Raw genomic sequence first — 71,040 nt, forward strand, 5'->3', positions numbered from 1 at the left:
TTATTGCTCAGATTTCCATAGGATCTCTCACATATTTCACTGGATACTATTTCACTATATTGGAGTTTTTATATTACCCAGAATCAGAAAATTTCTTAGTCATTCATGATCAGATCCAACATACGCGGAACTTGATCACTCATAACACCTGAACTATCCGCTGATCATGCTGGATCTAGACTGTGTAAGGGACTCCAGTTCGGTAACCACCCTTAAAGTCAGACTCCAACTTGATTTGGTTTATCGAAATATTCAAATAGATCAATTCATTGAATTGTCACCAAATAAAATCTTGTGATTCTTAAAAATCCAACTGGTCTTTTCTCTTAGCCTACAAAATATTTCTTCTTGGATTGTTTTTATGCTATCATACATATACGTCAAATTGGACCAGTTTTCTTTTGTTGCGTCGGACAGAGAGATAAAAAGTACATGATTTTTCTCCATGTTAACTTGATGTTAAGTACACTATCATCATATTTAGGCTCCTGGAACTTTTTATTTCCGGTAGTCATTGCTATTGCAGTTTCGCATGAAACTGAAATTCCTACCAAAATATTTGCCTAGGTCCATAGAGTGTATGAGTTTTATCCATATTTTGATCTTCATACTGGAGAAAAAATTCTTTCAGAGTTTTCCCTTACTTTGTCCGTGTCAACAAACAATTCGAAATACCTCGACTTTTTCAGAATAGGTCCGAGTCAAATAGCAATGATTCGAATTACTTCTTTTTTCCATTACACTATTTCGGAAACCTAAGGAGACTCGATCATATGGATATGGATAATACAGAATTTCCGATCCTAGCGGGAAAAGGAGGGAAACGGATACCCAATTTAAAGTGAGTAAACAGAATTCCGTACTATACACTGTTTTAGTTAAAATAGTTCTCTTTTGTACACTTATGCGGGACTACAGTATAGAGGTAACAAAACATGCACACAGTGAGAGTGATTTCTACTTCATAGACTCTCTTTCCTTGTGTAAGCAATAAACTAGGCATACTAGTAGAATGCCCGTGCTTCGCCACGGCCCTTTAATGTAGTGTCAAATGCATAAGCGTGTAAATAATGCAGGCAAAAAAATGTGTTGCTCAAAGAAGGAAGGAGGAATGGGGTTTCGTGACTTTGAATCTTTTAACCAGGCATTGTTAGCCAAACAAGCCTGGCGCCTCCTTACTGTGCCGTCCTCTTTGTGTGCTAGAGTGCTTAGAGCTCGGTACTTCAGCAATACTGATCTGTTGCATGCAAGGTGCCCAGCCAGAGGCTCGTTCACATGGAGAAGTATTTTGTTTGGCAGGGATCTCCTTAGATGTGGTCTGATCTGGAGAATCGGCGACGGGTCTCAGGTGGAGGTGTGGGAGAGTAATTGGATACCGAGAGGTGGAGCTCAACGACCTCTAGGTCGTAAGTCGGATACAAGTGTTCAAAGAGTCAGCGAATTACTTAATGCTGATGGATCAGACTGGAACGAAGAGAAACTCCAGGAGGTGTTTTTTGATCAAGATGTTCATGACATCAAGCACGTCACAATAGGAGGCACTGGTACTGAGGATTACCATGCTTGGAATCATACAAAGAACGGGGTTTTCTCTGTACGGTCGGCCTATCATTTGGCGATGAAGCAAAAGAAGATGAAGACGGGCATGACTGATTCTTCCTCCTCGTGCACATCTCACAAAGGCTGGTTGGCGCTCTGGAGTACAAATGTCCCAGACAAGGTTAAAATCCATGTCTGGCGGCTTATGAAAAACGGACTAGCTGTGGGAGCCGAGCTAGCAAGGCGGCGGATCAAAGCAGGTATTGTCTGTGTGGCGTGCGGACGTGAAGAGACGGCTCTTCATCGCTTCTGGTACTGCCCTCATGCGCAACAAGTTTGGAACTATGTCAGAGACAAGGAGGTGCCTGTAGTTGGTGATCCACCGAAGGATGTGTGTTCTCAAAGAGACCTGATGCTATGGTTTCTAGATTGTTTGGGATCAAGGAGGGATGTGGAGATAGAGACTACCTTGATGGTTATACACCAAATGTGGCTCTCACGAAATGATGCCAGAGAGACAAGGAAGATCGATGATCCAGCTAACATTGCTAGCAGGGCACTAGGTCTGTTGGAAGAATGGCGCAATGTGCATAGCCTGCCAGCGTCAAGACCTGACAAGCCAAAGGAAAGTTGGGCTCCTCCAGCGAGACATTGGCATAAGGTGAACGTTGATGGCGCGATGGCAAAATCTTCAGGGAAAGGTGGCGGAGGAGTGGTCATTCGTGATCACGATGGCACCTATCTTGCAGGAGCATGCCATTTTTTCCCCTCCCTGTCAGACCCTGAAGAGGCTGAATTGAAAGCTTGTAAACGTGGCCTCTTGCTGGCTAAAGAACTGAACCTGGAGCGTGTCCTGCTGGAGACAGATAGCGTTGGTGTTGCTGTGAAACTGAGAAACTGACTTGCAAGGAGAAGGACAGATCGGTGCATGGTCCGCTGGTTGAGGAGATCAAGGAGATGCTACGATCGCTGCAAGATCACTCGGTGAAGTGGGCAAGACGTTCGGCGAATGAAGCTGCTCACAAATTAGCAAAGGAAGGCTGCGTTTTAGAGTTAATTAAGTCTTGGTTTATTGTACCACCTAGTTGTATTGAGAACTCGTTGGCTACGGATCTTGCCGGGCTACTTGTGTGAATGAATAAACGCAGCATCTTCCTCTCAAAAAAAAAAAAAAATGCAGGCAAATATTAAAGTATATAAAATAAATATATAATACATACAATATTTAAAGATCCACTTCGCACAATTCATTTTGTAGAAGAGAAATGACTGAATACACTTTATTAAAGCCATGGTCCGTTGACGCGTCTAAGGTATTTTCGCACGATTTCAGGAATGTTGTCTTCAACTTCATTAGCCTGATACTTGAGTATGTGTATCAGAAACTTTTTTCCTTAGCTCGTAACCATCCTGCACAATTAATCTATCATGTTAACATGAAGTTTTCTTCCCACCAAAAATATAAGATTCATAGAGTACAAATCTTTTACCATCCCATGAAAGCATAAAACTAAATACTAAGTATCCAGACAACTTTCTGCAAATAAATGGAACATATCATTATCTCGGATATGCTCTACTATTGGCGACGTCGTGACATCAAGATCGTGCCACTTTTCACCTTTGTCAAATCCCCTTCTTTGGGATGCAGTCTTTAAGTGCTTCTCAAGTCCTCAGAGCTGTTATATGAGGAAAAAAGATATTAGACACCGAGGCAAAAGAAAAATGTCAAGAGGAAATCATGATCAAATAACTTACCATAAACGTGAGGTCACTTCTACCCATTCCAGGACCAAGTGAGTCTAATACTTGTATCAAACTTTTCTTCGCATTGATGACCGCTAAATACCAGTGGGTCTTACTGATATTTATCGGTAGGAAGATCTAAAATAAAATATTACATAAGTAGGTATACACATGTTAAAAATATAATAAATGAGATGCATAGGTAGGGATTTAGTTCCTGACCATGTCATGCTTTAGATAAATATATGCCTGCTCTATGATATGGCGATATATTTTCACGTCTTTCTTCAGCATATTGGAGACGTATGTTTTATCCATATATACCTTACCGCCAGCTCTGTTAAGCAGATGATCACATGCACGCATGCAATATATGTAGGCATTTATCACCTACAATTAAACACGTAAAATACATTTAAATTAAAAATAGATACAAATTGTGTAAATAGCGATTTCTTGTTGACTTACATCATCAGGCAGAAATCCGTCATTACATGTAAGACACTTTAAATGGTCATTAGATAGCGATGCATCACCGATCTCCACAAAGTTGGTATTTTTAGGTGCAGACATTATTGATTCAATGACGGTAAAATCTTCCGCGGTGCAAACATAGTCTGGCAAGATATATAAGTGTGCCACATTAATTACGTAAAAAGTAATATAGCAAAAAGGAAAGAGCGGAACTAAGTACCTTTTGGGATAACGTTTGTGTTTTCTTTTTTTTGGTTTATTATGACGTGATTCCTTTGAATTTGTAAGAGTCGGTGAGTCTAGGGTCCCTTCCATCAAGGTAGCCTCGAGGCCTTTGGTGATGGCTTCTTTTAAAACATCGACATCCATTTTTATATTGCCCATGACCTGCAAAAACGAAATTAATTATAAAGATCTTTTTATCTAAGAAATGGGTTCAGAAAAATATAATCAAAATCACCTTGGTTGATTCGGTAAAACTCGTCTCTTCCACCAACATTGTATCTGAACCTATGTGTTTCAAAGCATCTGTAGTATCTGTCTCAGTTCCGTCCATGATCTAGAATAGTTAATACATATTGTAAGAGATGAATATTTACGAACTCAGAAAAAGCAAAACATAATTGATTTATGAGAATTTGTAGACAAGATCGCTTGTTAGAGAGGCGGGAGGCTGCATACTCCTCTCAGTCAACAGGGCAAACCGGCTAAGGAATTTATGCTAAGAAAAATTATGTCAAAAAAAATTTATGCTAAGAAAAAAGAAACAAGAGCCGGACAGGTCTGTCACTACTCTATTCTTCCACACGCCTCACGACCCACCCTATCTCTTCCCCAATTACATTCTGTACCAGCGCCGCCTCCTCACTCACGCCGCCATGGCCATGGCTCGCTGCCTCCTCTCCCAGACTCCCCACCTCCGGTCCTCGGCCCGCTCTCTCACAGCTGCCCACCCTCCGGCGCCGAGCCAACCCGCCTCCCTCCAGCGCTATAACGTCCACCCGCCCACCGGCGCACGGTTCCGGCTGCCGGCCGCCCCACCCGCCGGCGCCGAGCCACCCCTCCATCAGCCAGATCTCATGGCCGCCCCTCCCTCCGGCGCTGAGCCAACCCGCCATCGGGCGCAAGGTTCCGGCTGCAGGTCGCCCCGCCTCCGGCGCCGAGCCACATTGCCATTGGTCGCAAGCGGCCCCTACTCCGCCGTGTCTGCGGCAGCTGCGTTCGGGATCCCGCCGCGTGCCTGGACCCACCCGCTTCCCTGGATTTGCTCCTCCCCACCTCCCGCTAGGCAATGGCGGGCGTAGGCGTTCCTCCAAAAGAGCTGCTCCCGCACGTCTTACAGGAGGATGGGGACACGACACCACGTGTGTCCACCCCAACCTGGACCGGCTCACCGTGGTGCATCCCCACGGCTCTCTCCGTCCTGCCGCGGCTGCCATGGATATCCTTTTTGTTATCGACGTCGCCGACTTGATTGTGTGCGGTCGTGGTAATCGACGCTGGTGGAGAGGGGAAGAGGGAATACCTTGATGCCGGTGGGCGATTGCTAGCTGCTCGGAGGATTCGTCGCTTGGGAGAAAAGGTTCGTACGGAAAGAGAGCTATGTTTAGGCCTCGGGAGAAAAAATTGCAGGGTTGTTTGGATTTGTAATCGTATATAGCTAGGTTAGTTAGTTATTCCTGGAATCTGTTAGCAATTTTCGTGCGAATCAAATCGAAGTAAGTTGTTGTTTAAACGGAACTTGAGGACTCTAGGTGGGACATGCCTGTTCGGCTACACCTTAAAATTTCTACTATGATCCACATGTAGTATTTCATTTATTAGAATCGTCCTATGTTACATTTTCTTGGTTGAAGTCCTTCAGATTACGAAGCTAGAGATTTAGGCCCTTTCTTGTTTTTATTGAACTTTGGAACCTATTGCATCCTTTCTTTGTCACAACAAGTTTCTCACAGACAAAAAGTGAATCTGAAAAAACAATCCTCAATACCTTAGTTGATAGAAAAGAGGGTATTTACAAGCCTGACATCAAACCAGGTGACACAACAGCACACTGGAATTTTTCAGAAAATTATTGGATTTTCTCGCACAACAAGTTGAATGTTGTCCTCAATCTAATTTGCATGGTACTTGAGCACATATATCAAAAACTGCAGGAGCACTGAGAGTCCAAGCCAGCCATCATGTCTAGCGTCTTATGTTGTATCTTGTCTTTTCTGCAGAAGTGCGAAACATGCAGTCTGCTGCCCGTGAACATTCATCGAGAATTGTTCAGGAGAATGATTAGCTGAGAAAGCAGTTAGATGAGAAAGTTCAAGAGACTGATCAGATGAGAAAGCAGTTGGATGGGAGAGTTCAAGAGATTGTTCAGCTGAGAAAGCAGTTGGATGAGAAAGACCGTGAAATAGTTGCTCAAACTGAGATGGAAAGAAGAAAGCTGGAGAATGGGAGGAAACTGGTATGAATCTACCATCCCTTTGTTTGTATGTTACTCCTTATCATCTGCACGTAGAACTACATATATATATAAGCATAAGAGATAAATCGATGTCATATGAAGGCTATCAGCAAACCGACATTTGGCAGCTACCTCTCCATTCATTGCTTTCATAGTAGCACCTCTAGCTTCTTCTGTGATGTATTCAGTTAAGGAAAAGTTCTTTGATATCTTTGATATGTTGTCAATCATTATCTTTGACTGTGGTAAAAGAATTCTATAATATTCAGTATCCCAAGCGGAAATAAGTATTGGATAATTACCACTTAAATAGTTGTCTTGTTACGTGTGCGAGAGAATTGAAACTTGTTGGCTTTGGCCCCATGATCAGGTTAAATATACTTGACAAACACATAATTTTTTGGGTAATTTTCTCTACTCTTTTCTCCATGTTCAAGATATATTACAAGAATCCATATGACGATATCAATTGGATACAGATACAACTTTGTAGATACAATTGTCTTGGACTCTGATTCAACGGGTAGCCCAAAAATTGCATGGAGTTTCAAAGACTGACAAGTATTTTCTTTTTCCTTGTGTCCGATAAGCTGCCCTACTCTATCCGTATTCTTCTGGAGTCAGCTATCCGTAACTGTGACGATTTCCAAGTCACCAAGAATGATGTCGAGAAAATCATTGACTGGGAGAACACATCTCCAAACCTAGCTGAGATACCTTTCAAGCCGTCTCCACAGAATAGATACCAGTGTCAAATATTACGCCTAGAAATTGCTTTAGGAAAGGTACGGCCTTGTCTTCATCCTTTAAGTAGATCAATATGTGCTATTTACTTATGTAGTGTTAAATTTTAGAACGTAAGTATGAGAAAACAACTAAAACTTGCAATGTAGATCGATATGTGCTATTTACTACTTTTTAACTTTGTTTGTGACACATTTTTCTGGAATACAGGATAGCTCACAAATAAAGCGGGGCCGCTAAACATGGGGTTCAATATATGTACAACGTCTCAAAGTTGCAGGTAAACTATATACTAGCAATTATAATATTTATCACATTCTTGGAATATGCTTTTCTTATTCTTAGATAAAAAAGTATGCGGCATGAGCAAATCCCATTATTGATCTGAACAATCACCACACTCACTGGAATATGCTTTTCTTATCAGATAATAAAGCATGCGCCTTTTACATGAGAAAATCCCATTATTGATCTGAACAATCATTAAAACACTATTAAGGTCTTCCATAGACAAACAAATGCAATCACAACTCTTTAAGTATAGGTAAATATTCGTGTGTCATGCCACACCAAATTTCTTCCTGGCTTAGTGCAAGAGCATTTACCAGCACAGCTAGCATAGTCCATTTGCACACGCTCGATGTCCCCCATGAATTCAGTCACCATCTGAGCATGAAGTCTATGTTTCATGGATGGAGAAGCCGGATTGGCAGGTTTGGCAAGCCGTGGTATGGTAGCGACAGTAGAAGGCATAGAAGCCAGTGGTTTTGGGGTTGGGAGAGGCCAGTCCGAGAACATGAGGACCAACACATAAGGCAAGCCCTTTTTGCTGTACTCTAGCACGTAGCAGGCTGCAGAAGAAACAAAAGGTGTCAGTAGGCTACAATACTTGAAGGATAGCAGCAAAGAATTATTCATTTATTAGCAAAAGAAGCTCACAAGGCACTTCAAGCATCATAGCACAGAATTTAGCGATTTTGCTCACATCCCCAGTGAAGCTGAGATAAATGTAGGGGCGCCCAAGCCTCGCCATGGAGGCCATGGCGTCAACATATTGTTTGGCCCTAGATCTGCATGTGCCCGATGATCCTAAGAAGGGCAACATTCTGACGGATTCAGTTGGAACCTTTGGCTCCATCCGTGCCTGTCGACAATGGTAACACAAGTCAACGCAAACCATAACACAAATCTTTATAAACCTCGAAGTGGAATAAACACTGAAGATTGATGAGTAAATCATCCCAAGGTTATATGAAGGCAATACCTTCCTGACTTCGGGCGGCGCAGAGGCGACTCTACACGGAGGAGAGGGCGTCACCAGGCAGCAGAGAGAAGAATACAAGTGTCTAGCGAGGCACTCCAGTCGGGTGCAAGTTTTTATAGACAGTAGCGTAGGTGGCACTCTCGTAGGTTGTTAGGATTAGGCTTTATCTACATGGTACTCTGGTAGATTGTTAGGATTAACCTTATCTACGTGGTACTCTGGTAGGTTGTTAGGATTAATCGTTATCTATAAGCACTCCCTGTCTCTAATCTCTACTAAGGATCTATTTTCTCCCTCAACGTGCTGCTCATCATGATCGATTCTGCCCAAAGAGGATCCGTGAAAGTTGTTTTAAGAGGAACCTGGCTAGTGAAGACGACAGGCTTGGCGACGAAGGTCTTTTTACTCGATGGCGACTTTGGTCAGCGAGATGAAGAAGACGGCTGACAACGACTTTGGTCAACGCGATGAAGACGACGGCCAGCAGCAACCCTGGTTGTGGTCAACGTGACGAAGACGACAGTGCCATTTCAAATTTTGAAAAGCTATGTCTAATGGCGTGTTAGTTGAGAAATAGTAGGTGTTTGTTGTGCCATTTGAAATTTTGAAAGGCTACGCCTAATGGTGTGGAGTTGTTTGTTATCCACGGGCTGGTATTACTCCTCTTAGTAAGCGTGGATGGGTGTGTAACGTGACACGGGCTGGAGTTGTTTTGTTAGTTGCGTTTTCTTTGTTCCGCGCGCAGGTTTTTTTTTTTCCCAAGATTGCGTTGAGATAAATCATCTTGGTATGATAAAGATGGGGGGGGGGGGTGGTATTATTGTTGCGTTTTCTTTGTTCCGCGCGCAGGAACATCTTGGTAGGATAAAGACGTGAGGGGTATTATTGTCCATCCTGAAAATGTGACACCGGGCATTCACCATTTTGCTCTTAATAGTAGAGATTAGATGGAATTCTTTCAGTTGTATGAATTGATGCAGACCTGCACTTTAGTTCTCCCTTAGTAACTTAATTAGGGATAAGGGATACAATGAGATCAATTGTATAACTTAATCTTTTGAAGTGGCATGAAAAAAGTGTATAACCGGTTCTTAATCTAAGTAGTAAGTTTATCGGGGAGGTTTACATCTGTGTCATTTTGGAGTGAATAAATAAATGAGAACCTGCTTTGTATCTTCCTTAAGTGCATGAATTCATAAGATAAGAAATTGACTTACTGCTGGTATTTTTGCATCGTTTAATCTGATTCCTTATCTTACGTGATCTGTACAGAAAGAGTGGTCAAAAAAATTTATATTGGTTCCTTTTTTCATATTATGCTCATTTGCAAATTGTTGCAGTATTCACTTGAATTACTTTGTTTCAAATGTTAAATTTATTGCTATAACTCGTAGAAATTATCTTCTCTTTTCTTGCTTCTCTTCTTTGATCCTTGTGTCCATGCAGACCAGGAACTGGTGCTACCTTCTACGGGCATACTGCAAGGTACAAAGTACGATGCTTAAATCTTAATTTTTGTTTCATCTTCATTCTTGGAACCCTTGCTTTTTTGATTGTTGTTCTTTGGAGCATTTTCTATTTTGGTATGGGCCACTCTACGTTCGTGGGTTTCAGTAACTACATCTTATTTGAAAAACTATTTAGATAGCACCTCAGACATGTTTTTCAACGAGTCCAAAGTTCTGATGGTTTCAGGCATATGATTCAAAAAAAAAAAAATCTTCAGCAGGAATTAGTGGATACTTTGCACACAGGATATGCTTTAAAATTATATATGATCATTGGGTCATTGAGTAAGCATTCCTGTTCATTCTTGTTGTTAGCTTTCTGCTAAAGTTGCAATTTGTATGAACTGAATCAAACTTGCACAGATTGCCAAAACTAAACCTGAAAGATAGTCATGCATAAAGGGTGACTACATAGAGTGTATGTAGAAATGCACCACTGGTGCAAAATAAATACACATTACTGGAACCATTAGTACATTGTAAAAATCAAAACGGAGTGGGCAATTTCTAGATGTGACCAGGTCGTGTGCCAATGCTTATTCCTATGTACCTTATATGATGATAGTGGTCCTTGGCTTATAATTTACTGAAAAACTTTGCTTGTGCACTCATTGCATTTAGGCTGGTGCCAACGCGGGAGAGAGGAGGCGGTACCGCCCGGCGCGGGGCGGGAGAGAGGCGAGAGAGGGGCGAGACGAGAGTGGCGGGCGACGGCGGGGGCGCCCGGCGCTATCGCTCGCTCCCGCCCGGCTGCCGCCTGCGTTAGCGGCGAGAGAGAGGCGAGAGAGGGGCGGGAGAGAGGCGCCAGCGTTGGCGGTGCGGGGTGAGAGCGAGGCGGGAGAGAGGGCGGGCGAGAGCGGGCGGTAGGCGGGCGTTAGGCGGGTGATAGGCGGGCGAGAGCGGGCGAGAGGCGGGCGGCAGTGTGTAACGGCTAGCTGAGGTGGCGATTCGTCCACCTCAGCTAGCCGTTGGGGTTCAAAAAATCCTGAAAAAATGCCAAAACCCTCTATAAATACCCCCCAAATGGTTTCACTCATTCCACACCTCACTTCTCATCAGCTCCACTCTCCATTTCCACTCCTCTCAACGCCATGTCTTCGTCTAGCAGCAGTTCGAGCGAGGGAATGGAGGGTGATATGATCGAGCAGTTCCAGGAGGAGTATGAGGAGGAGATGCTCAACGAGGAGGTGGTGCCAAGACGTCGACGCCGCCGAGAGTTCATCAGGCGTGATCGTCTGGGTGCCCGCTGATGTTGAAGAGAGAGAAAAGCTGACGTGGAGGAGAGAGAAGTAAAGCTGGCACTATAGCCTGTGCATTGGCACCGTGGGGTGAGAGTGGGGTGAGAGTGAGGGAAAAAGCTGACGTGGCGGGTGAGAGTGTAGTGGTGCATTGGCACCAGCTAACAGAAAGATCGAGTGTATAAATTGTTCTATAAATCATGAAACAATACCACATTCTTTATTCATACTTCCCAAATTGTACAGAATACAGAAGAAACACAGAGTGAGCCATGTGATCATAAAACTGATACAAACACATAGAGAGGTCAGCACAGAGAATAAGAGAAACTACCTAATTTCTCAGTGAATAATTTAGACTCAGATTCATTTTTACGGTTCATATACATATTTATTTTAGGCATATGTACTATAGATCCTACCAAGTTCACAAAAATATTTGTTTATCCTGAAGTTACACTCATGGTTACAACTTTTCAAAACAACAAGTTCACAGAATTGTGGCTTATTATGAGGTTACAGATTCTATACCAACTGGTTGATTCCGATTAATATCATAGTATTGGTATAGCCTGAAGTTACACTAATAAATATTAAAAGTACCATGATCAGTTGATATTCAGATAATTTGCTTATATTTTAATTTGCTAGCTTGACTATACTGGTGCATATCTCAGCCAAGTGAATCGAAAGTATAAAACTGTGTGTGTGCTTCCAACTTTAGTCACTCCGCCCTGAAGTTGAGGCCCTTATTCTTGGCTAGATCTGGAAACTAAAGATGGTCTTTCGAAAAAGGCTTTATTCAGTTATATGATTCCAGGATTCAGGTACATGTAAAGGGAATTTCTAAAGCTATAATACTTACTTGGGCTGGTGCAACTGTTTACGTAATTTGTAATCTTCTTTTACTATATGGACAGTATTTCGACCTTTGTTACATCTCTGTGCACCAGATGGTTGGCTCTTCATCTTGAAGCTCTATGGTTGTCTGATGAATATTTGTAAGCTGCATCTTCTGTAGATGGGTAGTTAGTAAGACCCAACTATTAACAGTTGTGATTTAAACATTCTTTATATGATCCAGAAGAAGGAAATTTAAATGGGTAGTTAGTATACTTTTAAGACCCAACTGTTAATACGATATTATTCCATTGTTTTGTAGTGTGCATGTTTGGATTAAGATCTGGATCACTTCTCCTGCTTGAAAACTATAGGAGGTTGGTTCGAGCGTCAATGCCTGCCCTTTGATCCCACTGCCGCCCCTGGGTCAGCGAGTGGCAAGCTTGAGCACCCGACGTCTGGTTGGCTCTAGGGACCTGTAGCCACAGAGTGTGCTGAAGTCCCGCCCAACAGATGCTCGCGGCCCAGCATTCCCGCCGCGAACTTCCTGCTGATCAGCCATCCTTCCTAAGTTTTTTTTTTATTTTATATTTTGCAACTGGACAGTGCATCATTATGTTTGTTCTCAAACCAATTAGCCTATTCATGTGATGATCTCCAAGCCCATATCAGCATGACACCAAAGGTTCAGTTTCGTACAACTTCAAAGTTGTGGCCATTTTGCTGTGAGCTGTAGCACTTGAGCATTGGTCCTAAGAACTATTTGAGCAGTAATACAATATTGATTGTATGTAATTTTCTCCTATGATGTACCCTTATTTTTCTTGAAGCATAGATTGTATGTAATTTTGTTCAGTGGTGTACCATCATTTTTCTTAAAGAAATCGTAGGCTCGGTACACACCTTTGAAATTGAATCACAAGATCGGATATTGATTCAAGTATAGTCTTAAAAATATTACACCAATCACATTGTAAGGTCGGCGCGGCCGCACGCCGCGCCCATCCATTGCTTATATTTAACTATTAGTTCACCATGTAGGTTCCTCCAAAATACAATGTAGTGTTTTGTTGTAAGTAAGACCTGGGCATGCCCTCTCGGACCTGTTGTGTTCTTTTATGTTATGGGTATGGATGCAACAGATTTGTTGGTTCCACGAAAAACCTTAGTTATTTGAACAGGTGAGTATATGTCAGAGCAATGTGGTCTATAAACCAGACCATATGTTAGTTCTGGTCGTTAATGGACTGATCGGGTTAGTTTTATCAATTGCAGTGTTGTGCTAAACTCCTGTTAGTTTTGTCAATTGCAGTGTTGTGCTAAACTCATGATAGTTTTATCAATTGCAGTGTTATGCTAAACTCCTATCTAATGACAGTGTAATGTGTTGCAAACTGGCTAGCACCGTACCCATGCATGGTGATTACTGCCGTTGGAAAGTATTGCAAAGTCTACTGTGTCGTTTCTGTTTCTGTTAAGGATACCTCATCCACAGTGAATCAAGTAAACTATATATTTGCACAGTCGACTGTTTTGTATTAAGGACATGCATCTACCGTGAATCCTATAACTAAACTCCATTTTCCTGCAATAGTGTACACGTTTTGCATCCTGCCAAGTTTCAATAGTGTTTGCATGTACACCAAATGCTTCTTTTCCACTAACTGTTGTTCACCCAGAGAATTTGGATGATCAAATCTCCATGGTTCACCCATAAAATATATATGATCTGATTAGCATAGCTTATGAAAATAACCATAAGCAGCAACACAAAAGTACAAAGCTAAAACATTTACCGCCATCAAATACATCGCACCAGTCACGCCGTGCGACAACGTCATGCAGGCGGCGAGGCGAAGCTCGCTTATCGTCTAGTTGTCAAAGACGTTTGTATTATTTCAAGAAGAGAGAGAGATATCAAGCACAAGACTTCAATGTCCACCTTACACAAACTTATAGCTTTGATTTTGCCAAACATCCATCTCTAAACAGGACAAAAGATGTATTATGTTTTTATACAAAAAAAGCATTTACAACCTTCTGAATAGCAGCCGGTGATAGGACTGACAACGCAGTTTGGGCACGGTGTACGCTTAAACTGTGCCTCGCACGCCGAGGCACACTTTTCCGAAGTACACTCATCCAGTGGAATATAATAAATATTGCATTCACCTGTTGCATCTGCAAAATTAAAATCTCGCACCATGAAAAAAGTATACTATGGAAAAATATCACAACACACAACATAGCTATAGATTTGCCAAAATACAAAATGTGCACACATGAGGAACAAATAGGTGGGTACCAGATGAAGGTATGATGAAAGCGGCAACTAGAAGGAGCATCAAAATTGTGAACCTCCTCGCCATCTTAGTTAGATCTGGTGTTGATCAACAAGAAATTTTGTAATGGTTGGTTATCTTACCTATGGATGGTGGAAGAGATCAGCCTTTATAGGGCATGTGACATAAATGCTCATTATTACTCTAATATTTTATAAGATATCAGAAAAATTAATGACATCAATCGAAAATATTGCCCTAATCAATGAAAATAATATTCTAAGAATCGAGTAGAAGATTTTTATTTATTATTCCAGCTAACCAATGCTAGTAAATTTAATTTAATATCCCAAGATAATTAGATGACAATGGAAACCCAAAAACTTTACAAATAATAATTAGCTCGAGATTATTGAGACATTCAACCATAAGCATGGCATATTAAAGGACTCACAATTGATCAACTGATTGACACATGACCTAGTCTTACAAGTATGAATCTCCCTCTCTCTCTAAGCACACGTGGGGTGTGATGGATGAGTGGATGATCTAGAGGCGGCATATCTTCACGAGAGTCAATGATGATCTTCTCCTTCTTCAGATCTGATCTCCTCTGTTCCGGTGCGAATGGTGCGAATGTTGTTGTTTCCTTTATGAAAGAGGCTTGTATTGATATGAGGAAGGTGGCGACGTACGTGCAATACGAGCAGGTGGTACGGTCGGTCCCACCCATACGGATGCCCACTAAACACCCTGCTGCGTCAGGATCAATTTGCCTTCAATAGGAAATCTTCATATTTTGTTGCAATCAGCTCATAAATGCCCTAAGATCCTCCATAAGTGATGGTTTCCTGAAATACATAATTCAAAATAAGGTTTTGTCTGGATTGCGATATTAACATTAGTTGAAACACAAAATCCAATGAAAACCCAATGAAACCATGTGATAGGTAGTGAAGAATCCCCAGTAAAAAGCATCAATATTTGGTGCTATCACTCCCCTATAATTCATCATGGGAGAGCTTTTTCTACGGCTCATCTTCAGGAACCCATTATCACCATTTGGGTGGCAAGCCCGTCTTGTTTAAAGCCCTAGGGCTTTCTTTTTTTCAGTTTAAAGCCCTAGGGCTTTCTTTTGTGTAAAAATGAACCAAAATAGGGCTAAGTTAAATGAACTTTAGTTTAAATTTAATTTTTTTTGTTTTTTCCTTTTTTATTTATTTTTGTTATTACTCACATTTGGGATGCGTCCGCGCGTTGGGGGCAGTGCGCGACCCAAACGGACCAACGGCCAGGTCCGCCTGTCCGCGTGTTCGCGCGGCTACCCAAACGACCCCATCCGGACCGGCCAACGCGTCCAATTTGGGTTGCCGCGTTGGAGATGCCCTAAGAGTATCTCCACCGGCGGCCCCCAAATAGTCACCGGCAGGGGCGCCGGCACTGCTGTATGGGACGCCGGCAGTGCATCCTCCATTTGGGGATGTTGTTCCCACACTGGCGCCTCCCAAACGGCGGCCCCCAATTTTTTCTTTTTACAATATTTTGAAACAACATATCAATCACATTTTATTCATACAATCACACAAATATAATTCAATTATTCATACAATCAATCAAACAAATAGTACTTAAATTATTCATACAATCAATCAAACAAATAGTACTTAGATTATTCATACAACCCAATAAACAAATAGTACTTAAATTATTCATACATGCAAACAAATAGAAATAAAATCATGCATTGTTGGCGGCTCCTCTCCTCGCCCACAAATGCGTAGCTAGATCCGCCTTCAGTTGTGTATGGACATCTGCATCTCGAATTTCATTGTGCATATGAAGAAAAACAGTAAATTCTTGGGGTACATGCTCTACCTCAGCGAGTGGCCCTTGATAATCAAATGGTTGATCATCCTGCACAGGTGCCTCGCGCTCGCTCTCAATGATCATGTTGTGCATGATCACACAAGCGTTCATCACCTCCCACATCTGAGCCTTAGACCAAGTGAGAGCAGGGTACCTGAGAATGGCGAAATGCTGCTGAAGCACCCCAAAAGCACGCTCAACATCCTTGCGTGCTGCTTTCCGGGATGTTGCAAAATAGGCTTCCATCTCGTTTGATGGAGAGGGAATTGTTTTCACAAATGTAGCATACGTCCGGTAGATATCATCAGCTAGATAGTACCCCTTGTTGTATGCGTGACCGTTTACCTCAAAGTTCACGGCAGGAGCTTGTCTCTCAGCTAGCCTGGCAAACACCGGAGAGCGCTGCAGCACGTTGATAATCATTATTTGTTCCTGCCATGTCGAAAAATGCATGCCAAATCCAATGTTCATGGTCTGCCACCGCCTCAAGAATGACACTGCACTCACCAGTATGCCCTTTGTAGATCCCCTGCCAAGCAAACGAGTAATTCTTCCAGCCCCAATGCATACAGTCAATGCTTCCGAGCATCCCAGGAAACCCTCTTGCTGCATTCTTTTGCAGGATCCGAGCTGTATCATGTTCTCTTGGTGCTCTCAAATAGTCTTTAGCAAACACCCGCTATGACAGCTCGACAGAACCTGTAGAGAGTCTCTGTACATGTCGACTATGCCATCCGTAGGTAGTCATTGGCTATATCTGAAGGAGCTCCGTATGCAAGACATCGCATTGCAGCAGTGCACTTCTAAATTGAGGTGAAGCCCCACAAACCTGTGCAATCTTGCCTGGCCATGAAGTACTTGTTCGTACTCCCTGACGCCGTGGACAATCTTCAAGAACAACTCCTTGTTCATCCTAAACCGGCACCGAAATTCCTTTTGGCGAATGAGTCGCGTCATCGTTGAAGTAGTCGGCGTCAAGCAGCATTGCGCCGGCTTGACGATGCCGGTTGATGTTCCTCCTCTTGCCTGGCTTTGAGCCGCCGCGCTGAGGCACGACGAAGAACTGGCGAACGCGCAACATGTTCGTCAGAATCAGCTGCTGCTGTTGCCGCCGAACAGCCTGAGCGTTCTGCTCCTCCGTAAACAGCTGCACCATCATCTCGTCGTCGCTGTCCATCGCGGCAATCAGACGAACACCTTGCGGTCGGAGCGATACTATCGCGGTGGCAGCGAGCTCTGTTCCGGGCGAAACAGCGGCCGCCGGTCGAGGGGATGGCGGCCGTGTCGATGGACGGCGGTTACTAGACAGACGGCGGTGTCTACTGCAAGCAGGGACGGCGACAGTGGCGATCTAGAGGGGTGGGAGTTGGCTCGGGCATGGGTAGAAGGTGGGAAATCGATGTGTCTGGCTGCTAGGTGGAGCCCACGCTCGTTTTCAGACGTGCCGCGAGGCGCCGACGCACCCGATTCGCGTCCTTGGCGAAGCCGGCACGGGGTTACCGACGATTCTATTGGCTCGAAAATTGACCAGCACCGAAGGGCGCACCGATGCGAACCCATTTTCGCTGCCGACACCTAAAACATTATCGGGGGCGCTACGAGGGGCATCGGTGGAGATGCTCTAAGAGCACCTACACACGCCTTGGGCAAAAACGATTACTCCTGAATCTGCTACTTGTCTCCGGCCACAATCACCACACACTTCCAGCGTTCTCCACTTGTCGCGGGAACCCACTGGAGGCGATTCCACCAGCCAGACTCCACCCGGCCACCAGCCCAAAGCCAAAACGGTGCGAGAAACATGCGACCGACCGAGAGAAGCCGGCACCGCTCTAGATTTGTCGCGCGTGCACCCGAACCCTCCACCAGCTTCCCCGTTCCGCCCGGCCCCAGCCCGCCGCTGATCCTGCGGCCAACACCTCATCTCCCGCGCGAACCTTCCCGAACTCCACCGCTCCCGTGCCAGTATATAAGGACTCTGCCCTGGCCGCCCCTTCCCATCAACTCAGGCAGCAAACCCAAAGCATATCCACATTCACCGACCGAACAACTCGATCGATCACAAAAGCATCTCGAATCCGCGTGTAATTTTGTGTTCCGTTTGATCGGAAGAGAAGAGGACGAGATGGCAAGCAAGGGCGGCAACAAGGGGGAGGGGCCGGCAATCGGCATCGACCTCGGCACCACCTACTCCTGCGTCGGCGTCTGGCAGCATGACCGGGTGGAGATCGTCGCCAACGACCAGGGCAACCGCACCACGCCGTCGTACGTCGCCTTCACCGACACCGAGAGGCTCATCGGCGACGCGGCCAAGAACCAGGTCGCCATGAACCCCACCAACACCGTCTTTGGTAAGTCCTGCCTCCCCCGTGTCTTTCAGAATTCGACGAGAATGCTAAGTCACTCTGCTTTTTGCTCTGTTTTTTCTGCTGAAAAAGCACTTGCTGACTACTGTGTTCTGTCATGCAGATGCCAAGCGGCTCATCGGGCGGCGCTTCTCGGACCCGTCCGTGCAGTCGGACATGAAGCTGTGGCCGTTCAAGGTGATCCCGGGCGCAGCCGACAAGCCCATGATCGTGGTCACCTACAAGGGCGAGGAGAAGACCTTCTCCGCGGAGGAGATCTCCTCCATGGTGCTCGTCAAGATGCGGGAGATCGCGGAGGCTTTCCTCGGCGCGTCCATCAACAACGCCGTCGTCACCGTCCCGGCCTACTTCAACGACTCCCAGCGCCAGGCCACCAAGGACGCCGGCGTCATCGCGGGGCTCAACGTCCTGCGCATCATCAACGAGCCCACGGCCGCCGCCATCGCCTATGGCCTCGACAAGAAGTCCACCAGCACCGGGGAGAAGAACGTGCTCATCTTCGACCTCGGCGGCGGCACCTTCGACGTGTCCATCCTCACCATCGAGGAGGGCATCTTCGAGGTCAAGTCCACCGCCGGTGACACCCACCTGGGCGGCGAGGACTTCGACAACCGCATGGTGAACCACTTCGTGCAGGAGTTCAGGAGGAAGAACAAGAAGGACATCAGCGGCAACCCGAGGGCGCTGCGGCGGCTCAGGACGGCCTGCGAGCGGGCGAAGAGGACGCTGTCCTCCACCGCCCAGACCACCATTGAGATCGACTCGCTGTACGAGGGCATCGACTTCTACGCCACCATCACCCGCGCCCGCTTCGAGGAGCTCAACATGGACCTCTTCCGCAAGTGCATGGATCCCGTGGAGAAGTGCCTCCGCGACGCCAAGATGGACAAGAACCAAATCCACGACATCGTGCTCGTCGGAGGCTCCACCCGGATCCCCAAGGTGCAGCAGCTGCTCCAGGACTTCTTTAACGGGAAGGAGCTCTGCAAGAGCATCAACCCCGACGAGGCCGTCGCGTACGGCGCCGCTGTCCAGGCCGCCATCCTCAGCGGCGAGGGCAATCAGAAGGTGCAGGACCTGCTCCTGCTCGACGTCACGCCACTGTCGCTCGGGCTGGAGACGGCGGGGGGTGTGATGACCACTCTGATCCCGAGGAACACCACCATCCCCACCAAGAAGGAGCAGGTCTTCTCCACCTACTCGGACAACCAGCCGGGCGTTCTGATCCAGGTGTACGAGGGCGAGAGGACGAGGACCAAGGACAACAACCTGCTGGGCAAGTTCGAGCTGTCCGGCATCCCGCCGGCGCCCCGGGGCGTGCCCCAGATCACCGTGACCTTCGACATCGACGCGAACGGCATCCTCAACGTATCGGCGGAGGACAAGACGACGGGGCAGAAGAACAAGATCACCATCACCAACGACAAGGGGCGGCTGAGCAAGGAGGAGATCGAGCGGATGGTGCAGGAGGCGGAGAAGTACAAGTCGGAGGACGAGCAGGTGCGGCAGAAGGTGGAGGCACGCAACGCGCTGGAGAACTACGCCTACAACATGCGCAACACCGTCAAGGATGAGAAGATCGCCTCCAAGCTCCCCGCCGAGGACAAGAAGAAGATCGAAGACGCCATCGAGGACGCCATCAAGTGGCTCGACGGCAACCAGCTCGCAGAGGCTGAGGAGTTCGAAGACAAGATGAAGGAGCTGGAGACCATCTGCAACCCCATCATCTCCAAGATGTACCAGGGCGCTGGCGGGGCGGCCGGCATGGACGAGGACATGCCCAGCGCCGGCGCGGGCACTGGCGGTGGAAGCGGTGCAGGGCCCAAGATTGAGGAGGTGGACTAAGCGAGTCGTGACAAGTCTTGTACCGGAGATGGTTGTGCCGCGCCCAGTGTTCTGCTGTGTGTTTATGTTGTTCTGTACTTCTGTCGAATAATGCGAGTGCTTGAAGGAGGTGGGTGGCCTTCCGAGTGTGGAGGCTAATTCGAGTTCAGCGAGTGTTTAGTGAGTGATGTGTACTAGGTTAGTAGAGGGAATAATGATCTGTACAAGTAGGGACATCGTCCATATAGCGGTACTTGTCTCCCCTCGAGTTTAGGAGGAGCTGGAATATGTATTACAGTTCTTGGCTGATGGTATCGATGTGCTCTCTGTCTTTCCCACAATCTCACTTGTGCCCATCAGAAACAGGAACGTCAGAGATGTAGGTGTCGTAGTGGCTTATTTTCAGAATTCCACACTTCCAAGTCTAACTGAAACTGAAGAGTACAAAGCAGAGTTGCCTTGGGCCTATGATGCAGCAAATTTGACAATCCAGGTACTCCGTAGTCCGGTACAACTACATCGAAGCGTCGACCACCGCAAGAAACAACAAGGATCGACTATCCCCGGCGGCGACGCCATGTCTGGATGAAATGGTTATCCTCGGCGGCGACGCCAACTGAACTTCGCTGAGGAAATATTTCGTTCAGTCCCTAATATTGTATCTGCTGACAGCACTTCCGGTACGCGTCCATGACCTTGCAAAATACTTAGTACACAGGCATTTCCGGGACTGGATAGATGTCTACGTAGTAGTTGCCGTTGATTCTGTGCTGGAACTGAATACTGTTTCAACGGGAGGCAGATACTTGTTTTCTGCACTGAGCAAAACACATGTGTCGTAAACGAAACAAAGATTTAATCACTTCCAAACAAAAGATTGTGTTTCAGCTACAATACTGCTGAAGTGTTCCTGTTCCAATTGGGTTTAATGCTGAACACTTCAACGAGGTCAAGCTAACTAGTCTGCCTCACAGGAACAAGCGTTGCCTCTTCCTCCGCAATTAGGTCGGCGTGCTTAGGAGTTCAGGAACTCCAAGAAGCCCATGAAGTATAAAATTGGCTGTCAGCAATTTGGGAAGCCGAGCAAGTGCAATACATACATGAAGAATGAATTGCAGCAGAATAATTCTGAAAAGATGACTAGAATTCAAACGTTCAATTTAGCACGTAGTGCTCCAACCTCCAAGCTCACCAGGCGCAACTTGCTAGCTAAAGCGAAACTTTGTATCAGGGAACAAATGTACGTTTGCTAAATATTTGGTCTAAGAAGACCATTTGGTAATCTAGAAAAGAGACATCTAGAAGAAACCAAGTAAATTCTTCAGTTCATAAAATAGATAACTAGGCAACTATTGTAAACCTAGATGAGTTTAGGGAAGAGATGATTTGGGGACAATGACTGACACCTCTCAAGGGGTGCGGTACATAACATATGCTAGATTTAGACGTGCGCCTTGGCGCACATCCCGTAAATCTCAGTGATAAAAAATTAGCCGTCAACATGATAGTAATACACTTGGCTAGTTGGTTAATTTGATCAAAGCCTGCCGGCTGGTTTCTATTTTCTGCTGATCTCATGAAGGTAGAGTCGCCAAAAACAGCCACAAAATCAGGTTGAAATTCCATATTCTTACACCAGTCTACAAACAACTGTTTTTTCTGGACCTCATGGCCCATATATATTTGAAAGAATGCATGTTTTATTCGGATGAGTTGAGTTGAATTTAATGGAAAAGTGCAAATCTCTCACGGTGTAAGACCTGTCCACTGAAGAGCAAGCTGTTCCAAATTATTACAAGGTCCCCTGAAGCACCTAGGGATTGGACAAATTCAAATTTGTCGGAACGTCGAGGGCAGAACTTTCTGATGAAGCAATGATCAAAACTTCCTTTTTTTTTGTCTCCTTTTTAACAGCCATTCACTTATGGTCCACGAATAAGATAAGCCAGGATCTATGGTCCATAGAACCAATAGAAGAAAAACCAAGATTCACTAAAGATCTTCAAAACCATTACATGGAGATAAAACACAAATGTTCTGGAAACATAACACGATAAGTCTGACACACTTACATAGATATATTTTATTCGTAGCATTAAGAAATTCAAGCAACTGGAGCCGGTTCTTCAATTTCTGGCACTGCATCTTCAGATCGAGGCGCCAAGAGCTAATCAACAGCAGGTTGGAATGCCACACACTACATCGCCAATATGTTGCAGAAACGTGACAGGAGTAGGCTTCAGGGTTGGTCTTCAGTCGCAGCATCTTCAGAAACTTTCATCTGTCTTGTAGTTGTTGTCACTGTCTTCCCAGGAACACGCCTGTGTTTAACATGTGACTTTCTCCTTGGTTTGTCACTGACCAATGGCTGATTGAAACCTTGATACCTCTTAGAGCGAGTGCTACGAGGGAGAGGAGCCACGGTTGTCACAGGTTCCGGTTCAGGAACAGGTAACTGACGGCGGCGCTTGGGTGAGACAATCAGGTCCTCCTCAAACACAACATTGTCTATCTGAGCATGACGAGAGGATGTAGAAGTGCAATATTATCATGGACAGGCACCCACTGGATATTAGTAGACCAAAAGAAAAATTAGTAGAATTATAGTGCATCAAACGTCAATAAAAATCAGTACAATTATAGTGCATCAAACATCTAGCAGAAACTTTCTTTATATTAGTAGACCTAAAAAAAATTATACTTCAATTCCTTTATAAAACTGCATGGCAAGAAACATAATTCAGGGGGCAATATAATCGGTATTGTGCATCAAACGTCAAAAAAAGGTGTAAAATGACTAAATATATATGATAATCCAACTATGACTTCTACTGGTACTATTCATTTCAATTTGAAATGTAAAAAAATAATAAATTCAGTCTAAAAGGATAAATAGCAGAATCATACTGGACTGATAAACCTCAACATCTTATATAATGCCCAGACCGACGATACATAATTCTTAAGTGTATACCTATATACATTGTTGCCATCACCTGCATATTGATGAAGCGCTGCTCCATTTGAACATATATCTGCATACTTCTATGACGTCCAACGCTTTGGGGAGAAGAATGATCTGCTCTGTTGGCAATGTGCATGAGTTTCAAGGAAAGAATAAATGAACAGTGTCACATAGCAATGCTGGCAATTTAGATAAATCACAGCAACAATTTTCTTTGTAAAAGCTTCATTTCAGTTCCCTAATTTTCGGGCGAGGTTGAAAAAAGATCCAACTCAAAAGCTAATAAACGATGGAGGTTTATATGTGTCATCCTTGCTCTAACCATGATGGAGGTTTAAATTGCTCTAACCATCAATTCCTATGAGGCTATGAATTTGTGCACACAACATAGAATAAAATGATACCTACCATCAGGTACATGCCATGTGATGAAGAAATATTCAAATGGCCTCTGAAACTTAATCATAGACTTTTGATTGATCAGCATAAACATGTGAAAATTAACATGAACTGGGAATATTTGACATCATTAAACAACAACACATGCGGCACCATGAATGGTGAAGCGTGGGCACCAAGTAATTCAAGATAATATGTGTGCAACCACCTTTAGGTAAGAGACTTATATACAGTTTCAATCACCTTTAGATCTAAAACTCAAAACTATGAAAGGAAAGTACATACTAAAAAATAACCAAGATTCGAGTTAGACCTTTAAATCCTTATCTTATAGATGAGGTCCATGCCCAAAACTGCGAGCAGATCCACTTAATCTGCATTTCCATCTTTCTGCTAACAAAAGAATATACAATCTACAATGTAGAAGATAACTAAATTGTGCTTTCTTTAATCAACATAACTAATTCTTTTTTAGTACCTGAAGAATTTGCAACACGTAAAAATAATTAAATTTGAGCATATAGCTGCAAGTAACTTTTGTAGAGAAAAGGACACATCCCAACTTGCTCTATGGTTCAAACCAGAAAGCGCCAACATTTACCAGCGCTAAGAGCAAGATTCTGGTTTGACCTTCCACTAATTATGCTAAACTAATTCACAAAGAAACTGAAATACTAAATATTTAGTATAATTAGCTACTGTTAAAATTACGACCGTCAGCGACCATGCTTCGCTGAGTACTCAAGTGGTAGCCATTGTATTTCAAGGAGAACTGAACCCATTGGTGCAAATGTATTTAGAGAAAATAAATAATTTTAGAGTATGGAAAAAAATCACATGAAAAAATCACATATTTTGGCACGTCTGCGTCGTTGTATTAATTTACCGCAGTGTGCGCCGATGAGCGATGGGGTTGGAGGAGGCAGCGCCCTGCAGCCTCCCGTCTCTGCATTGCATAATTGCAAATCAATTATCTTTTGATATTATCTTCTAGCTCTGGCCACAATAATTCATGCAAAGGAAAATAGAATGGAGGTGCTCTTTTACGGTGATTGGCACGGAACTTTGGTTCCGTCTTATCGAATTGTGGTTCCGTCTAATCTAATTTTTCGTGACCGTGGATTAAATCAGTGATAACTTTTCTGTAACTTCTATAATGCTACGATAGTCCTGAACGAACATTTTAGACTCCAACTCATCAAATCATTATCAAACCAAAATCAAAAGCTGCGGGCCAAATCAGAACAAAACAGAGTCACGAGTCATGTTCTTCCCGAGCGACAGTCGCCGCCGCCCCGCAGCCTCCGCCGCCGCCCCGCAGCCTCTGCCGGCCCGCAGCCTCCGCCGCGTGGACTGACGGCCCCGGCCCTTCCGTCGCACCCCCATCTCCTTCGTCGCATCCGCGAGGCGCCACCACGAGCCGCCGCCCCTCCCCCCGTCGCGGGACTCACAGCTCCGGCCTCTCCGTCGAGCGTCGACACCCCCTCTTCTCCGCCGCGAGCCGCCACGCCCTGCTCCCGTCGCGGGACCCGTCTTGTCCGCCGCAGCCGAGAGCCGCCGCCCCTTCCTCCGTCGCGGGGATCGCCTGGAGATTCACTGCCCTGTCATCTCCGTCGCCGCCCCCTCCCCTCCGTCACGGGGATCGCCGGGGGAGTCACGGGCCCATCCCCTCGGTAGCGGGAATCGGCCGGGGCGTCGCTGGGATCGCCGGGAGCATCGGTTCTGTGGACGTCGGTAAGCTCCGATTCGTAAATTATTCTCTTGTCTTTAACAATTTCGACCTGAACACTTTGAGCTATCATTCCATATATTGTTTATGAAAACGTCCACATGATTGATGTTTGGATGCTTTGATATTTTGCTAGAACCTGGGATGTATTTGTTATTTTGAGAAATCTCACACATATAAATTCCCTATCTGTCTGCCACATTTTCTCAAAATAGAGAATAATATATTGTATACTCGTTCTCTTTACATCTAGCACTGCGGTTCAGGCATGTTCTAGATTAAACCGTGCTTCTGAACATTTCTAGATTGCGATCTTCCATACTTTCAGCATTTCATTGTCTAACTGCTTGTGTTTAGCTTCACAATGGGTAACTGAATGTGTGATAATAACTATGTGATGACAGACTTGGTCTTGTTTATAAGATGATTTGGAAGACTTGGACAAATTTTACTTATCAGTTATGACAAGCTCTCCAGATACTTCTCCAAAATTTGCATGTGCCTGGAGTCATACTATGAAACTCTCAGTAAGTGTTAGGGTGCCTTAAATAAACTGATCATTTTTTCTGCCTGCAGTAAACATTCTACATTTCTTTGTATGTTCTCCTTTTCTCCTTTGGTCAGGCCACAGAGGCACACGACATGCTGCCAGTAGGTGATTCATGCTTTTGAGTTTTGACTTGTGCCGTTTCTATCCAACGAGCCAATCCTGACTGTACTAGTTAGTAAGATAGCCACAAATAGGTGCTAAGATAAAGTTTCTGAAAATTATTGTACATTTTGTATGGAAAAGCCAATCCCTTCATGATGAAACAATCTGCTGTCACTAGAAGATTTTTGTCCTACCATCAAGAGGTTGAACAATCAGATGGTGGTCCATCTGACTCTGAACATTCTGTACATTGTTGTTGTGTTCCAGACTTGCCAGCATTATTCTTTGTGACAATTCGTACTAGTTGAATCTGTGATATCCAAATGTTTTGTTTTCTTTCTCTGGTTACCTTGCCTCTTCATTAAGTTGGTAGTTGAACCATGGGAGTAACTGTGTCTTCTCTGTTAGTACTTGCTTATAAGATTCTTTCAAGTGTGGATGAATATTATCAGGTGTGACAAGTTATCCAGTATGTGTAACAATGGTTGAAAAAATCGAGAAATTGCAAATCCCTGAGGTGAGATGCTTGACAACTGCAAGAACCGACGGCTGTTGCAAAATTGCAGTGCTATTTCGTGGCCAAAGAGAAACCTATGAATAATTTCATCGCTCTTATATTTCTGTTCTGTGGAGTTTGGCTGATAGGTTTAGTCTGCTGTGCCCAATGATTGATTTAATTCTTTTGTAAGTTTTCGTCCAAGTGTTAAAAGATTCCTGTTTCTCTTTAAAAGTTTTACTTGACAAGTTGACACGCTGGCTACTCCTGGACCCGTGAGAGAATGCATGTTCTTTGATGTAATTCTCCCAGAATTCAGTCTTGAGGCAAGAGGGGATGATCCACTCAGTTGGTTTCACTTTATTGAAGACGTCCTGAACTTTGATCTGCTGCTGTATCCTAAATTTGCATGTTGGTGATGTTACTGAATTTTGCTATGTTCTAACAAACACAGATCTGAACGGCGTGAAAGTGTGGAGCCTGGATGTTCTGATTGGCATTCAGAATATACTGATGCAGGCGCCAGCAAGAGTCCTCAAGGCAGCAAGTCCACTGACAGGTACAATGACCACAAAAGGAGCAGGAAGCAATCGTATGACGATCCCTATCTTGAAGGGCGCTATTCCACTGCACACAAATCACCAAGAAAAGGGCACAGCACTAAAAGAAGCTCCAGGCGTTCCACAGGAGAAGTCGCAGTAGTCGTGATTCGTGATTGAGGCAGCTGAATATCTGGGCATCTGGCCACTGGCAACTCTGGGTTTTGGACGATAGAATGCCGTATAGATGGCACTACCTCATGTAGTAGTCATTTGCCAGCCTTGTTTTCTACTGCTTTTTTTCCCTTTCCTCTTTGTTGATGAGAGGTTCTTTACTGGAGAGAGCTCTCTTGCGATGCAGAAGGCTTATAATTTTTTTCTTCTAATCTAGAGTTATTGATACTATATGGGAACGATGTTACAGTTGTAGCTATGAGAGTACAGCTCATAAATCTAACAATGCACAAGAAAGAGGCAGAAGTTTCCTGTCCATTATTGCATAGCTACACGGGATCGACAAACTTGAAGGTAAGCTAAAAATGTTGAGCAGATGGTTTACATATTTTGTTACCAACTCAATATTTTGTTACCAAAACAGAGCATGGCCACTAAACACTGAATGCAGGAGTACTAATCACATGTACCAGATGCTCTGAATAACTAGCATACAACTTGGAAACTCGCAATACAAAGCAGAGATATCAGTACTCCATTTCCTGAACTATAATATCATGGAGTAGATGGAAGTAGTGTTTTTATGGTGTTATTTCCTGAACTCCAATTGCCCGAACTACAGTATGAATGCATTTTGATGGTGATATGATCCTAGAAACATAGCCGCAAAGAATACTGAAAAAACGTATGCAGTACCGCGTGCTAGCCATGAAGAGCTTCAGCGAGAGAGAACATACTTACAGGATATGGTAGCCGAAACCCAAAAATCGTCGCCACCGCTCATCCCCTCGATGGTCATGCTCAACGTCACAGCCGCCGCTCCTCCCCTCGCTGGCCTCGACCGCCGAAGCCGTCGCTCCTCCCCACGCTGGCCTCGACCAACGCCGAGATGGCAGGCTAGCGCAGAAGCACCAGCAACCCCCGATGTGCGAGGACGAGGGGGCATGGCTGACGCCTTGGCAAGATACGAGGAGTAGGCCTCCTCCCTGCCAACCTGCCCAGGCCTCGGGGGTACGGCAACTTCCGGTACCCCGCGCCGCCGCTCCTCCCATAGCCGGGAGCCTCCGCCGTCCCCTCCACCCCGCGTTGCCCTCCGTCGCGGAGATCGACGGGAGAGACCTCCGTGGACGCCGGGCGCCTCCGCCGTCCCCTCCACCCCGCGCTGCCCTCCGTCGCGGAGATCGAAGGGACAGACCTCCGTGGACGCCGGGCGCCTCCGCCGTCCTCTCCACACCCCGCGCTGCCCTCCGTCGCGGAGATCGACGGGAGACCTCCGTGGGCGTTGCCTCAGCCGCTTCAGTCCGTCGCCGTCCCCTCCCCTCCGTCACCCTACCCTCCGACGCGGCCCCCTCCCCTCTATCGCGGAGCTCGCCGGAAGGGCCATGGCCTCTCCTCCGTCGCTGGGCAGAGCTCCGACGCGGCCCCCTCCCTGTCAGGACCCAGCTATCTTCAGTTTCGTCAGTATGAGACAATGGCTGTGATGCAACCTACCAAATCAACGGTTCAGACTCCACAGCGTTATCTTCCTGTTAAGCTTAAGTTAATGACATGTTTAAGTTGTAATTGCTACTGCTTGAGCTTGCCTTTCGATATAAAGGGCAAGTGGGGTGGATGGGTGGATCAAGCAATAGAAAAATCTAAATGTTTTTCCTAAGTTATTTCTTCTCCTGCAAGTAGTTCCTGTAGATCTGAGCCTCGAGAGCTCTTCCTTCCTTCCCCTTTCTCAAGTTATCGTCATGGACTCCTCTGGATCCTGACATCTTGGTACCAGAGCCTACGATTCTCCGGCCACCCCGCACCGGTGGCGTCTTTTCCCTCCCTTCCCTTCCCTCGATCTGCTGGAGCACAGCGACCATGCCACCGAGTACCCACTCCCGTTCCTCTTCTCGCGAGCCGAGGGACGATGCCCACGCCCTCCTCCACTCGGCCACGACAACCGACGCGGAACAGGCACAGGAACGCGCTCGCCAGCGCGCGCAGCGCGATGCCCGTTCTGTGGGTCGCCGTCTGGATCGGCATCAAGCGGAATCAACAGCAGCGCTCAATTCCCTTCAAGGCCAGATGGAACAGATGACCATGATGATGGCCAATATGCAGTCAAGCATGGCGCGATTCGCGCCGCCGGAAGGTACGAACACCACTTCTTCTCAAGTCCCACACAACACCAGTGAGTTCACTACACCACCTCCAATCACAAGTGTGCCCTTTCCCCCATCCCTGAGGTTCCAACGCCCATAGCCACACCGAATCCTTCCCAGCCACCACCATTCCCGCCGAAGTTGGGCAAATTGACTCCAGACCAATTACCCCTCCCACCCTCCACACAACCTATTCGACAGAATGCCCAAACGACCACCTACACCGACCCACTCGTCACAACAACCACTGCCTCTTCCTACCAGCAACAAACTCACCAATACACAAACCCTTCAACCCAACCACACTACTACCAGCAACCCATCCCATACATTACCAGCTACAACCAATTCCAGCCACAATACCAGCCATACTACCAAGCCCAACCACAATACCCACCACAATACCAACCGCAATACCACCCTCCCTTCCAACCACCTCCCTACCAACACCCATACCAGCAACAACTCCAAAACCCATCATACAACAACCACCCTCTCCAAGAGCAGCCAAAAAATCGATTCGCCAACACCAACAACCACCCTCATACTAGTTTTGCCAACCATTCAAACCACAATGGGGAACCTCAGATGCGCACGCCACATGTAGAAATGCCAACCTTTCAGGGAGATAATCCAAGGGCATGGATATTGGAATGTGAAGACCTGTTCAGCTTAGTTGGCATCACAGAAGAACAGCGAGTTTGCTGGGGTCTAGCTCATGTTGACACTTCGTCTCTTGATAATACTTGATATACACTTTCTGCGCCTAGCTGAAAGGCGTTAAAGAAAAGCGCTTGTGGGAGACAACCCATGTTTTTACTACAGTACTTTTGTTTTATATTTGAGTCTTGGAAGTTGTTAATACTGTAGCAACCTCTCCTTATCTTAGTTTTGTGCATTGTTGTGCCAAGTAAAGTCGTTGATAGTAAGGTTCATACTAGATTTGGATTACTGCGCAGAAACAGATTTCTTTGCTGTCACGAATCTGGGCCAAATTCTCTGTAGGTAGCTCAGAAAATTATGCCAATTTACGTGGGTGATCCTCAGATATGTGCGCAACTTTCATTCAGTTTGAGCATTTTCATTTGAGCAAGTCTGGTGCCTCAACAAAATTCATCTTTACGAACTATTCTGTTTTGACAGATTCTGCCTTTTATTTCGCATTGCCTGTTTTGCTATGCTTGATGGATTTTTCGATTCCATTGACTTTCAGTAGCTTTGTGCAATGTCCAGAAGTGTTAATAATGATTATGTCACCTCTGAACATGTAAATTTTAATTGTGCACTAACCCTCTAATGAGTTGTTTTGAGTTTGGTGTAGAGGAAGTTTTCAAGGATCAAGAGAGGGAGATGATACAATATGATCAAGGAGAGTGAAAGCTCTAAGCTTGGGGATGCCCCGGTGGTTCACCCCTGCATATTTCAAGAAGACTCAAGCGTCTAAGCTTGGGGATGCCCAAGGCATCCCCTTCTTCATCGACAACATTATCAGGTTCCTCTAGTGAAACTATATTTTTATTCCATCACATCTTATGTACTTTGCTTGGAGCGTCGGTTTGTTTTTGTTTTTGTTTTTGTTTTGTTTGAATAAAATGGATCCTAGCATTCTTTGTGTGGGAGAGAGACACGCTCCGCTGTTGCATATGGACAAATATGTCCTTAGGCTTTACTCATAATATTCATGGCGAAAGTTTCTTCTTCGTTAAATTGTTATATGGTTGGAATCGGGAAATGCTACATGTAGTAATTGCTAAAATGTCTTGGATAATGTGATACTTGGCAATTGTTGTGCTCATGTTTAAGCTCTTGCATCATATACTTTGCACCCATTAATGAAGAAATACATAGAGCTTGCTAAAATTTGGTTTGCATAATTGGTCTCTCTAAGGTCTAGATAATTTCTAGTATTGAGTTTGAACAACAAGAAAGACGGTGTAGAGTCTTATAATGTTTACAATATGTCTTTTATGTGAGTTTTGTTGCACCGCTATCCTTGTGTTTGTTTCAAATAAACCTTGCTAGCCTAAACCTTGTATCGAGAGGGAATACTTCTCATGCATCCAAAATCCTTGAGCCAACCACTATGCCATTTGTGTCCACCATACCTACCTACTACATGGTATTTCTCCGCCATTCCAAAGTAAATTGCTTGAGTGCTACCTTTAAAATTTCCATTCTTCACCTTTGCAATATATAGCTCATGGGACAAATAGCCTAAAAACTATTATGGTATTGAATATGTACTTATGTACTTTATCTTTTATTAAGTTGCTTGTTGTGCGATAACCATGTTCCTGGGGACGCCATCAACTACTCTTTGTTGAATATCATGTGAGTTGCTATGCATGTCCGTCTTGTCTGAAGTAAGGGAGATTTACCGCTAGAATGGTTAGAGCATGCATAATGTTAGAGAAGAACATTGGGCCACTAACTAAAGCCATGATCCATGGTGGAAGTTTCAGTTTTGGACAAACATCCTCAATCTCATATGAGAAAATTAATAATTGTTGAATGCTTATGCATAAAAAAGGAGTCCATTATTTGTTGTCTATGTTGTCCCGGTATGGATGTCTAAGTTGAGAATAATCAATAGCGAGAAATCCGATGCGAGCTTTCTCCTTAGACCTTTGTACAGGCGGCATAGAGGTACCCCTTTGTGACACTTGGTTAAAACATATGCATTGCAATGATAATCCAGGTAATCCGAGCTAATTAGGACAAGGTGCGGGCACTATTAGTATACTATGCATGAGGCTTGCAACTTGTAAGATATAATTTACATAACACATATGCTTTATTACTACCGTTGACAAAATTGTTTCTTGTTTTCAAATTCAAAGCTCTAGCACAAATATAGCAATCAATGCTTCCCTCTGCGAAGGGCTTTTCTTCTACTTTTATGTTGAGTCAGTTCACCTATTTCTCTCCACCTCAAGAAGCAAACACTTGTGTGAACTGTGCATTGATTCCTACATACTTGCATATTGCACTTGTTATATTACTTTGCATTGACAATTATCCATGAGATATACATGTTATAAGTTGAAAGCAACCGCTGAAACTTCATCTTCCTTTATGTTGCTTCAATACCTTTACTTTGAATTGTTGCTTTATGAGCTAACTCTTATGCAAGACTTATTGATGCTTGTCTTGAAGTACTATTCATGAAAAGTCTTTGCTATATGATTCATTTGTTTACTCATATCATTTACATTGTTTTGATCGCTGCATTCACTACATATGCTTACAATAGTATGATCAAGGTTATGATGGCATGTCACTCCAGAAATTATCTTTGTTATCGTTTACCTGCTCGGGACGAGCAGAAACTAAGCTTGGGGATGCTGATACGTCTCCGACGTATCGATAATTTCTTATGTTCCATGCCACATTATTGATGATATCTACATGTTTTATGCATACTTTATGTCATATTTATGCATTTTCCGGCACTAACCTATTAACGAGATGCCGAAGAGCCGATTCTTTGTTTCTGCTGTTTTTGGTTTCAGAAATCCTAGTAAGGAAATATTCTCGGAATTGGACGAAATCAACGCCCAGGGGCCTATTTTCACACGAAGCTTCCAGAAGACCGAAAGGAAGATGAAGTGGGGCCATGGGGCGCCGCCACACTAGGGCGGCGCGGCCCAGGGGGGCCCGCGCGGCCCTAGCGTGTGGGGCCCCCGTGACGCCTCCTGACCTGCCCTTCCGCCTACATATAGTCTTCATCGCGAAACCCCCAGTACGGAGAGCCACGATACGGAAAACCTTCCAGAGACGCCGCCGCCGCCAATCCCATCTCGGGGGATTCAGGAGATCGCCTTCGGCACCCTGCCGGAGAGGGGAATCATCTCCCGGAGGACTCTTCACCGCCATGGTCGCCTCCGGAGTGATGAGTGAGTAGTTCACCCCTGGACTATGGGTCCATAGCAGTAGCTAGATGGTTGTCTTCTTCTCATTATGCTTCATTGTCGGGTCTTGTGAGCTGCCTAACATGATCAAGATCATCTATCTGTAATGCTATATGTTGTGTTTGTTGGGATCCGATGGATAGAGAATACTATGTTATGTTGATTATCAATCTATTACCTATGTGTTGTTTATGATCTTGCATGCTCTCCGTTATTAGTAGAGGCTCTGGCCAAGTTTTTACTCTTAACTCCAAGAGGGAGTATTTATGATCGATAGTGGGTTCATGCCTCCATTAAATGCAGGACGATGTGAGAAAGTTCTAAGGTTGTGGATGTGCTGTTGCCACTAGGGATAAAACATTGATGCTATGTCCGAGGATGTAGTTATTGATTACATTACGCACCATACTTAATGCAATTGTCTGTTGTTTGCAACTTAATACTGGAAGGGGTTCGGATGATAACCTGAAGGTGGACTTTTTAGGCATAGATGCATGCTGGATAGCGGTCTATGTACTTTGTCGTAATGCCCAATTAAATCTCACAATACTCATCATATCATGTATGTGCATTGTCATGCCCTCTCTATTTGTCAATTGCCCAACTGTAATTTGTTCATCCAACATGCTATTTATCTTATGGGAGAGACACCACTAGTGAACTGTGGACCCCGGTCCATTCTTAACATCGAATACAATCTACTGCAATACTTGTTCTACTGTTCTCTGCAAACAATCATCATCCACACTATACATCTAATCCTTTGTTACAGCAAGCCGGTGAGATTGACAACCTCACTGTTTCGTTGGGGCAAAGTACTTTGGTTGTGTTGTGCAGGTTCCACGTTGGCGCCGGAATCCCTGGTGTTGCGCCGCACTACATCTCGCCGCCATCAACCTTCAACGTGCTTCTTGGCTCCTACTGGTTCGATAAACCTTGGTTTCTTACTGAGGGAAAACTTGCCGCTGTACGCATCACACCTTCCTCTTGGGGTTCCCAACGGACACGTGCTGTACGCGTATCAGAGACACAGAAGACACTCTGGGGAAGACTACAGAAGTAGATCAGTGTTGCTCTCTATCTGTCTCTGTTCCCACATGGTTACAGGAAGTCAATGAATCCTATGTTGATGATGAACAATGCATCAAACTCCTTCAAGAACTCACTCTCAACCCCAACAGCCACTCCAACTATACCCTGCAATCAGGTATCCTTCGCTACAAAGGCAGAATTCATATTGGAGCTACAAGTAATCTCAGGGAGAAGATATTCCACACCTTTCATTCTTCATTATTTGGAGGACACTCTGGCATTAAAGTGACAGTACACAAAATGCAACAAGCATTCTATTGGCCAAACATGAAGCAGTACATCACGGATAAAATTGCTGCTTGTCCAACTTGCCAAATATCCAAGTCCGAAAAGGTTGCTTACCCTGGGTTGCTCCATCCCTTGCCCATTCCTACACAGAAATGGACAGATATCAGCATGGATTTCGTCGAAGGCTTACCTAAATCAAGAGGAAAGGATGTTATCTTGGTAGTGGTGGATCGACTAACAAAGTATGCTCATTTTATCCCTTTATCCCATCCTTATTCTGTCCAGAAGGTTGCAGACTTATTCATGGAAAATATTATCAAATTGCATGGGCCTCCTGCTAGCATTGTTAGTGACAGGGATAAAATCTTCACAAGCCAACTTTGGAAGGATATCTTTGCTGCCTTTAATACTCAATTAAACTATAGCACATCTCACCACCCGGAATCTGACGGGAAAACTGAACGAGTCAACCAATGTCTCGAACAATACTTGAGGTGCATGGTTTTTCAACAGCCAAAGAAATGGTGTGACTGGTTGGCTGCGGCTGAATGGTGGTACAACTGCTCATATCAATCTGCTATTCAGATGACCCCATTCCAAGCATTATATGAGTATCCACCTCCCCTACTACAGCAGATTCCGGCTCCCTGTGCTCCAACTAGTGACAATACAAACAACACACTGGAACGAGACAATATGCTGCAACTGCTCCAGAAAAAACTTGACACTAGCTCAAAAACGCATGAAGAAGTATGCGGATGCAAAGAGAACTGAGCGTTCGTTCATCATTGGTGATTTCGTCTACCTGAAGATGCAACCCTATCGGGAAACTGCTCTTGGTCGTAACAATGCACTGAAGTTGTCTTCCAAATGGTATGGACAGTCTCCTACCAGCTGCAACTACCATCAGAAGCAAAGATCCACGATGTGTTCCATGTGAATCAGCTCAAGAAACATATCGGACAGAACGCCATTCCCCATCCCAAGCTTCCTTCAGTAACAGCAGATGGAAAGGTAAAACTCACACCTTTGGCTATCTTGCAGAGACGTCAAGTACCACGCTCTGAGGGTGATTACGATGTGGCAGTACCCCAATGGCTCATTCACTGGGATACGATGATAACGGACGAGGCCACCTGGGAAGACGCATCCTTCATCCAAGAAACTTTCCCATAATTCAAGCCTGGAAGTCTTGGCTCAAGGGGGAGGCCCTGTCAGGACCCAGCTATCTTCAGTTTCGTCAGTATGAGGCAATGGCTGTGATGCAACCTACCAAATCAACGGTTCAGATTCCACAGCGTTATCTTCCTGTTAAGCTTAAGTTAATGACATGTTTAAGTTGTAATTGCTACTGCTTGAGCTTGCCTTTCGATATAAAGGGCAAGTGGGGTGGATGGGTGGATCAAGCAATAGAAAAATCTAAATGTTATTCCTAAGTTCTTTCTTCTCCTGCAAGTAGTTCCTGTAGATCTGAGCCTCGAGAGCTCTTCCTTCCTTCCCCTTTCTCAAGTTATCGTCATGGACTCCTCTGGATCCTGACACTCCCCTCTATCGCGGAGCTCGCCGGAAGGGCCATGGCCTCTCCTCCGTCGCTGGGCAGAGCTCCGACGCTGACCCCTCCCCTCCATCACGGAGCTCGCCGCCGTCGCCGGAAGGTATCTGGCTCTCCTCCGTCGCTCTTATGTCTTATCCAGAGAGTGTGAGAGATGAGAGAGAGCGAGAGATGGGAGCCAGAGCGGATGAGAGAGCGAGAGAGATAAATCAGTTCTACGGAGTAGTTTTTTTTGGTGAGAATAGTACGAGCTTCAAGATACGAGCATATATGATCAATTTTTGTTGCTTTAAGATTTGTGTATTATCATCGGATGATTTGGCCGCTGAAAAGGACGGTTGTTTTTTATAATATTCGCAAAATATATATCAGGTTCCGGTCCCACTGAATTTGGTTCCGGTCCCGCAATTTTGGTTCCGTCAGTTTGGTTCCGTCTAATTATCACCGTTAGATGGGGGCAGATGAACGGTTATTAAAAATGCCAATCACCCAAAAACTTGTAACAAAATTAATAATTTAGTGAAGAAGTTCTGATATATACAAGGTTGTAGTATTACCTGAGAAAATATTTCTTATAAAGCGGGGGAATGCTGATATCAAAGGAGTACGAATATGCCAGCATAATCTAGAGAAATACGCATCACTACCTCCCTGCCTAATCTCAAGTCTGAAGTTCATTGTATGGCAGTAAACATAGATAAATATGTGGTACACTCAATATCCCACTGATCTACAGGATGACGGATATGTAGGCAAATTAGGGGATTGTGGAGATTCATTCGTTACCCCTAACATGTCTACACATTTCATTCAGTTCTCGATGAATAAAATATAAATGGAAGAAAGCAAGTCGAAACCGATATTTAAGTACCTAAAACAGAGCTCCTATCCTAGCACCGAACCAGCATTGCCATTAAAATGAAATACTCAAAAAAATTGAAAAAAGAAGGAAAATTACCTGATTTGACGCAGGAGACCGCGCCCCTCCCTATTTAGCACCCATGGTCGCACACTTTGCCAGAGCCGCGAACGCATGACTGACACCGTCCTCATCCGTGAAACCGAGGGCTCCATTATCCCCAGACCTATCACCCCGCTGCAGAACTCAATCATCTGAATTTACAACAAAAGCTCTAACATTTGGTTTATATATATTTTTAGGACTTGCAGTGCACTGGCGTGACAAATTCAGCCTAGATGATCTGGATGGAATTCAGCACCTCTGAATGCATCTGACAGAAATATGTGGAATACAAAACCAACATGGCTATTCTTCTAATTAATGGATAGATAAACCAGTTAAAATAAAATATAGTACTACAGTAAGTCTTTCCCCAAATGTAAGGAGGCAATTTTGCATTTTGCAACAAAATACAAATTACACCACGGGTTGGGTAGTTACTTCCTATTTCTACATGTTTAACCCAAACAAGAAATCAGAGCTTAAAATAGAAGAGTTTAGAAACACAGTCCAGCCAGAGTCTTTCTAACTTCTGGAACAGACCAGAAGACTCTACGAAAATAGAACATGTATAAGAGCATCTCTAACAGAGCCCGAAAAAGTGCAAATTCAGAAAGTGGTTTTCAGTTTTCCGAAAACGATAGTTCGTGCGAATTTGGCAGTGGCGCAGAATAGAAACCGTAAAACTGGAACTGAAAAGCAGAATTTGAAAGGGCGCGGGTAAATTCGGCGATGATCATAGTTCGACATCAAATTGATGCTCCGATTGAGCATCAGAACATACATTGTTCGTAAAATTAAACCTATAGTACTGGTACACCGGCGAGCGCTACTTAAGCTAAGCAAAATGCGGCCTATAAAGTGGCCTACGCGCGCGGCGGTGCCGGTGGTGGCGCAGCGTGTCGGCGGCAGAAGATGCCGACGCTGTCGAGGATGAGCTTCACGCGTCGTCGGCGTCAAGCTCGACTATTTCGAGCTTGACGCGGCGGACACGGGCCTCCCGGCGGGCCGCCTCGTATTCACGGACGAGGCGGACGGCTTCCGCCTCCTCCCGGCGGAAACGCTGGCGAGCCTCCGCCGCGCTGATGGCCTTGGTCTGCGCGAGGACGGCGTCCTCCTCGTCGCTGCCGTGGACATAGTCCCCGGGGGAGAAGGTGGGCGACCGTGCGGGGACGAGGTCGTCGTCGTCGCTGCTGTCTGCGACGGGGAGCCGCGGTGCGCGGCTTGACTTGCCGGACGAGGAGCCCTCGCCGGTGTTGCCGTACCTTGCGAGCTTCCCTGGGGGCGTGAGCCCCCAGTTCGTCCACCGGCGGGCGCTGCGCTTGCGCGCGCCCTCCGACCGGTTCCATTTGCGCCGCTCCGCGTCGGTGCGGAAGACGGGCAGACGCGGCGGCGAGTCGTCGCCGCCCAATCCGGCGCCACGGCCTGCGGAGCCGCCTCGGGACGCCATCGCCTTCCGTCGGCCGGTGGATTGCTGGCTGGTGCTCGCTGGATTGCTCGCCGGAGATGGTGCTTGGCGGCGGCGGAGGGAGAGGAAGGTTTGCGACCCGAACTCCCCTCCGTGAACCCTTTTAATAGGGGCTGTTCGGAGATTTGTTCGGGCCCCTGAACTTATTTTACGGGGCGGCCCAGCTTTTCGGTCACTGATTTGCGACACATTCGGCCCGAACCCGTAAATCCGCCAGAAAAGTTCGGTTCCGGCGAGGTTTACGGGTTCTGTTACAGTTGCTCTAACAGTATAAGGACACTGTTATTTGAAGTGTCATTTTAGATGAAAAATATGAAGTGAAATATGGTTGAGCATGTAATTAAACGATGAGACAAAAGAACAATGTTGTTGTTGTGTTCAGATGCGCTATTCATCAGCATAATCTATCTATCTATCTATTATATACTAAAAGTAAAATAAGGGAGTTTTCTGAGGCATTAGGTTGACCCACATCACCTAAATTATATTAACCATTAGATCTATTATTTAAAGGCCACGATTTAGTTAATAGATTGTAAACGCAAATTGACATATTGTACAACGTGACTAACATGTCACGACTCCTAAAAGTAAAATAAGGGAGTTTTCTGAGGCATTAGGTTGACCCACATCACCTAAATTATATTAACCATTAGATCTATTATTTAAAGGCCACGATTTAGTTAATAGATTGTAAACGCGAATTGACATATTGTACAACGTGACTAACATGTCACGACTCCTCGGCCTTTCAGGACTCCTCACGCTCCTCATGATAGAAATATAAGAGTCCAATTAAATAAGAGTCCAATAAGATCACGTGGTTAGCAACATAGGCATCTTGCATATGCGTATCCCAGAATTTTTTTTTACAAACAGCAGGTCATCTATAGGTCATCTATACGTAACTCCTGGAGACCCTTTTCACATATCCTGGATTTCTACTTCCTTCTTCCTAGAGATGAATATCAACATATGTTTCCACGTATCCCCGGCGTCGGCTTCCTGCTTCCCAGAGATTATCCTCGAGGTCAGGTAAATTTTCATCGATGCTTTTGGCCTTGCAGCAATTCAGGTGCCTTTTCGGCCATTTCTGATAGAGCAACGTCAATATCCGACGAATTGACAATCCTTTTGGCCTTGCAAGTTGCAGCAAGTCAAGCGCTTTTCTGGCGGCTTCCTGTTTCCCAAAGATCAACTCAACATCCGACGGACGCAAAATCTGTACTTCCCAAAGATTAGGTGAATCTCCGTTCTATCAATCTAAATACAGCTAGCTAGATCAATGCAATTTTTACAGCTTTGATTACAAACGCATTCAGGTGCCTTTTCGGCCGTTTCTGATAGAGCAACGTCAATATCCGATGAATTGATAATCCTTTTGGCCTTGCAAGTTGCAGCAAGTCAAGCGCTTTTCTGGCGGCTTCCTGTTTCCTAAAGATCAGCTCAACATCCGACGGACGCAAAACCTGTACTTCCCAAAGATTAGGTGAATCTCCGTTCTATCAATCTAAATACAGCTAGCTAGATCAATGCAATTTTTACAGCTTTGATTACAAACGCGAATTGACAGATTGTACAACGTGACTAACATGTCACGACTCCTCGGCCTTCCAGGACTCCTCACGCTCCTCATGATAGAAATATAAGAGTCCAATTAAATAAGAGTCCAATAAGATCACGTGGTTAGCAACATAGGCATCTTGCATATGCGTATCCCAGATTTTTTTTACAAACAGCAGGTCATCTATACGTAGGCGGAGACCCTTTTCACATATCCTGGATTTCTACTTCCTTCTTCCTAGAGATGAACATCAACATATGTTTCCACATATCCCCGGCGTCGGCTTCCTGCTTACCAGAGATTATCCTCGAGGTCAGATAAATTTTCGTCGATGCTTTTGGCCTTGCAGCAATTCAGGTGCCTTTTCGGCCGTTTCTGATAGAGCAACGTCAATATCCGACGAATTGACAATCCTTTTGGCCTTGCAAGTTGCAGCAAGTCAAGCGCTTTTCTGGCGGCTTCCTGTTTCCCAAAGATCAGCTCAACATCCGACGGACGCAAAACCTGTACTTCCCAAAGATTAGGTGAATCTCCGTTCTATCAATCTAAATACAGCTAGCTAGATCAATGCAATTTTTACAGCTTTGATTACAATCATTTAGTTTGGACTATTTTCTTCTTCTCTAACATCTTGCAGAAAAGAAGGACCAAGATCCAAAAATATACGGCGATAAGTTGCAGCAAGTCAAGCGCTTTTCTGGCGGCTCCCTGTTTCCCAAAGATCAGCTCAACATCCAACGCACGCAAAACCTGTACATCCCAAAGATTAGGTGAATCTCCGTTCTATCAATCTAAATACATCTTGCTAGATCAATGCAATTTTTACAGCTTTGATTGCAATCATTCAGTTTGGACTATTTTCTTCTTCTATAACATCTTGCAGAAAAGAAGGGCCAAGATCCAAAAATATACGGCGATGTGTTTGCCACAATTTAAAGTTCATACGCATGCGATTTTTACAACTTCAGGCAAAATCATTAAATTTGGACGATTCATCTCAGAATATTTTGTACTAACTATATATGTGATTTCTATAGCTTGATATTCTCATAAAAATAAAATTTTATATTTATTCTTTCAATGTTGTACAGGAATACTCGATGAAGAAAAAAGGCGAGGCGCATAGCAAGACATATGAGAAAACGGCCAAGATGCTCAAAACCAATAAATTTGTCAAGGTAATTATTATGTTACTAATCCTAACAATTTTAGGGCAGTGATATTTTGATTTTTCACATGCTACCTAGCAGTGACATGTTACAATAATATCGAAACACAGGTGGCCGCGTCCTTGATGGTAAATGTCCTAGCATGCAAATAGAGCATTAATTATACATGTTACCATAATATCATGGCTCCCGTGTCCTTGACGTTAAATTTCCTAGCAAGCAGATAGAGCATTAATTATGTGAACAAAAGTAAACATGATATCACATGATTGCCACAACTACAATTCAGTAGACTATTTTTTTAACCGTTCATTAACTAGACAAATAATACTATTCAGCAAAAAACCTGAATTTTTTGAGATTACTCATGTCAATACAGAGAAGGAGTCAAAATGACGAGGATAAAGAAAATTCAGGACAAGAAAAAGGGAAAGGCCTATAGTAGTACATGGAGATGTGTACCAGAATGCACTATTGTGCCTAATGAACAAACTCTGAACCAAGAGAGGCAGTTCTCCACATATTTTATCATATTATGGTATTCCTCCATTCTTAAGAAATTAGCACTTTTACTTTTGCGTCAACATTACACATGGAAAGTCATTCAATGGAAAAAGGTACAAAAGCGAGACCAAGTCGTAAAAAAAAAGTTGAGCATCCAACCAATGTAGACGAAGTGCTAGAAAAGCTCCCAAGAGAAAGAGGTAAAATATTTCAAGTTGCACAAATTACATATTCAGGCATGGAACAATAATAATGTAAAAGATGATGCTAAATATTAAATAGGTCACCAAAAAGTATGGATATGAAAATTTGGAACTTCAGAAAACCGACTTGCAAGTGTGAACGATGCGGAGAAATTTTCTGATATGAAGAAAGAACCAGGAGTGTAGGGAACAACAAGCCAACAATTGGTCTATGCTTACACGCTCGCAAGTAATGATCTCCAACTTACACTACTAAATTGCTGAATATATTGCTATATAAATCAACTAACAACTACTGTCTTAATTGCAGTTATATACACAATAGAGTTCCAAAAAAGAGGCCTCCCACACGCCCACATAGTAATATTTCTTGATAAAGAGGAAAAGCAGTACGAATCAGACCAGGTAGATAAGATAACAAGTGCAGAAATCCCAAACAAGGAAGTTGATCCAGAAGGATATGCAGCTGTTGAGAACTTCTTGATGGCCAATACAAAACTCACCATAGATGGTTGATAACACATGCATAATAAATTTCCTGAAGTCTTCAACAGAAATAAAACCATAGATGAAGACGGATACCCAGTATATAGAAGGCGTAATGGGGGCAGATACATAGAGCAGGGGGAAGTAATGTATTCAAAGGTCAAAGGATGCACATCTTTCAAAGACATCGGGACTGTTAATGGAGTGGTCCACACATCATACAAGGAAGCATTAGGGTTTCTTGATGATGACAAAGAGTGGATTGACTGCATCAATGAGGCATCAAGCTGGGCAACTGGAAATCAGCTACAACAACTTTTCACAACCATTTTATGCCACTGTGAGGTTAAAGATCCAAAAACTTTGTGGGGAACATGTTGGGAAGTTCTAAGTGAAGACATGGAGTACAGACAGAGAAAAAATTACTGAACTATACTATGCTGCGCCCAACGGAAAAACAAAAGAAAGACAATGCATTGCTATAAATAGAAAAGATCATGATAGAGGCTAGAAAGACCCTTAAGGAATACCCGAGAATAGAACTGGTAAACTTTTCAGGCCTAAAAGAACTTGGAAACATGCTACTCAATGAATAGATGAACTACAACAAACATGAGCTAAAAGATGAACATCTAGGAATATTTCATAATCTCAACTCAAAACATCAGAATGCATTTGACAACATAATAGAATCAGTAGACAAGAATTTGGGAAAACAGAATTTTGTGGATGGATACGGTGGTACTGGAAAGATATACCTATGGAAACCAATCACAACAAAATTGCCTTCCAAAGAAAAGATAGTCCTAGCAGTGGCATCATGTGGAGTTGCGGCGCTACTTCTCCAGGAAGGTAGGACATCACACTCAAGGTTCCATATCCCTCTAATACATACTGAAGAGTCAAGCAAGGCACACACTTGGCAGAGCTAATAAATAAAATAGCACTTATTCTATGTGATGAGGCTCCAATGGAAAATAAGATATGTTTTGAGGCGCTTGATAGAACCTTGAGAGATATACTAAGGCATAAGAATGAAAACAGTAGCAAAAAACCATTCGGTGGCATGACGGTGGTTCCAGGAGGGGACTTTCGCTAGACTCTCCCCGTTCTGCGCTTGACAGAACACTGAGAAATATACTAAGGCGTAAGAATGAAAACAATAGCAAAAACCCATTCGGCGGCATGACAGTGGTTCTAGGAGGGGACTTTCGCTAGATTCTCGCTGTTCTACCAAAGGGGAGAAGGCACAACATGGTCAACACATCCATTAAAAGGTCCTATCTCTGGAAACACTTCGAAATATTAAAACTCACAAAGAACACGAGACTAACTAGCATGACAGAAAACGAGATAGAGAAAACACAGTTAAAAGATTTTGCCAACTTGATTTTGAATATTGGGAATGGAACAACCACATCACCAGAAGGCGAGGAATGAATTAAAATACCAAGTGCATACTACTAAATAAGGGAAGTGACCCAAGGAAAACAATAGTGGAATGCACCTATCGAAATTTGCGGCAAAGATATCGTGACCAAGATTTCTTGGAAGAAAGAGCAATTTTATGTCCAAGAAACGAAATTGTCAGGAAAAGTAATGAATATATCATGGACCAACTAGAAGGAGAGGACAAAATTATCATAGCTATGACACAGTGTGCAAAGCATTACCTTAAGTGAAGATGTCAACATGTTATATTGAAAAGAGTTCTTAAATAGCCTAAATTTCCTGGAATTCGAAATCATGAGACCCTCCGTCCTATAAAGGTTGTCTGAGATTTATCGAAATTCAAACAACCTTCATGGAATGGAGGGAGTAATTATAATACTTTTAAGCTTCAGCAAACAATGAAGTACTACTAATTTGGATCAACATAAATATGGAATAACATATGTGTATCTGGGAACTGAAAAAATTGCAAGATAACCAAATAGTTCGACCTAGGAACTGGAAAATCAAAGAAAGCTCAGAGCAGCTCATACCAATTTAGGACCATGTCCTCACGAGTCCAACCCACAATACGCACCAACACCTTAATCTCCTCCAAATAGTAGCCTCCCAGACCAATGGACACTCCGATGCAAAACTGCAAAAACAACATAATGCTTACCGTCAGCTGCCTGGCCGTAAAGCCCCTGGCTGCCGGAGCTACCAAGATTGGGGATCCTAGGCAAGAAATAAATGAATCCAGATTGGAGTCTTTGCCGAATAAATTTACCATCAAAATTTCCTTGGCTCACCGGGAGCTAGGTCGCAAGGACATCCACCTACAGCAGCAGCACCTCACGCACTGGTCCTAGGCGACGGACAATAGCGAGAACGGCGGCGATTTGGTAATAGAGAGCGCCTCACCTCACAGATTTGGACAACACAGTTGGAGAACCAAATAGTCGGAAGTTGGACTGTGAGGATTGGGGACTCACACGTGTAATGTAGGCAAAGGGGTGCCACAAAGTATTCTTCTTGATTTTAATGTGTATCAAGAACTTTTTATTTCTACACTGACTCGGTGATGTAGTCCATCCTCCACTATTTGACTATTTGTGTATGTCTATCTAACTGTATATATATATATATACAAATTCTCACCTTGTGAATTTAATTTTGAATACTCCATCCATCCCACGAAATATGTCGAAGATTTATAAAAATTTGGATATATCTATTATTATTTAGTGTCTAGATACACTCAAAATTTGATAAACTTTCGACATGTTTCGTGGGACAGAGAGAGTACATTTTATACGCAAGTGATATAGATTTAGCAAGAAATGCCGCTCTAAAATATATTACAAGCCATGAAACAATGTGGACAAAAAAATCAATAAATGTATTTTCATGAAAAATTTTGACACCCCGCACAATTGCCATCTCTCTAAGAAAAATAAAGATGATAGCCCTCGCATTTGCGAGGGCCGCTGTGCTAGTTATCTAAAAAAGGCATGACCATGCTTTATAGAAAATATTGAACATCGTTGCATACTTGCATATAAGAAGTGTAAGCATGGATGCAGATTTTCATGGACTAAAAGAGATTGTATTAACTTTCTATGTACTCTAAGGTAACATATCTGTATAGAAACAAATCATGAAATACCTGCAAGTCCATCTGTAGAACGATAGAGAGGGAGAGAGATTGGCGGAATATATTGGATGTATTATTGAGCCTCATGGGCGAGTATATATAGGCGTACATGGATCATCTTGGAGTGCAAGGCAAGACACGAAAGTATTATCTCTATCCTAGACTATCCGTTTATACGTACACGGAATATATCTCTAACACTCCCCCGCAGTCGTAGCGGGAGCGTCGTGAACAACATGAACGACGTGGACGATCAGACTAGAGATAAACCGAAGTGGAACCCAGAAGGTTGACACTCCCCCGCAGTCGTAGCGGGAGCGTCATGGACGGTGTCGCGTCGCGGATGCTTGGACTGTAGAAGAAGCTGAGGTGCTCATGCGAGGTGATAGCCCTTTGTGCCGATGTCCTGTTTCCCAAAGATCAGCTCAACATCCGACGGACGCAAAACCTGTACTTCCCAAAGATTAGGTGAATCTCCGTTCTATCAATCTAAATACAGCTAGCTAGATCAATGCAATTTTTACAGCTTTGATTACAAACGCGAATTGACAGATTGTACAACGTGACTAACATGTCACGACTCCTCGGCCTTCCAGGACTCCTCACGCTCCTCATGATAGAAATATAAGAGTCCAATTAAATAAGAGTCCAATAAGATCACGTGGTTAGCAACATAGACATCTTGCATATGCATATCCCAGATTTTTTTTACAAACAGCAGGTCATCTATACGTAGGCGGAGACCCTTTTCACATATCCTGGATTTCTACTTCCTTCTTCCTAGAGATGAACATCAACATATGTTTCCACATATCCCCGGCGTCGGCTTCCTGCTTCCCAGAGATTATCCTCGAGGTCAGGTAAATTTTCGTCGATGCTTTTGGCCTTGCAGCAATTCAGGTGCCTTTTCGGCCGTTTCTGATAGAGCAACGTCAATATCCGACGAATTGACAATCCTTTTGGCCTTGCAAGTTGCAGCAAGTCAAGCGCTTTTCTGGCGGCTTCCTGTTTCCCAAAGATCAGCTCAACATCCGACGGACGCAAAACCTGTACTTCCCAAAGATTAGGTGAATCTCCGTTCTATCAATCAAAATACAGCTAGCTAGATCAATGCAATTTTTACAGCTTTGATTACAATCATTTAGTTTGGACTATTTTCTTCTTCTCTAACATCTTGCAGAAAAGAAGGACCAAGATCCAAAAATATACGGCGATAAGTTGCAGCAAGTCAAGCGCTTTTCTGGCGGCTCCCTGTTTCCCAAAGATCAGCTCAACATCCAACGCACGCAAAACCTGTACATCCCAAAGATTAGGTGAATCTCCGTTCTATCAATCTAAATACAGCTAGCTAGATCAATGCAATTTTTACAGCTTTGATTGCAATCATTCAGTTTGGACTATTTTCTTCTTCTATAACATCTTGCAGAAAAGAAGGGCCAAGATCCAAAAATATACGGCGATGTGTTTGCCACAATTTAAAGTTCATACGCATGCGATTTTTACAACTTCAGGCAAAATCATTAAATTTGGACGATTCATCTCAGAATATTTTGTACTAACTATATATGTGATTTCTATAGCTTGATATTCTCATAAAAATAAAAATTTATATTTATTCTTTCAATGTTGTACAGGAATACTCGATGAAGAAAAAAGGCGAGGCGCATAGCAAGACATATGAGAAAACGGCCAAGATGCTCAAAACCAATAAAATTGTCAAGGTAATTATTATGTTACTAATCCTAACAATTTTAGGGCAGTGATATTTTGATTTTTCACATGCTACCTAGCAGTGACATGTTACAATAATATCGAAACACAGGTGGCCGCGTCCTTGATGGTAAATGTCCTAGCATGCAAATAGAGCATTAATTATACATGTTACCATAATATCATGGCTCCCGTGTCCTTGACGTTAAATTTCCTAGCAAGCAGATAGAGCATTAATTATGTGAACAAAAGTAAACATGATATCACATGATTGCCACAACTACAATTCAGTAGACTATTTTTTTAACCGTTCATTAACTAGACAAATAATACTATTCAGCAACAAACCTGAATTTTTTGAGATTACTCATGTCAATACAGAGAAGGAGTCAAAATGACGAGGATAAAGAAAATTCAGGACAAGAAAAAGGGAAAGGCCTATAGTAGTACATGGAGATGTGTACCAGAATGCACTATTGTGCCTAATGAACAAACTCTGAACCAAGAGAGGCAGTTCTCCACATATTTTATCATATTATGGTATTCCTCCATTCTTAAGAAATTAGCACTTTTACTTTTGCGTCAACATTACACATGGAAAGTCATTCAATGGAAAAAGGTACAAAAGCGAGACCAAGTCGTAAAAGAAAAGTTGAGCATCCAACCAATGTAGACGAAGTGCTAGAAAAGCTCCCAAGAGAAAGAGGTAAAATATTTCAAGTTGCACAAATTACATATTCAGGCATGGAACAATAATAATGTAAAAGATGATGCTAAATATTAAATAGGTCACCAAAAAGTATGGATATGAAAATTTGGAACTTCAGAAAATCGACTTGCAAGTGTGAACGATGCGGATAAATTTTCTGATATGAAGAAAGAACCAGGAGTGTAGGGAACAACAAGCCAACAATTGGTCTATGCTTACACGCTCGCAAGTAATGATCTCCAACTTATACTACTAAATTGCTGAATATATTGCTATATACATTAACTAACAACTACTGTCTTAATTGCAGTTATATACACAATAGAGTTCCAAAAAAGAGGCCTCCCACACGCCCACATAGTAATGTTTCTTGATAAAGAGGAAAAGCAGTACGAATATCCAGAACCAGACCAGGTAGATAAGATAACAAGTGCAGAAATCCCAAACAAGGAAGTTGATCCAGAAGGATATGCAGCTGTTGAGAACTTCTTGATGGCCAATACAAAACTCACCATAGATGGTTGATAACACATGCATACTAAATTTCCTGAAGTCTTCAACAGAAATAAAACCATAGATGAAGACGGATACCCAGTATATAGAAGGCGTAATGGGGGCAGATACATAGAGCAGGGGGAAGTAATGTTGTCAAAGGTCAAAGGATGCACATCTTTCAAAGACATCAGGACTGTTAATGGAGTGGTCCACACATCATACACGGAAGCATTAGGGTTTCTTGATGATGACAAAGAGTGGATTGACTGCATCAATGAGGCATCAAGCTGGGCAACTGGAAATCAGCTACAACAACTTTTCACAACCATTTTATGCCACTGTGAGGTTAAAGATCCAAAAACTTTGTGGGGAACATGTTGGGAAGTTCTAAGTGAAGACATGGAGTACAGACAGAGAAAAAATTACTGAACTATACTATGCTGCGCCCAACGGAAAAACAAAAGAAAGACAATGCATTGCTATAAATAGAAAAGATCATGAGAGAGGCTAGAAAGACCCTTAAGGAATACCCGAGAATAGAACTGGTAAACTTTTCAGGCCTAAAAGAACTTGGAAACATGCTACTCAATGAATAGATGAACTACAACAAACATGAGCTAAAAGATGAACATCTAGGAATATTTCATAATCTCAACTCAAAACATCAGAATGCATTTGACAACATAATAGAATCAGTAGACAAGAATTTGGGAAAACAGAATTTTGTGGATGGATACGGTGGTACTGGAAAGATATACCTATGGAAACCAATCACAACAAAATTGCCTTCCAAAGAAAAGATAGTCCTAGCAGTGGCATCATGTGGAGTTGCGGCGCTACTTCTCCAGGAAGGTAGGACATCACACTCAAGGTTCCATATCCCTCTAATACATACTGAAGAGTCAAGCAAGGCACACACTTGGCAGAGCTAATAAATAAAATAGCACTTATTCTATGTGATGAGGCTCCAATGGAAAATAAGATATGTTTTGAGGCGCTTGATAGAACCTTGAGAGATATACTAAGGCATAAGAATGAAAACAGTAGCAAAAAACCATTCGGTGGCATGACGGTGGTTCCAGGAGGGGACTTTCGCTAGACTCTCCCCGTTCTGCGCTTGACAGAACACTGAGAGATATACTAAGGCATAAGAATGAAAACAATAGCAAAAACCCATTCGGCGGCATGACAGTGGTTCTAGGAGGGGACTTTCGCTAGATTCTCGCTGTTCTACCAAAGGGGAGAAGGCACAACATGGTCAACACATCCATTAAAAGGTCCTATCTCTGGAAACACTTCGAAATATTAAAACTCACAAAGAACACGAGACTAACTAGCATGGCAGAAAACGAGATAGAGAAAACACAGTTAAAAGATTTTGCCAACTTGATTTTGAATATTGGGAATGGAACAACCACATCACCAGAAGGCGAGGAATGAATTAAAATACCAAGTGCATACTACTAAATAAGGGAAGTGACCCAAGGAAAACAATAGTGGAATGCACCTATCAAAATTTGCGGCAAAGATATCGTGACCAAGATTTCTTGGAAGAAAGAGCAATTTTATGTCCAAGAAACGAAATTGTCAGGAAAAGTAATGAATATATCATGGACCAACTAGAAGGAGAGGACAAAATTATCATAGCTATGACACTGTGTGCAAAGCATTACCTTAAGTGAAGATGTCAACATGTTATATTGAAAATAGTTCTTAAATAGCCTAAATATCCTGGAATTCGAAATCATGAGACCCTCCGTCCTATAAAGGTTGTCTGAGATTTATCGAAATTCAAACAACCTTCATGGAATGGAGGGAGTAATTATAACAGCAAACAATGAAGTACTACTAATTTGGATCAACATAAATATGGAATAACATATGTGTATCTGGGAACTGAAAAAATTGCAAGATAACCAAATAGTTCGACCTAGGAACTGGAAAATCAAAGAAAGCTCAGAGCATCTCATACCAATTTAGGACCATGTCCTCACGAGTCCAACCCACAATACGCACCAACACCTTAATCTCCTCCAAATAGTAGCCTCCCAGACCAACGGACACTCCGATGCAAAACTGCAAAAACAACATAATGCTTACCGTCAGCTGCCTGGCCGTAAAGCCCCTGGCTGCCGGAGCTACCAAGATTGGGGATCCTAGGCAAGAAATAAATGAATCCAGATTGGAGTCTTTGCCGAATAAATTTACCATCAAAATTTCCTCGGCTCACCGGGAGCTAGGTCGCAAGGACATCCACCTATAGCAGCAGCACCTCACGCACTGGTCCTAGGCGACGGACAATAGCGAGAACGGCGGCGATTTGGTAATAGAGAGCGCCTCACCTCACAGATTTGGACAACACAGTTGGAGAACCAAATAGTCGGAAGTTGGACTGTGAGGATTGGGGACTCACACGTGTAATGTAGGCAAAGGGGTGCCACAAAGTATTCTTCTTGATTTTAATGTGTATCAAGAACTTTTTATTTCTACACTGAATCGGTGATGTAGTCCATCCTCCACTATTTGACTATTTGTGTATGTCTATCTAACTGTATATATATATATATACAAATTCTCACCTTGTGAATTTAATTTTGAATACTCCATCCATCCCACGAAATATGTCGAAGATTTATAAAAATTTGGATATATCTATTATTATTTAGTGTCTAGATACACTCAAAATTTGATAAACTTTCGACATGTTTCGTGGGACAGAGAGAGTACATTTTATACGCAAGTGATATAGATTTAGCAAGAAATGTCGCTCTAAAATATATTACAAGCCATGAAACAATGTGGACAAAAAAATCAATAAATGTATTTTCATGAAAATTTTTGACACCCCGCACAATTGCCATCTCTCTAAGAAAAATAAAGATGATAGCCCTCGCATTTGCGAGGGCCGCTGTGCTAGTTATCTAAAAAAGGCATGACCATGCTTTATAGAAAATATTGAACATCGTTGCATACTTGCATATAAGAAGTGTAAGCATGGATGCAGATTTTCATGGACTAAAAGAGATTGTATTAACTTTCTATGTACTCTAAGGTAACATATCTGTATAGAAACAAATCGTGAAATACCTGCAAGTCCATCTGTAGAACGATAGAGAGGGAGAGAGATTGGCGGAATATATTGGATGTATTATTGAGCCTCATGGGCGAGTATATATAGACGTACATGGATCATCTTGGAGTGCAAGGCAAGACACGAAAGTCTTATCTCTATCCTAGACTATCCGTTTATACGTACACGGAATATATCTCTAACACTCCCCCGCAGTCGTAGCGGGAGCGTCGTGAACAACATGAACGACGTGGACGATCAGATTAGGGATAAACCGAAGTGGAACCCAGAAGGCTGACACTCCCCCGCAGTCGTAGCGGGAGCGTCGTGGACGGTGTCGCGTCGCGGATGCTTGGACTGTAGAAGAAGCTGAGGTGCTCATGCGAGGTGATAGCCCTTTGTGCCGATGTCGAGGTAGCCGAGAGCGTGGGTGCTGCAACCTTGGTCGGGGTAGCCACGTGAGGGGATGCCGTGGTCGATGTCGTGGTCGGGTGCCGGTGTCGAGTAGCCGCACATGAAGCCGCAAGCGCGTAGTGCGCGAGGAGAGTGACGGAGACGCGTCGAGGAAGTCGTGGAGGTTGTCGATGCCGAAGTCGATGTAGTCCGAGCCGTCGAGGACGAGGTGCTGCCCTAGTTTTGCCAGAACTAGGCGCCCGTCGGGGACGAAGGCATACTCCGGTTTTGCCAGAACCGAGTACGCAAAGACGAAGTCGGCGACGCGGTCGAGGCAGTCGTAGAAGAGTCGATGCCGATGAAGACGTTGTCGAAGTCGATGAGGACGAGGCGCCGATCGGAGCTTGCTAGGCCCGGGGACGCGTCGGGGACGAAGGCACGAACCGGTGTTGCCAATACCGGGCGTGCGAGGGACGGGACCAGTACAAATGGCGCGCCATGTCGGAGTAGACTAGCAGAGGAAGACTCAACGACGGTTGCCGGAGTAGAGTAGCAGGTGTCGTAGTCGGGAAAGATGCGAGGACGCTGGTGGCGAAGATGTAGTGGATGAAGACGTAGAAGGCGGCGGTCGCAGCAGCGGCCTGGAGTGGTCATGCTTGACGCCTAGATGGGCGTTGAGATGGTCGGCGGGACCCGCAACGGCCAGCAGTGGCCATGCAGGTTACCTGTGGAGACGCGGCGGCGGTACTCGAAGTAGGCAAGGAAGAACCCGGCGGCGTGACGAAGACCATGCGCGGACGGAGATGACCCGCGCCGATGGGGCGGCGCTGTGGTGGCCTCAGACGTCGGTGCGCGGGGGACAACGAAGGTGACCGCGTGCGGCGACGTCATGGCCCGAGGGGCCGGCGTAGCTGCAGGGCGCGAGTCGGTGCGGCGGCGGGACACCAGCAGCAACGTACACGCCTCGGAAGGCGTGTTGGAGGCCGGTAGCGTGGACCAAAGGCGGCGGCGCTGCGGCTCGAAAGGGCGATGCAGCGGCAGCCCGATGCTCAATCGGAGGTAGGCGCGTGCTCGGGGACGTGCTTGGCGGAGACGTGCGCAGGGTCGGTTGATCAGACCGACGGCAGCGCTACACGTTCCATGGCGTGGACGACGTGCCACAGATCGGAGTCATTAGCGACGTTGTCGGTGATGTCCCGGGCGATGACATCGAAGAAGAACCGGTGATGGAGACCGTGCAGGCGAAGGCGGCCAGCAGCGACGCAAACGGCATCCCATGTGCATCGCGTGCAGACGTGCCCCACGGTAGATGGAGGCGGGCCGGCCGAGGCGGAGACGACGTGGGCGAGCCGGTCGCGGCAGCCTACCAAGGCAGGCGCTGCAGCCAACCAGCGAGTCGACCGCGGTGGCCTGTGTAGGGCGGATGATGGAGGAGAGCCGGTGCGAAGTCGACGCCGAGGTTGGAGTAGAGGCGCGTGATGAGAGCGGCGGTGGGCGACTCAATCCGATCTATGATTGGCAAAACCAAAAAAGAAAATGCCGGTCGAGCGACCGGCGGACAAAAAGAAAACCGATCTAAAGATCGAAAAAAAAGACTCGAGGGCAGCGGATCAATGGATCGGTGGACGAACCCTCGTACGGGTTGCGCGGCCCCCATAGTAGATCATGGAGATCGACCTCCCTGGGGGCGGCGCGGCGCGGAAGCTTAGGCGGTGGCTAGGTTAGGATTGGCGCCGCTCCGATACCATGTAAAACGATAGAGAGGGAGAGAGATTGGCGGAATATATTGGATGTATTATTGAGTCTCATGAGTGAGTATATATAGACGTACATGAATCATCTTGGAGTGCAAGGCAAGACACGAGAGTCTTATCTCTATCCTAGACTATCCGTTTATACGTACACGGAATATATCTCTAACACCATCCAATGATGCCATGGGCAGCAAAACAGGATAGAATCGATGCATCAACATAAAACCCAGCGATAAATTAGTTGTACCCTGTAAATCATGGAATAAATATTAGCTGGAAGATTTCATTGTTCAGTCTACTTGGACTCTATGTAGCATAAAGATTTTCAATCCAAATAATTTGAGCCGCTACAGCCATTGCAATTATCCAATTAACTTCTTGGAGTTTATGAGACCTACACCTATTCTAGCGAAGTACATTGTTGTGACATATAAATGGAACTCCACTTGCTAAAACCATTTAGAAGGGAAGGTAAAATTGGACAGTGTAGATTTGCGTATCTTCAGACGAAACTTCAGAACACCATTTTTTCGTTTCACACTTGATGTTGTTGTTTCCACTTGCTAAACCACGGCTTTACCTTCAAACAGCAGTTCCTGGCGTTAGGCACATAAGCACCGACCTTCAACAGCAGTTATATGGTGAAGCGAAAGAATGGCGCTCTGAAGTTGCTCTGAAGATATGCAAATATACACTGTCCAATTTTACCAGTAGTAGTAAGTAAACCATCCGATGATTAGATCGGGTAGAATTAAAAAACATGCATGATTGCACATGCTATGCCATTTATAGTAATTAGCTAAATTCTTGGTTGGTTACAACTCGTTACTTACCAGTTACTTACCCGTTAGAACATTAGAGTTGTAGCAGGTGAAATGATAGAGAATGTAACCCAAGGGGTCAATAGGTTCTAATAATTTTCTTAAATTCTTTTGCAATTTAAGGCTTTGCGGAAATCTAAGTGTAACTAAGTAAACTAGGTGAGGTAAGTTAGATGATGATGATACAAGGTAGACTGCCGGAGAAAGGCTTACCAGTGACGGATGTGTTGTCCACACTGCTGACGTTAAAGGCTGACCTCACGAGTATACAACCACTGGTAATGTGTACCAGTGATGGGCATTTCAAACGTCCGCTACTCGTTTTTTCGCGTCGTTCCAAAAATCATCACTATCATGCATACATCATAAAAATTATGTTTGACAAAAATAAAATTTATTTGCAAATAAAACTATACAGTTGTTTCCTCTCATATGGTTCTATAAAATCCATCGTTGTCCTTTTCTATAGCTAAATCTATACTTAATAATAAAAGGAGAAGCGTTTCGGTGGTCTTGTAAAGTTCATATGCCAGCTAGACATGTTTTTTCCCTCTTCTATCTCTGATATCATGGTCCATCTCATATACATATTGTGTATGAGATACATTATATTGGTCATGTGTTTCTCCACAACATGTACCCTGTCGAGCGGTACATGGGAATAATGAAGCACTATTGTCGTAACCAGTATCAACTTGAGGCCAACATTCTCGAAGGTTATACATCCGAGGAAGTGGCTGGGTTTTGCACAGAGTACTTGGCCAACCAACTGCCAATTTGTGTGCCTCGGTCTCTCCATGAGGGAAGGCTAGGATGCAGTTTTATGTAATTCTAATAAACTCTACTTGAGCGAAGAACTTGGGCATGGTTAACTGATAATTTCTATATATATAAGAGACCACTTGGTATGATTCGGGGTGCAAACGGAGGAGGAAGTTTGTGGCGCCGCAAAATCAAGCCCACTTAATTACATATGCGGGCACCCATGGTGCATCGACAAAAGTAAAAGGGAACTGCGGGTCGTCCTGCATCTAACCCTCATATCCTTCTTAGTCTCGAATAGACTTCCCCACTTTAACTGGGTAGACATACTAGGGCACCGCCCGAGCCTCTATAACTAGCTCCATCGTTGTAACATCCCAAATTTTAAACACTTAAGAACCACTTTTGAATCAAAGAAACACAAATCAAATCAAAAGAAATAGCAAAACCTACTCACATGTGATAATGGTCAAATCTGCCATTTATATCATGATACCCACTTTGAGCCCTTGTATTAAGAAATTTCTAAACTAAACATTCCCAATTCTTTGCACCTCATCCAAGACATCATCAAGATGAACAACTTTGGTAAAGACCACCCCTGCAAATTCTTCCTAAATTCCTTAATATCATCAAGAAAAGTAGCAACATCAAAGAAGATTCTAGATCATGTCTGTAACATCCCAAATTTCAATAAAAGGAAGAAGAAGAATTCCAGAGATCCAAAATTTAGAACCAACAAAAACTTTTATTTGCATATAGTGCCATGCATAGGACTTGTGCATTTTTGAGTGATATGCCATGATGATTGATATTGTGCTTGTGTGATAAACCCTAAAACCTTAATTGGATCAAGAGAGATCCCAAATCAAATCAAATCAAAAGAGAAAGAAATCAAATAAGAAAAAACCTAAAACCCTCACATATGGTTTATGCCATTTTTGCAAATCTTTACCCTAGACCAATTTGACCTTCACCATTAGTTGTAATATGTTACTAAACACTTATTACAATTTTTGGAATCAAAGAAATACAAATCAAATCAAATTCAAACTCAAATTGTGGTCACATAGAATAATGGTCTAATCTGCTATTTATATTCTGGTCACTACTTTGAGCCCCTGTATTTCAAGTTTTTCAAACCAAACTTTCCCAATTCTTTGCACCTCATCCAAGAGCATATCAAGGTGAACAACTTTTGTAAAGACCACCATACCAAAATCATCTTGGATCAAAATCTATGCTCATGCAAAGTTGAGACTTTTTAACATTGTTAACAATCTCACATTTTGCAAATTTGCAATTCTTTTATTTTTAAAATTCCACCACCACTTATGTTTGTCTCTGGTCATTTGCAACTCATCCAAATGAACCATTTTCAAATTTTGGAACCACATGACCTCAACCAAATTTGGCAAGAAATTGAATTTTTCAAATAGAACAAAACCTATCACTATTTGAAATAGTGATTGCCCAACTCTAAAACTCCACCACTTGACACCTACTGGTCCCCTGGTCCCCTCTCTCTCTTACCTGCATAGCAACCCTAAGGAGAAGCCCTAGCATGCATGGACATGGCCATGCCGGCCATGTGCCACATGTCGACCCCCACCCCTCTTCCTTCTTCCCCAGCCACGGCCACCGTGCCCCATCGCTCCACCTCACCTCCCTACCACTGCCTATGCACGCTGTTGTCGAGGAGGACGCCGAAGCTCGCCGAAAAACGCGCGCCCAGGGACGGCGATGCCATGCCAATGACGTCGCGCGTGCACGCTCGCAGACGCCCGCTGGACACGCGCCGCGCCACCACCCTGTGCCTTGCCTGGACCCCCTCTCAACGAGTTGAGCATCGCCGCGCCACCACGAAGCCCACAGACACACGCGCGACCACGACCCGTGACCGCCGCCGCCGGAGACGGAGGAGAAACCCCGCCGCAGACGCCGCCAGACATGGAAGCAATCCGACCGCGTTAGGCACCGCCTACCCTACCTGTCGCCACCCAGAGGACCACCGTGATGCAGTGAACACCGCCGCACCCTCGCCTAGCTCGCTAGACCGCCGGGGACGCCGCGCCCTTGTCGAGTTCGCCGCAGCACCACGGCCTCGTCGCGTGCCTATAAATAGAGACGCCCACTCGACGATCTGAGCACACCAGCAGCCTCCCCTCTTCTCCCTCGACCGCCTGAGCCACTCCACCGTCGACATTCGCCACTGCCGCTGCCCAATCGCCACCTCACTGCCGCACACCGCCGCGGAAGCTTGCCGCCGATTGGAGCCTCCCCAGGACGTGCCGCTGCTACCAGTCGCCTCGCCGTCGTCCACCGCTTCACCGAGCATACTGCCCACCGTCGCTGGAGCCCCGGTGAGCCCTCCGACCCCCTACTGCCGCCGCGCCAGTGCGAGCTTCTCGCCGGCGACGACGATGAACCAGCACCGTTAGATCCGCCTCTAATCCAACGCTCCACGTTGCCCCGTACCGATTCGGGTTGGCTGAGCCGCTGACAGGCAGGCCCCACCCTGTCAGGCAGCCCACGCGTCTGTGGACCGTGGTGGGCTGGGCAGGCTGTTTAATTTGAAATTTGGCCCGTTAGTCTTTCCCGCCAGGCCCAAGTATTCAAATTCGAATTTCCAGAGATTTCAACTCTCATAGCTCACATTTCACTTACACTGATTGTTTCTGCAAAAACATGGCATGGTTACTTTGAGTGATCATGGCCTAGTTTAAATAAAGGACTATATGGCTAGTTTAGTTAAGTGATATTGTCCAAAACTATTATGTAAATCTTATGAAGTGTTTTACTTCATTTAAATCTTGTCCCGAGTACTTTCATATGAAGTTGTGACCCTGGTCTAAATACTCTCACATGAAATACTTGGTGATATTAAATCATAATTGGTATTGTCAAATGGTATGAGGCATTCTACCTCATTTAAATCATTTTCCCAAATGATGATGATGAATGGTTGACTTAGGTTAACATGATTTCATGCAGGATGGTTTGAGGAAATTAAATCTTAAGAAGATTCAATGAGAGGAAATTATTTCCTCAAACACTAAATGGAAACTATCATTTACATATGTAATGAGAGGAAATTATTTTTCCTCAAGAAAGAAAACCAATGCACCTAATTGTGTTAAGCCATGGTGTGCTTAGTATAGCTCTTGAACTTGTTGGGTGATTGTATCTCGTATTCGTTTTTAGACGCTAGTACCGGAGAATACCAGGAAGAGGAAGGATTCTACCAAGAGGAGGAAGAGGAGAACTTTGATCACTACCCTCACCAAGGCAAGCTAATATTATTCAAAAGTGCACAACCCTTTGGGGCAAGGCACCATTAGTCATACCTTACTTACAACAATCCTATCCCAAGTTTTTACCGTACAAGTTTTTACTTGATTTATTAAAGAGTTACTTTTATAGTTAACTTTGGTCTAAGTTAAGAGTATTACTAGAGTAGCAAAGTTAGTCTCAAAGATGGCCAAGAAAGTTAGCACCCTCATGATTAGTGCTAGTGCTAATAACTAAAAGTGACTACTCTAGATGGGAACATGTGACTTGAAATGAATTTGAAACCTTGGAATGAGGAGTCATCTCCATTGAAAGTTTTTGAAGGTGAATATGACTTGAATGAGTTGGTGAATTTTGACTAAAACTGATATTGGTTTGGATGCGGTACCTTTCCAATTTTTGAGTACCCCCACAATACCTGATTATGGGTAGGGCTTAACTGGAAGTTTATACATCTTAGTATGGGTCCCCTCTAAACAAGCATCATAGGGGTTATACCAAGGCTGCCTCCGTTGTATGAGAAATGATGTGAATTGTACGGCCAAGCCCTGTGCAGTTCCCAGGTTGACAGTTGGTCTTCACTGGGAGGCCAAGCTCATGGGGAGAGGTACCTATACTAGGGTATGTAAGTGAAAGGTTATGGTTGATTGTCCGCGTACTGTGTTACGATGATTCGGGGTTATCCTCGACGGATGAAATCAAATGTTGTGGCACAAGTGTGCAACCTCTGCAGAGTGTAAACCTATTCGAATAGCCGTGTCCACAGTTACGGACGGTTGGAAAGGCCATACAGTTTCCGGTGCCAGATTCTTGAAAATGTTGGTGAAGTGAATGGTGAATGGTGACTTGTTTTTGAATCACAACTGAGTGGTGGGAATGATACTAATGTTCCCACTTGAGTTAGTTAGCACATGAATAAGTCTTTTATGCAAATACTTGTGAACTAAAATTGGCTTTATGCAAATAAACTAGAGCTTAGCACCCCCTTACTAGAAATGTTAGCACTTACACTAGTATTAGTTTGCGAGTACTTAAAGTACTCACGGCTGTGTCCCTGGCTATTCAAATGGCCAGAGTATGAAGATGAACAGAACTACCAAAGTGATGACCAGCAGGACGCCTACGACAACTAGGAGTCTTCCGACGTCAAGCGTTGGTCTGTGGACTAGAGAGTCCATTTTATTTACGCTTCCGCTATGAACTTGTGTTTGTTCGTTGATCAATAGATCAACTATTTGTGTAATATGGATCATATGATCTGAATTTGTAAGACAATATGGTTTGTAATGAATGATGACTATGATATTCGACTATTGTGCCTCGCAATAACAATATTCCTGGGATTGCGATGAATGACATAATAGACATCTGGACTTAAAAATCCGGGTGTTGACAAGTTGGTATCAGAGCCATTGTTTGACCTTAGAAGACCCTAGTTAGAATGGACGTTCAGGAAAACTTAACTTTGAAATCAAATGAAGAGAATATTTATGAAAATTATTTCACACTCTTGTCTTTGAGATCTTTTAAAAAATTAATGAATCATGTTCTTTCTTATTGAATCTACTTAAAATTTTGACACACTTGTTCACTCTCTAACTTACTTATCCATTTCGCTTTCAGATGGAGCCGAATGAACCCATCAACACCAAGTTCTACCAGCTTGGGAATGGAGGAAGCTTGATCTTCGAGCACGACCTCAACGCCCTCTCGGACTTTCTTGGACGCCCTCACCCCGAGTTCCACGGAATCGAGGTGAACGACCAGGCCGAAGGAGAGTTGCAGTGGATCATCACCGCTGACTTGAGGGGCAAGATGGAGCCTCCCACCTCGGAGAGGATCCTCTTCTCCTTCCGCGAGAGCAACTGGCTCGACGGACTCGCACGTGCCCTTCAGGAGGCACTTGCGCGTCTATGTGGACATAACGTGGTGCGCATACTTGCGTCCCGCTTCGCGCATCTCGTGAGGCATGATGCCATGGGAGTGCCCATGGAGCTACAGCCGCACCCTGAGCTGAGGCACCATGCAGAGTACCTCGACTTCATGCTGTACCAGACTCAGAAGGATCTGGACGCCTCCCGCGCGAACGCCAACCAGACCCACGCTCACATCACCGAGCAGGGTGAGGCGATCAAGCTACTTGCCCGTGACCGCAAGACACTCCGCCAGCAGCGTGCCAATAAGGACGCTACTATTGTGCGCCTTCGCGCCAAGATAGCATCTTTGGAGGCCACTGTCAAGGCCCAAGAGGACCAGCTGAGAGAGATGGAGGAAGATGATGGAGGACAAGACCTTCAGGGAGGAGGAGCCTTCCTAAGCGATGACGACGACTTTGAGGAGGACGAGTTCACCGAGGAGGGGGACTACGAGTTCCTGGAGGCAGGACCGGACAACTTCGTCCCGATCGATGTTGATGATGAGGAGTAGTTGCACTTGATCACTTATGTAGGTGTGAGTTGTATCCCGCCCGTTGTATCGTAGCATGAGAGAATGGTTCTTAAAACCATGGGAAGTGTTAGTTTGTAATGTGTGATATGATGTTGTATGAATGAATGTTTGTGTTTGTCATCAAAAGAATTAAAGTTTTAAATTTATGAACTTACTCAAAATAAACCATAGAAATTTCCCTCTTATCTCATGATCTTCTCTATGTTCAGATGGCCCCTCCTAATCGCAACAACAACGATGCCATGATGCAACTGCTGCAGACCCTGATGGCCGACAGGGAGACTGACAGAGCTGAACGCCAAGCCAACATCGCAGCACTGCAAAACCTTGCCAACCAAGGCCATGGAAATCATGACCACCCTGGATCAAAGCTCAAGAACTTCCAGAACACCAACCCTCCGGTGTTCAGCAAGACCGAAGAACCCCTCGACGCCGACCGATACGTCTCCGACGTATCGATAATTTCTTATGTTCCATGCCACATTATTGATGATATCTACATGTTTTATGCATACTTTATGTCATATTTATGCATTTTCCGGCACTAACCTATTAACGAGATGCCGAAGAGCCGGTTGCTGTTTTCTGCTGTTTTTGGTTTCAGAAATCCTAGTAAGGAAATATTCTCGGAATTGGACGAAATCAACGCCCAGGGGCCTATTTTCACACGAAGCTTCCAGAAGACCGAAGGAGTCACGAAGTGGGGCCACGGGGCGCCGACACACTAAGGCGGCGCGGCCAAGGGGGGGCCCACGCCGCCCTACTGTGTGGCCCCCCTATCAGGCCCCCTGACCTATCTCCTCTGCCTACTTAAAGCCTTTGTCGCGAAACCCCCAGTACCGAGAGCCACGATACGGGAAACCTTCCAGAGACGCCGCCGCCGCCAATCCCATCTCGGGGGATTCAGGAGATCGCCTCCGGCACCCTGCCGGAGAGGGGAATCATCTCCCGGAGGACTCTTCACCGCCATGGTCGCCTCCGGAGTGATGAGTGAGTAGTTCACCCCTGGACTATGGGTCCATAGCAGTAGCTAGATGGTCGTCTTCTCCTAATTGTGCTTCATTGTCGGGTCTTGTGAGCTGCCTAACATGATCAAGATCATCTATCTGTAATGCTATATGTTGTGTTTGTTGGGATCCGATGGATAGAGAATACTATGTTATGTTGATTATCAATCTATTACCTATGTGTTGTTTATGATCTTGCATGCTCTCCGTTATTAGTAGAGGCTCTGGCCAAGTTTTTGCTAGTAACTCCAAGAGGGAGTATTTATGCTCGATAGTGGGTTCATGCCTCCATTAAATGCAGGACGGTGGTGAAAGTTCTAAGGTTGTGGATGTGCTGTTGCCACTAGGGATAAAACATCGATGCTATGTCCGAGGATGTAGTTATTGATTACATTACGCACCATACTTAATGCAATTGTCTGTTGTTTGCAACTTAATACTGGAAGGGGTTCGGATGATAACCTGAAGGTGGACTTTTTAGGCATAGATGCATGCTGGATAGCGGTCTATGTACTTTGTCATAATGCCCAATTAAATCTCACTATACTCATCATATCATGTATGTGCATGGTAATGCCCTCTTTATTTGTCAATTGCCCAACTGTAATTTGTTCACCCAACATGCTATTTATCTTATGGGAGAGACACCTCTAGTGAACTGTGGACCCCGGTCCATTCTTTTACATCGAATACAATCTACTGCAATACTTGTTCTACTGTTTTCTGCAAACAATCATCATCCACACTATACATCTAATCCTTTGTTACAGCAAGCCGGTGAGATTGACAACCTCACTATCACGTTGGGGCAAAGTAATTTGGTTGTGTTGTGCAGGTTCCACGTTGGCGCCGGAATCCCTGGTGTTGCGCCGCACTACATCTCGCCGCCATCAACCTTCAACGTGCTTCTTGACTCCTACTGGTTCGAGAAACCTTGGTTTCTAACTGAGGGAAACTTACTACTGTACGCATCACACCTTCCACTTGGGGTTCCCAACGGTCGCGTGCTGTACACGTGTCAAGCTAAATTTCTGGCGCCGTTGCCGGGGAGATCAAGACACGCTGCAAGGGGAGTCTCCACCTCCAATCTCTTTACTTTGTTTTTGTCTTGCTTTATTTTATTTACTACTTTGTTTGCTGCATTATATCAAAATACAAAAAAATTAGTTGCTAGTTTTACTTTATTTGCTATCTTGTTTGCTATATCAAAAACACACAAAAATTAGTTACTTGCATTTACTTTATCTAGTTTGCTTTATTTACTGTTGCTAAAATGGGTACTCCTGAAAATACTAAGTTGTGTGACTTCACAACCACAAATAATAATGATTTCTTATGCACACCTATTGCTCCACCTGCTACCACAGCAGAATTCTTTGAAATTAAACCTGCTTTACTAAATCTTGTTATGAGAGAGCAATTTTCTGGTGTTAGTTCTGATGATGCTGCTGCCCATCTTAATAATTTTGTTGAATTATGTGAAATGCAAAAGTATAAGGATGTAGATGGTGACATTATAAAATTAAAATTGTTTCCTTTCTCATTAAGAGGAAGAGCTAAAGATTGGTTGCTATCTCTGCCTAAGAATAGTATTGATTCATGGACTAAATGCAAGGATGCTTTTATTGGTAGATATTATCCCCCTGCTAAAATTATATCTTTGAGAAGTAGCATAATGAATTTTAAACAATTGGATAATGAGCATGTTGCACAAGCTTGGGAAAGAATGAAATCTTTGGTTAAAAATTTCCCAACCCATGGACTGACTACTTGGATGATCATCCAAACCTTTTATGCAGGACTGAATTTTTCTTCGCGGAACCTATTGGATTCAGCTGCTGGAGGTACCTTTATGTCCATCACTCTTGGCGAAGCAACAAAGCTTCTTGATAATATGATGATTAATTACTCTGAATGGCACACGGAAAGAGCTCCACAAGGTAAGAAGGTAAATTCTGTCGAAGAAACCTCTTCCTTGAGTGATAAGATTGATGCTATTATGTCTATGCTTGTGAATGGTAGGACTAATGTTGATCCTAATAATGTTCCGTTAGCTTCATTGGTTGCTCAAGAAGAAAATTTTGATGTAAACTACATTAAAAATAATAATTTCAACAACAATGCTTACCGGAACAATTCTAGTAACAACTATAGGCATATCCTTATAATAATGGCAACGGTTATGGTAATTCTTATGGGAATTCTTACAACAATAATAGGAACACACCCCCTGGATTTGAAGCCATGCTTAAAGAATTTATTAGTACACAAACTGCTTTTAACAAATCTGTTGAAAAAAAGCTTGGGAAAATTGATATACTTGCTTCTAAAGTCGATAGTCTTGCTGCTGATGTTGATCTTTTGAAATCAAAAGTTATGCCTAATGAAAATCATAATAATAAAATTGTTACTACAGCAAATGCCATCCAAGTTAGAATTAATGAGAATATAAGATTGATGGCCGAATTGCGTGCTAGGTGGGAAAAAGAAGAAAATGCTAAAGAAGATAATATAGCTAAAGTTTGGACTATTACCACCACTAGTAATGCTAATGCTCCACATGTTGATGCACCTCCTACTATTAATGGTAAAAGAATTGGTGTTGGCAATGTTTTCACTTCTAATGCAAAGCGCGAAAAACTGCCTGAAACTGCTAAAACTGCTAAAACTGCCTGTGATAAAACTGCTGAATTTTTTTCCAACGTTGGGGATAATGATCCCATTGCTTTAGATTATAATGGTTTGGATTTTGATGATTGCCACATCTCTGAAGTTATAAAGTTCTTACAAAAACTTGCTAAGAGTCCTAATGCTAGTGCTATAAATTTGGCTTTCACGAAACATATTACAAATGCTCTCATAAAAGCTAGAGAAGAGAAATTAGAACGCGAAGCTTCTATTCCTATGAAGCTAGAGGATGGATGGGAGCCCATCATTAAGATGAAGGTCAATGACTTTGATTGTAATGCTTTATGTGATCTTGGTGCAAGTATTTCCGTTATGCCTAAGAAAATCTATAATATGCTTGACTTGCCACCATTGAAAAATTGTTATTTGGATGTTAATCTTGCTGATAATTCTACAAAGAAACCTTTGGGGAGAGTTGATAATGTTCGTATTACCGTTAACAATAACCTTGTCCCCGTTGATTTTGTTGTCTTGGATATTGAATGCAATGCATCTTGTCCCATTATATTGGGAAGACCTTTTCTTCGAACTGTTGGTGCTATCATTGATATGAAGGAAGGTAATATTAAATATCAATTTCCTCTCAAGAAAGGTATGGAACACTTCCCTAGAAAGAGAATTAAGTTACCTTTTGATTCTTGTTATCACCAGAATTTGACCGAGTCAGAGGTGGGCCGCGATCAGGATGGACTTGAAGATATGTACATAGAATAAATACGTGAATCGGCCTTGTGTACCAAGTTTGGGCTAGTTTGCCCTTGTATCTGTAACATATTAGGATATGTGTCGATTAGTTAGAGTTTTGCCCGTGCACGGTTAGGTGCACGCCTAAATTAGAAAGTCCCCTGGACTATAAATATGTATCTAGGGTTTATGGAATAAACAACAACCAACGTTCAACCAAACAAATCAATCTCGGCGCATCGCCAACTCCTTCGTCTCGAGGGTTTCTACCGGTAAGCGACATGCTGCCTAGATCGCATCTTGCGATCTAGGCAGCACAAGCTCCACGTTGTTCATGCGTTGCTCGTACTGAAGCCTTGTTGATGGCGAGCAACGTAGTTATCATAGATGTGTTAGGGTTAGCATAGTTCTTCGCGTAACATGCTATCGTAGTGCAACCCTTGCATGTCTAGCCGCCCTCACACCTATCTTAGGTGTGGGGGCGGCACCCCGCTTGATCATTATTTAGTAGATCTGATCCGTTACGATTGCTCCTTGTTCTACAAGGATTAGTTTAATATCTGCAGTAGTTAGGCCTTACAAAGGGGGGGAGGATCCAGCGGCACGTAGGGTGTCGTTCGCTAGTCCTAAACAGGATGTTCCGGGGATCAACTTCGTGTTGGTTTTTAGGCCTTGTTTAGGATCGGCTTACGATCACCGTGCGTGGCCGCGAGGCCCAACCTGGAGTAGGATGATCCGATTATGCGGTGAAAACCCTAAATCGTCGTAGATCTAATTAGCTTTATCTTGATCAAGCAGGACCACCATATATTCGTGCACCCCGTACGAATCATGGGTGGATCGGCTCCTTGAGCCGATTCACAGGATAACCTGAGAGCCGATCGAGGCTCGTATTTAACGTTTACGTGTATGCCATGCAGGAAACTAAGCGAGGCATCTCCATCACCTTCCTGACCAGGTATAGGTCAGGTGGCACGCCCTTGCAATCAGCATCGGACGTGTGACCAGAAGGCTTTGCGGGCCGTCGCTCGGAGGGACCTCAGCCAGCCGCAGCTCTAGGTTGTTCCCGGCTCTACGGTGTTGACCGTCGCTGCCCGCCGGTGGGTTTTGACAGTCAACACATTCTGGCACGCCCGGTGGGACAAGCTTCTACATCAACCACATCGCCATCTACATCTGAGATGGCGGACGGCACGCCAGTCACGTACGAGGATCTGACGGACGAGCTCAAGAAGAAGTATGACGAGATCAAAGTCATCCTCGAAGCCGACCTCATCGGCTCATATCACAGAACCCGTTCACATGGCGTCAGGTGGAAGGGGTTCTCACCGGAAGGCGCACTCGATGGAGTGGACCTATCTGTCCCGTCGGAGGAACGCACCAGGGCCGTGCGCCAGGAGATTAGTGGCATGGTGACTCACTCGTTGCATCGCCATTCTGAGAGCCTGGTGAATACTCTGGAGCATGTCGCCGTTCGGATGATCAAGGAGGTCATGAAGAATCAGCACTCTCTATTAGAACCAGCTCTCGGGACCTACCGAGGAAAAGTGCCACTTCAGTCCCGTCCACCGTCGTCATTCACATCGGCGACACCAGAAGTGCCTAATTCACCATCGTGCGCCGTTGACAGGGTTAACGACACTTACCCTAGGAGGTGCCAACCAGGATACTCGTTCCACATCAACATGATAGAACTGGGGCACCCCCCTGATGAGGATAGAGGCGAGGGCAACTGCTCTCATAGCGAAGATAAGGAAGAAGCTGCTCCACGCGATCGGCTCCGACACTGCCGAAAGATCCTGGTGATGATCAAGATGGAAGCCGATTCTAGCGATCGGCCTGTATCATCCATACCACCTGCTCTCCCGGTATATGGCGTCGACCTCACAGGGGACGGAAAGCTAGGGTATGGGTTTACATCGGCTGACGAGCTGGAGGAAGTCGACATTGGTCCTGGGGATAAGCCGCGACCGACTTTTATCAGCAAGAAGCTAGATCCACAGCTCAGGGGACAGATGATAGCCCTGTTAAAAGAATACCCAGATTGCTTTGCATGGGATTACACGGAGATGCCTGGGTTGGACAGGAGCATCATTGAACATCGGCTCCCCCTTAAGAAAGGATTTCGGCCGTTCCAACAACGAGCACGTCAGATGAGGGCCGAAATTCTCGAAGAAGTCAAGAAAGAGATCGAGAAAATGTTGGCCGCCGGATTCATCAGGCCATGCAGGTATGCTGAGTGGATCTCCAGTATCGTTCCTGTGGAAAAGAAGGACGGCCGATGGCGCGTGGCCATCGATTTCCGAGATCTTAATAGAGCCACTCCAAAGGACGAATATCCAATGCCCGTGGCAGAAACGTTGATAAACGCCGCTGCTGGCCACAAGGTGTTGAGCTTCATGGATGGCAACGCCGGTTATAACCAGATTTTCATGGCTCCGGAAGTTATACACAAGACCGCATTCAGAGTACCAGGGGCAGTAGGCTTGTTCGAGTACGTGGTCATGACCTTTGGGTTGAAGAATGCTGGTGCAACGTACCAACGAGCCATGAATTATATATTTCATGATCTGATCGGCAAGTTGGTGGAGATCTATATCGACGACGTGGTAGTCAAATCAGTCTCCATGGAGGGACACCTGGACGATCTACGGCGCGTCCTAGACCGAACTCGGAAATTCGGGCTGAGAATGAATCCGAAGAAGTGTGCCTTTGGCGTGACGGCTGGTCAATTCCTAGGTTTTCTGGTTCATGAACGGGGAATTGAGATCGGCCTGAAAAGTCAGGAGGCGGTGCGTACCATGCAGCCGCCGACCACGAAAAAGGAGCTCCAACGCCTCATCGGCAAAATCAATTTTGTCCGGCGGTTCATCTCTAATCTGTCAGGACGAATCGAGCCGTTCATGGCGCTGGTGAAGACTAAATCTGATGACGAGTTTCACTGGGGGGCAGAATAGCAACAGGCGTTTGATGAGATTAAGCGATATCTAACGACGCCGCCTGTGCTAGTTCCGCCCCAGCAAGACAGGCCGTTCTACATCTACACTGTCGATCGACACGTCCATCGCTTCGGTGGTGGTGCAACTCTACGATGGCGTGGAGAAAGTCATTTTCTACCTCAGCAGAAGGATGCTGGACGCGGAAACAAGATATCCTGAGGTCGAAAAACTTTGCCTCTGCCTGTTCTTTACCTGCACCAAACTTCATCACATCCTTTTGACGGCAGAGATCATCGTCATATGCAAGTCGGATGTTGTCAAGCACATGTTGTCGGCCCCTGTTTTGAAAGGCCGACTTGGTAAGTGGATGTTCGCGTTGTCAGAATTTGATCTCCGGTATCAGCCTGCGAAAGCAGTCAAGGGACAAGCGTTGGCCGATCTTATCGCTGAACGGATCGGTACCAATATAGCAACACTATCTATACGTGCATGGGCTATGTTCTTCGATGGATCAGTTTGTGACGGTGGTTGTGGCATCGGCATTCTGCTCGTGTCGCCTCGGGGGGCAGAATACTCCTTCTCCATCAGATTATCTACCCCTTGCACCAACAACGTAGCAGAATATGAGGCAATACGTAAGGGAATGGAGTTGCTATTAGAAGCCGGAGCTGAAGCAGTAGAGCTTTTTGGAGACTCAAAGTTGGTGATTAACTAGCCCACGGATGAATATAAGTGCGAAAGTGAAGCGCTTTTCCCATATTGGGTGGAATGCCGTGAGTTGATGACACAGTTTTGATATATCAACTTTAATTGGGTCCCAAGATCCCAAAATGCCGACGCCAACAATCTCGCACAAATGGCGTCAGGCTATATAGATATATCTGACGGATCAGAGGTTCAGGTACAATTCCTGGAACAGGATGATTGGAGAGCCGAAATCTTCAATTATTTAAAAGATTCGGCTCGGGGGGCACCTAAACGGATAAGTTACAAAGCCATGAAGTATGTCCTCATAGGAGACGATATATTCTACAGGACGTTGGAAGGGTTACTGCTTAAGTGCCTGGGGCCAACTGAGTCTAATCGGCTCTTACATGAGGTGCATGAAGGCGCCTGTGGAACTCATCAATCGGCTCATAAGATGAAGTGGTTAATCAGGCGATCAGGGTTTTATTGGCCCACCATGCTTGAAGATTGCTTCAATTATTACAAGGGGTGCCAAGCATGTGAGATGTTTGGGAAGATTCAGATGGTACCAGCATCAGCGATGAACCCCATCATCAAGCCTTGGCCGTTTCGGGGGTGGGGCATGGATATGATCGGCAAAATCCATCCGGCGTCGAGTAAAAAACATGAATGGATTTTGGTTATCACAGATTACTTCACCAAGTGGGTGGAAGCCGTCCCTATGAAAAAAGTGAAATCAGAAGATGTGATCAAGTTTGTGAAAGAACACGTCATTCATAGGTTCGGGATTCCCCAAACTATCACGACCGATGGAGGTTCGGTCTTTATTTCTAAAGAATTCAGGAAGTTCTGCGATGACATGGGGATTAAACTGATCCGATCATCCCCGTACTACGCTCAAGCTAATGGGTAGGCTGAGGCGTCCAATCAGAGTCTGATCAAGCTAATCAAGAGGAAAATTGACGAGAACCCTAGGGATTGGCATGAGAAGTTATCAGAAGCATTATGGGCTTACCGCATGTCGTGCCATGGAGCTATAAGGACTTCGCCATACCAGCTCGTCTATGGACAGGAAGCCGTATTGCCTTGGGAAATTACGGCTGGATCAAGACGTGTCACGTTTCAGAATGATTTGACTGCTGAAGAATATGCAGCTTTGATGAGCGACACTATTGAGGACGCAACAGAACTTAGGCTTTGGTCGTTGGAGAAGATTAAGGAAAACAAAGCCAGGGTGGCTCGTGCTTACAATAAAAAGGTTAGACCAAAGGAGTTCCAAGTTGGTGATCTAGTATGGGAAGCTGTGTTGCCATTAGGAACCAGGGACAAGGCATATGGCAAATGGTCTCCTAATTGGCACGGTCCGTACAAAGTTGTCCAGGCCTTGAAGGGTAATGCATACATGCTGGAAGAGTTGAGCGGCGAAAAGTTCCCGGTGTCTGTCAATGGTCAACACCTCAAGAAATATTTCCCAAGCATGTGGGACGATGGGCAGTAAGATGTGGGGGCCGATTTAAAAATCGGCCAGTAAAAAAAAAATCACAGCCAATGCGCAGACATCGACTTGAGAAAACGTATGGGGATAACAGTATGCAATTGCAGCCGATGCACGGGCATCGACTTCAGAAAAACAGAGCCGATACACTGATATCGACTCTAGAGGAATAAGATCAGATTAACAAGTTAACGGAATCGGTTCAAGCCAGAAATCATGATATGAGAGACGAATCTCCTAATGGTTGCTGAGGGATTCAATCTGATGGTTTGGACGAGAATTAGGCCTGTTGAGGTGTTTAGGTAACAGCCTGGCCTCGGGTAGCAATATGAGCCGATGTTCTGCTATCGGCTCCCTGTACGACAGCGCCATTCGACAATCGGCAAGGTTAACAAGGAAGCGAAATTAATTAAGGGATTTTTATAGGGGGATTCCTTACAAAGAAAGAGCCGATTGCTCAAGGGAGAAGAGGGCAAAAGCCAACTACTACTACTGATCCCTAATCTAGGGGCCGGTGCTGCCCTCGTCGTCGCTGCCTCCGGCGCAGCTGCTGAGAGGCTCCTCATCGGAGCTTCCGTAGCCTTCTATGGGGGCTTCATCTTCCTCATCGTCGTCCTCGC

The 71,040-nt window shown here is 44.5% G+C and overlaps 4 protein-coding genes and 2 long non-coding RNA genes across 37 annotated transcripts in view; 4 read left to right on the forward strand and 2 right to left on the reverse strand.

The window, feature by feature from the left end:
• LOC139830674 (uncharacterized) overlaps positions 1–985 on the forward strand; it is a 5,899-nt gene extending 4,914 nt beyond the window's left edge. The window contains exon 4 of one of the 2 annotated variants that reach the window (XR_011743743.1): positions 1–985. This exon is cut by the window's left edge and continues 786 nt beyond it. This is a non-coding gene — a long non-coding RNA (uncharacterized lncRNA). The other variant, XR_011743742.1, reaches the window with a different exon arrangement.
• A 3,557-nt stretch (positions 986–4,542) lies between these two features.
• LOC139830675 (uncharacterized) lies at positions 4,543–12,666 on the forward strand. Of its 13 annotated transcripts, XM_071819285.1 has the most exons (8): positions 4,544–5,341; positions 5,982–6,217; positions 6,808–7,002; positions 7,172–7,241; positions 9,672–9,717; positions 11,735–11,798; positions 11,892–11,972; positions 12,134–12,666. In XM_071819285.1, exons 4-8 carry the CDS (start codon positions 7,218–7,220, stop codon positions 12,174–12,176), a joined length of 258 nt encoding a protein of 85 aa, XP_071675386.1. In that variant the 5' UTR covers positions 4,544–5,341; positions 5,982–6,217; positions 6,808–7,002; positions 7,172–7,217; the 3' UTR covers positions 12,177–12,666. The 13 variants fall into 13 exon arrangements, 5 of the variants coding, with proteins under 5 accessions (XP_071675387.1, XP_071675386.1, XP_071675383.1 ...); XM_071819286.1 differs by lacking the exon at positions 6,808–7,002 and having other exon boundaries at positions 4,543–5,341; XR_011743749.1 differs by having other exon boundaries at positions 4,546–5,341; positions 9,672–9,710; positions 11,892–12,666.
• Positions 12,667–17,941: 5,275 nt separating this feature from the next.
• Positions 17,942–20,490, forward strand: LOC127295980 (heat shock cognate 70 kDa protein). The gene is made up of 2 exons (XM_051326007.2): positions 17,942–18,310; positions 18,429–20,490. The coding sequence occupies exons 1-2, from the start codon at positions 18,085–18,087 to the stop codon at positions 20,168–20,170; spliced, it is 1,968 nt and encodes a 655-aa protein (XP_051181967.1). The 5' UTR covers positions 17,942–18,084; the 3' UTR covers positions 20,171–20,490.
• A 1,519-nt stretch (positions 20,491–22,009) lies between these two features.
• LOC139830676 (uncharacterized) lies at positions 22,010–44,863 on the reverse strand. 17 transcript variants are annotated; one of them, XR_011743760.1, is made up of 7 exons: positions 44,601–44,863; positions 44,365–44,468; positions 36,983–37,109; positions 24,400–24,459; positions 23,827–23,903; positions 23,124–23,228; positions 22,010–22,714 (listed from the first exon to the last, which is right to left on the reverse strand). XR_011743760.1 is itself a non-coding variant. In XM_071819290.1 (6 exons), the coding sequence occupies exons 3-6, from the start codon at positions 37,096–37,098 to the stop codon at positions 22,658–22,660; spliced, it is 321 nt and encodes a 106-aa protein (XP_071675391.1). In that variant the 5' UTR covers positions 37,099–37,109; positions 44,365–44,468; positions 44,601–44,862; the 3' UTR covers positions 22,091–22,657. The 17 variants fall into 17 exon arrangements, 3 of the variants coding, with proteins under 3 accessions (XP_071675391.1, XP_071675389.1, XP_071675390.1); XR_011743761.1 differs by having other exon boundaries at positions 23,124–23,233; XR_011743755.1 differs by having other exon boundaries at positions 22,091–22,714; positions 23,124–23,233; positions 23,827–24,459; positions 44,601–44,862.
• Positions 24,543–27,419, forward strand: LOC127347778 (uncharacterized). The gene is made up of 3 exons (XM_071819611.1): positions 24,543–24,548; positions 24,701–25,247; positions 26,845–27,419. Exons 1-3 carry the CDS (start codon positions 24,543–24,545, stop codon positions 27,090–27,092), a joined length of 801 nt encoding a protein of 266 aa, XP_071675712.1. The 3' UTR covers positions 27,093–27,419.
• A 1,042-nt stretch (positions 44,864–45,905) lies between the features above and the next one.
• Positions 45,906–50,817, reverse strand: LOC127295981 (uncharacterized). Of its 3 annotated transcripts, XR_011743768.1 has the most exons (4): positions 50,590–50,817; positions 50,354–50,457; positions 47,353–47,391; positions 45,906–46,760 (listed from the first exon to the last, which is right to left on the reverse strand). It is a non-coding gene; the product is annotated as an uncharacterized lncRNA (long non-coding RNA). The 3 variants fall into 3 exon arrangements; XR_011743767.1 differs by lacking the exon at positions 47,353–47,391 and having other exon boundaries at positions 50,590–50,805; XR_007848202.2 differs by lacking the exon at positions 47,353–47,391 and having other exon boundaries at positions 45,906–46,514; positions 50,590–50,798.
• Positions 50,818–71,040: the final 20,223 nt, after the last annotated feature.

Source organism: Lolium perenne, chromosome 4 (assembly GCF_019359855.2).
Source record: "Lolium perenne isolate Kyuss_39 chromosome 4, Kyuss_2.0, whole genome shotgun sequence".
Classification (NCBI taxonomy): Eukaryota; Viridiplantae; Streptophyta; class Magnoliopsida; order Poales; family Poaceae; genus Lolium; species Lolium perenne.

Bases quoted from the DNA above. Each gene is read 5' to 3' on its own strand.
- LOC139830675 (XM_071819282.1), top strand. From the start codon at position 6,089: ATGAGAAAGCAGTTGGATGGGAGAGTTCAAGAGATTGTTCAGCTGAGA. The intron at 6,218-6,807 runs GTATGAATCTAC...GTGTCCGATAAG, and splicing joins TGGAGAATGGGAGGAAACTG to CTGCCCTACTCTATCCGTAT. The intron at 7,003-7,171 runs GTACGGCCTTGT...TCTGGAATACAG, and splicing joins TAGAAATTGCTTTAGGAAAG to GATAGCTCACAAATAAAGCG.
- LOC127295980 (XM_051326007.2), top strand. From the start codon at position 18,085: ATGGCAAGCAAGGGCGGCAACAAGGGGGAGGGGCCGGCAATCGGCATC. The intron at 18,311-18,428 runs GTAAGTCCTGCC...TCTGTCATGCAG, and splicing joins CCCCACCAACACCGTCTTTG to ATGCCAAGCGGCTCATCGGG.
- LOC127347778 (XM_071819611.1), top strand. The intron at 25,248-26,844 runs GTAAGCTCCGAT...TAACAAACACAG, and splicing joins CATCGGTTCTGTGGACGTCG to ATCTGAACGGCGTGAAAGTG.
- LOC139830676 (XM_071819288.1), bottom strand. From the start codon at position 28,155: ATGGGAGGAGCGGCGGCGCGGGGTACCGGAAGTTGCCGTACCCCCGAG. The intron at 24,460-27,844 runs GTAAGTATGTTC...TATGCAATGCAG, and splicing joins GGTTTCGGCTACCATATCCT to AGACGGGAGGCTGCAGGGCG. The intron at 23,234-24,399 runs GTAAATTAATAC...CATTGCCAACAG, and splicing joins GCTCATCGGCGCACACTGCG to AGCAGATCATTCTTCTCCCC.